The sequence below is a fragment of the Rousettus aegyptiacus genome, unplaced genomic scaffold (genome assembly GCF_014176215.1).
Source record: "Rousettus aegyptiacus isolate mRouAeg1 unplaced genomic scaffold, mRouAeg1.p scaffold_m13_p_7, whole genome shotgun sequence".
Classification (NCBI taxonomy): domain Eukaryota; kingdom Metazoa; phylum Chordata; class Mammalia; order Chiroptera; family Pteropodidae; genus Rousettus; species Rousettus aegyptiacus.
Window position 1 is genome coordinate 73256141 of NW_023416310.1, and position 68717 is coordinate 73324857.

The following is a 68717-nucleotide window of genomic DNA, read 5'->3' on the forward strand; positions in this document are numbered from 1 at the left end:
CTTCTGTCTGGGGCTCCACACGGCCCCCCCTCCCCATCACCAGCAGAGACAGCCGTCTCCACCTGCCCACCTTCCTCTTCTCTGTGCTGTGGGGCAGGGCCCGGGGACCCGACGTGGTTACAGGGGCCCGGGGACCCAGCCCGGGCTCGCTGTGCCGGAGCGCGTCGTGGCCCTTTGGTGGTCTGTGGCCACCCAGCCTCCTTGCCCCCTTCACTGGGGGACTCGCGCTGTGGGTGGGGTTACCCTGGGGCTGTCCGCCCAGGTGTTGCGTGTTCCCCGGGCCAGCCCGGCCCAGGGAGGTGGCCTCACTCCAGGGCTCTGAATCACAGGCAGGGACCGCCAGAAGTCTCTCGTCACCTCTTGCATTCGCCGTAGAGGCAGCCCGGCCGATGGCGGGCGGCTTCTCTCCAGCGTTTGCTGGGCTCTGCCCTCCGGCTTCTCCTGCATGTGCGCAGCCACCGGACACCTTGCGACGGTTTCCGCTCCCCTAAGTTGGGGTGCTCACTTGCAGCCAGGGACTCCTGATGCCGCAGGCAGCGCCCCTGGTGCATGGTGGGAGAAAAGGGGACTTCCCCGGAGCGGGGCCGTGCACGCTTATTGAGCGCCGACTGAGTGCGGGCGCCCGTGCCGGGCGCTGGGGGCCGGAGAGGCATCCGTCAGTGCCCTTGCAGCCCGGAGGGGCTCGCCGCCTGCGGGCAGGCGGAGGCGGCAGCACACAGTCAGGGGCCAGCGTGGGCAGTGGCCCGTGTGACAGGCCCCCGACTGCTAACTCAGTCGGCACCCAGCCCAGTTGCTCCGTTTCCTCTCATTTCCCTTTGAAAAGTCAATGAACTGCTCATGGTTTTGATAGAGACTAAATCAGGGCTCTTCGCAGCCTTGTTATGGGGTTGGCGTTTTCATCGTTTCCCCGTCCAGCTAGAGTCGGGCTGATGGGGCATAATCTGGGACTCAGACAAGGAACAGAGACCACCGGGTTATCAGTTTTCTGTTTCCAGAGGCCCAGGGGACCTCACCGCAGCCCTGCAGGTAGGGAGCCTGTGGCTGGGAGACGGGGAGGGACTTGCCTAACCGGACACAGCCAGGGGGTGTGATCCTGGATCTGCCCGACCCCCCAGCCCTGGTTTCCTCCCCGGAGCAGTGCGGACGAGCAGCGGGCGGGCTGGGAGGCGCCGCTCTCTGCGGGGAGGGGCCGCCCCTCGCGGGCGGACGAGCGTCCGTGTTCCCGCACTGCCCCCTGGTGGCCGCTCCGTGCCTGGGCTCCGGCTGTGGGAGTGTGGAGCTGGGGGCCTCGGCCGGCAGCAGTGGCGGGGGAGGGGGGGGGCTCCACATGTCTCCAGGGACACCTGTGCACCCCAGATCGAAGTGCTGATGACTCGGTACTGCGCTTGTTCTCAGGGAACCCCCAAATCCCCCCAGGGTAGATGCCCACGGTGCAGGGAGATGCAGGCACTGTGGATCCTCCCCCGGGGCATCCTGGGAGCCTGAACAGGGTGGGAGTGGGGGGGGAGTGGGGGGGGTGGGAGGGGCCAGGGGAAGGCTGGTCATGGCAGGAAACAGGTGGGGCATATGTCCCAGGGGACTTGGGAACAGAGGGGGAGGCAAGCCTAGTGGCCCAAAGCTTCGGGGCCCTCACTAGCCAGGGATCTGGACTTCACATCCCACTCACCCTCTTGTGGTCTTTCCTTGAGGAGCCCCACCCCAAATGGCGGAAGCCTCAGGGGCTCCCCAAAACCTAGCTCTGCCCAGACAAAGGAAGAGCCAAGGTGGGCGAGCAAGAACGTGGGGGCAGCGAGGGAGCGCAGAGGACGGGGTGCCGGGGCGGCATGGCGGGCTGGGCCGGGTAAGCGTGGGCATCCGGGGGTGGGGAGGCCTCGTTCAGGTTCCGAGCAGGACAGTGGCTGGCCACCCCTGAGCTGGCGCGTCTTCTACGGGACGGGACGAGGAGCTCTTCCGGTTTGACCCGCAAGGCCAGGCAGAAGGACCCCCGTCACAGTCCCCGTGCCCTGGAGGTCGTTCATGGGCTCGCCAGCTGCGTTGCTCCCCTCGAGTGAGGGGTCCATGGGCCCAGAGCCAGGTGCCCACCTGGAGCCACCACGGCCCCCTTCTAGGTCACGCCCTGGAGGGTTGGCGCCTGACTCCGTGGTCTGTACAAGCCCCGCCCAGCCCTGACCTCCGGTGGTGGACCATGCTGACAGTGTCTGTGCGGCTAGGCCCCAGGACGGCTACCTTGGGGGTGTGGACAGGGGGTCGGAGGGTGCCTGGTGGAGGGCGGAAGGCAGCGGAGCCTCTGTGGGCTCTCTTCCTGCCCTTCATTCTCTCTAGGACGTGCTGCGTGCTGGGCTCCCCCGGGCCAGGCCAGGTGTGCTGGGCAGGCCGGGGTGCCAGGAAAGGTCCTGCAGGTAGGTGGGCAGTGGGGTCCAGAGGCTGGGGCCACACAGAGGCCTGAGGGGTGCCTGAGAGGACACAGTCCAGCCAGACAGAGCTGAGTGTGCCTGGTAGAGACACTGGGGGCGGGCGAGGCCGAAGGCCCAGGTCCCAGTGCTGGTGGGGAGAGGTCATAGCTCCTGGCACTTGGAGTGTAGCAAAGGTGAAGGTCAGGGTCAGGGTCTGGGTCGGGGGCAGTGTCTGGAGGGGCTGCCCTCAGGCCTGGGGAGCCTTCTGGGGGGAGGAGGCAGGGGCTGTGTCTGGCATTCTGGCCTCTGGGACGCAGGCCAGACCTGTTCCTTCCAGAATGGGATCCCCGCCGCGTCTGCAGCCCCAGGAGGCAGCAGGAGGCTCCCCAAAGGCGGGGAGAAGGCGCCTCTCTGGCCCAGCCTGGTAATTAGGCCCTTCAATTGCAATTACTTTTGCAATTAGCTCAGCTGGTAATTGGAACTGGCGATGGTAATTTCTGCCCTTCATGGAAGCTCCCTCTGAGCCGGGCTTTGCTCATCTGTCCAGGGTGCAGTTAGCCCCCGGGGGGCCTGGACTCTGGGGTGGAGTGAAGCACGCACAGCCCAGGGCCTGGCTCGTGCTGAGGCACTTGAGTTCTGTGGGACCCCTGGGTGGGGCATGTGGGGTGCAGCGAGGAGGTGCTTTGTGCTCTCCCCTTGAGTGTGGCCTGGCCTCGCGACTTGCTTCTAACCAAAAGACTATGACAAAGGTGACATGTGTCCCTTCCACAGTAGGTTACAAGAGGTGGTGGCTTCCGGTTTGCCAGACTCTCCTCATTGCCTCTGGCTTGCAGGCTTCGGTGGAGTTGGCTGCCGGGGGTGGGGTGTCAGGGGGCAGGGGGCGGGGTTTGCCGATCCACAGTGTGCGGGGAACGGAGCGCCGCCCACACCCCCGAGCGAGCCTGGCAGCCAGCCCTCCCCCGCTCGAGCCTTCAGATGTGACCGTCAGCCCTGGGCTGGCATGGCAGCACCGCGGCCCCTTGAGACCGGGAAGCAGAAAACCCTGCTGAGCGGGTCCCGTTTCCTGACGCCGTGAGGTTTTAAGCTGCTCAGTGCGGGGGTCATTCCTTACGCAGCACCGGGCGACCAGTGCGCGAACTACTACTTACTATGTGACACGTGTTCTCTGCTTTGACCTTTACCAAGTATACTTTGAAAACTGCCTGGAAGGTCAGGTTCAAATGTAAAGTTTCGGGCTCCTTGGAGTTCGGCAGCAGAGCACATTAGGAGGGGGAGCGCGGGACCTCGAATGAGGCCACCCCCTTGTCTCCTCACCCCGGCTCCACCCCACAAAACCCAAGCCTTGTACATGCCCAAGGGTTACAACTCTCTCCATCTCCTGCCTGCAGGTGGCTGCCCCTGGGCCCAGCCGTGTGCACGCCATCGGCGCCGTCCGCCCTTGCGAGGCCGGATCTGGGGAAGGCCTGCGCAGGCCCTAGGATTAAGCTTTTGGCCCAGGAAACCCGGATGTTGTTTTTTCTTTTTCTTTTTTTTCATGGAGGGAAAAAATGGTGTATTTAGTCAGAGTGCCTCTGAAGGCACCTGGTTTGTTGAGTATAAAAAAGGCATTAAAATGGCAACTGTGCAGGGTGCATGATGGGTAGGAACAAGGCGGGGGGAGCAGGGGAGGGACAGGGAGAGGTTGGAGGGTTCGAGAGGAGGGGTGGGCTCCCGCTGGGTGCATCCCCTTGGCCCTGCCGACTCCCGACTCTGTGAGGTGCAGCTGGGGGTCCAGGGCAGGACTTTGCAAGGTCGGGAACCACAGCGGGGTCTCCATGCCTGGGCCTGAGGGGGCCCTGGGAGAGCCCTCGGTTCAACATCCCGGGCAGGGGAGCCGCCCCACCCCGCCCCAGGGGTATGCCTGAGCGAAAGCCGCCTCAGAGAGACAGGCGGGCGTAGAGCGGATGAAACGACGCCCGTCCAGGGGTCTCCGGGGCCCACGGCCACGCTGGCAAAGCACTCGGCAGGCCCCGGCGCCCGAGCATCCGGGAGACACAGCTCTGCCGTCCAGGTAGCGGAGGGAGACGCACCTGCATACACACGCATGCGCGTTCTTGAAACCCTGCGCGCAGCAGTTCTTGGTTCGCCAGCTCCCATTCAGTTAGAATTCACCGGGTACCTACTACCGGCCAGAAGCCAGGTGTCAAGCAGGAAGGGGCGTGTGAGCTCAGAGGTGGTTAGAAAGCTCAGATTCGTGGCTGGGCTGTTTGGCCGCGTTGGTGGCGGGGTCCACCTGCACCCCTGCCTCAGACAGCCCAGCGCTTTCTGCACGGGGCTATTTTTATTTTTTATTTATTTATTTTTTAGGTGAGGCAATCTTTGGTTGACCTCACAGGTTGCAAGGACCTTGTCAGCTTACAATCCCTTATTTTTTATTTTTCACACCCCCAGCACCCGGTCTTCCTAGGTAGTCTCCCATCCAAGTACTAACCAGGCCCGGCCCTGCTTAGCTTCCGCACAGGGCTCATTTTTTAATCAAAGGAGCTTGCTGCCTTTGAGGGGGCAATTCCAAGTCACATGTCCGCACCCGAAGGGCAAGGAGGCTGGCAAATGCCGAGGTTTGTATTCTGCACTGGGCAGGAGGGGTCCGCCACAGAGGAAACTATGAGAAAGTGGGGCGCTCACAGGTGCGGGCAGCTGTGATTGACAGCTGCCTGCCAGGCCGGTTTAAACACGCGGCGGCAGGTGCATGCCCGTCAGCGCAGCACCGAGCAGAAGTCAGGTCCGTTTTCTCCTAATGACACGTCACTCTGGTTTTCGGAGACCACCCGTTTGAGGAAGAAGAATGGACCAGATCTTGCCAAATAAGGCGTTTCAAAATCAAAACCGATCCCTGTTGATACTTAAACATATTCCTCAAGCAGTAAAATTACACCAGCGGATGAGCTGCAGTTGAGTTCGACACCAATAGAGCCGTTTAAGGTGGGGTCTGAAAGCATTTTAATATGCCGATAAGATGTGGAGGAAATCTTCCCAGGTTAGCACATCTGTAAGGAAGGACCTTCATCCAAAATCAAGCTACAGCTTGTTTGTTTTTTCATAGACCTGGAAACTGTTATTCAGTGACGTGCAAAATAGTTACTGACTTTAAAATCGTGGGGGCGTTTAGAGCAAACCCGTACTAGGCAGCAAAGAGGGGCTGGGCACGTTGAAGACCGGACCCGGTTCCGCCCTGACGCACACTAATGGCCGGTCCCATCGTACGGGGGGGGGGGGGGGAGACCAACCAGGGTCCAAATGAAGACGTGAGAGGCCTCAGAGTTCCCTGAGAACTCGAACTGGAGCCAGAATTCAGACCGCGGGGTTTTGAGGCCCGGAGAGAAGTGAGGGTCCCTCTTAGTGCAAACCACAGTTTGTATACTTGCTTTTTCTCTTCTCCTCTCGGGTCAACACAGAACTTGGCTTTGTCTGCGGTGACAGTTTCGGGGAAGTGAGGACAGGAGACCTGACTCCTGCCCCTTGGCCGGAGGAGTGAGTTGGGTCTGGTCGAGCGTTCGTTGTGGTTGGCACAGGTCATGCTGTTTTATACTTCGCTTGCCGTCCGCAGTGGACCACGGTCGATACTTCTAGATCATTAAGATCTTTTAAAAAGTAATTTGTGACCTCGTTGACATGGAGACGTGAAATCCCCATCGAACCTCTCCTCTTTGCCCCGTGGGGTTACCATGGATACCGCAGTAAGGATTCGATGAAGCCAAACCAGCTGGTGGAAGGGCACCCCTTTTCGTGCATGTCCCACAAAGTTCGGTGGATAGCGCGAAAAGGGGGGCGGCCTCTCGTTGCCCAGGTGGATGGCCAAGTTGCGTCCAGACCCCTCATCCCATCCCACGCCAGGGGCCCTGAAGCATGGCAAGTGACCTCAGGTTGATGGCACAGCATCTCAGTGATGTCGGGAGGCGGCATGAATTGCACCCCGCCTCTCCCATGAGATTCCAGGGAGCCAAGGTAGGCCTGGCAGGCGGGCCTGGCACGTGGGCCTGGGTTTCTGTAACTTAGAAACAGGGCAGGTGGGATCACTGCCCCTCCAAGAGAACGTCCCCAGTAACTGTATTTACTTCCATTTCACATCCAGTAACACCGACACACAGAACATCCCTTCCCAGTTTGTCTCGAGGGACCCTCAGCATTAGCTGTGGCTGCCGAGGCGATCTCGTGTTAAAAATAATTTTTAAATAATCACAAGCTGCGGTTGACAAGTTATACGTTGCAGACATTTATCTAGGCATTTATTCATTTTTAAATCTCCATTTTTCTTTTTTACATTTTGGAGGCTCTGAATTGTTTATTCAGGGTCTGAATATCTTCGTGGGTCTCAAACCTCGTGCTTGCGCTGTGTAGTGGGTAGCATGACCCTGCCAGCAGGGGGCGTCCCTGCCCACTGGCCGGGGTTAGAATCCAAGATTTTATCAAGGACTAATTTTCGAAAGGTGAAAAGCGTGGTTCGTACAAATGTGTGGTCGCCACGTGACAGAGATTTATTGAGCCCGTTCACGAGGGAGCAAGCGGGATGGGAGAGGTCCTGAGAGACAGCGGCGTGTCTGCCAAGGGGGCGTCTCGAATCTTGGAACGGCGTGCCAGGCGAGGCGCGAAACTGGCCGGTGTCCTCCAGCACCGGGGACTGGAGCATTTGGTGCCATCTTCCCTACTGATGAGGAACCATGCGCGTTTCTACTTGGCCGAAAAACAAACCACAAACAAACAAACCACAACATTTGCAACTTATCCATCATCTACAAGTTAGCATGTAACTTTACGGAGGCCGGTCCCTGACCAATGGTCGATGGTAAACCAATGAAGGGGGTTCCCCTAGGAAATCAGAGACCCCCCGCTGGGCCTGCCACGTACACCCTGTGTGACGCCCAGAGGACATGCCACTGCCCTTTACCCTCATTCCCGAGCTCTGCATGCATTTTCTTAAGGATAGAAAATGACTTTTCTGAGCAAGTCCTTGCTGGGCTCACAGCTGGACCGAGGTGCGTGGGTCCCCAGGCAGGTCCGTAGTTTGTCACCCCTTCAGGTCTGCCTTTCAATTTCTGTCCAACATTTATTCAGTAGGATCAGGGGAAAACAGATTTTCCTGTTAACAAAAACTGTGTGCAGAAAGCAATTCACTTACTCCCGCACCTCGCTGGCCCCAGTGGACCAGCGTTCTGAAAATGCTCAGCCGAACATTCCCCTTCTCTTGCTGGTTGTGGTTCCTTCCTTAGGTTGCCTTCGGGGTACCTCCAAATCAAATAGCTCCGTGGGAGGTGCAGTCAAGAGCTTTAATTTGAGGTAATGCATTTTTTATTGGTCAGCAGCAGGAACGACTATGCTTCTGAATTTCAGCAATTGGCACCGTGCACGCGAAGCCTGCGCTCACCGCCCGTGCGTAGGGCGCAATGTCCAGAAGGGGCGAATCCATGGAGACGGGAAGGGGATTAGCGTTGCCAGGGGCTGGGGGTGGGGTGACCGCCAACGAGGGTTCTTTTCAGGAACAAAAAGGGTCAGCACAAGAGCTTTTTAACAATTCCGTGGGAGGTCAGTGCACAGTTTGCCAGCTGTGAGAGAAGAATGGTTCTGGAGATGTGAGTAAGCGCTTGTGGTTTATCTCTGTTAAGTTTCGGGGCGCCCTCCCCTGCCTGGCTGGCTCGAGCCGCACTTCTGCTTGGGCCGGGCCCATCTTCAGTGACACGTTTCAGTGGGTCCGTTGTCTGGGAGAGGTCACTGAGAGGATAATCCACCTCAAATGCTCGTGCCCCTGTGTGGCCATGAGTTGCTTTTATTCATCATAGCTTTTCATCCTCACTGCAACCTACAAAATAGATGTTATTAACCCCGTGTGACCAAAACGACGGCTGAGGCCTCCCGGTCGCGAGGGAGCTGGCCAAGGTCGGTTCGATCGCCCCCGTTCCCCGCCCTCCAGGGAGTGCACAGCCTTCCCCGAGACACAGAGACATGAAGACACGGAGACTTTGCAAAGGGCTCAGATCCTCGACGCTCACTGCCTCTGGGCAGCCGCCTCCTCCAGGAGGCCCTCCTTTGTGCCCCACGGGGATCCAGGTGTGAAATGCCGCCCCTCCCAGACCCCCCCAGAAGCCACGCACGAGGGCAGCGGACCGTCCCGGAGACGTTCGTCATGGAGGCTGCAGCGTGACGAGGGCTTACGTCACGCCCCGTGGGCCCCAGCCACCCCCTGTTCCTCGAAGTGTCGTTTCGAGAATGCGCATGGCCCCCCTCTCGATGGCTGGCCTCCTTCCTCTTTTCCCGCCCCTCCTCCTCACCATCTGCCACCCCAGACTGCGCCTCAAGATCTGGGCAAGTAGTCCTCGTCCCGTTATGCAGATGACTGCATTTTAGATTCATCCAGGTGCTCCACAGAACAAAGGGACCCAGATAACGACGGAGGGGCCTCTTCTCGAGAAGGCCATCTCGGTTATAAATAGCATGGACGAAAACTCACACAGCACCTCCATTTCACGGGCCCCCATTGCTCGGTCTGGCTCAGCTGCCTGGAGTGGATGCTCGCAGGGTCCCCGAGAGAGGGCGTCCGGAGCAGCCCTGACTCGGTCTCGCGTCCTGGACCAGGCTCAGGGCGCGGGAGGGTCCCCAGCCTTGGGGAAGGGGTAGCCGGCCCAGAGGCTCAGCGCCGACGAAACGAGACTGCGCAGCCTCCGTTCGGAGCAGGGTGTGCACGTCTCATGGCTGGGAGTGTGGAGGGGCGGTCGGGCCCCGGTCGGGCAGGACCGGGAATGTCCACGAAGGAGCCTGGCCCGTCACCGCAGGAGACAGGAGCCATCTAGGTGTCTAAGCCTAGGGGCGCCTAGACTGGTATCTGAGCAGTCACAGCGGCCACGTTTACTGAGCTCGCGGGTGTCCGAGCCCTTTCTCATTGCAAGGTCTCACTGATTCCTCCAACGGCCCTGTGAGATACAGAAATTGCCCCGTTTTATGGATGAGGAAACGGGGTGCAAGGAGGCAAAGGAACCTGTTTACACAGCGATTCCCGAGCCAATCGGACGCCATGGGCCACTCACGCTGGGGTGTCCGTGGGGTGCAGCGAGGTGGCCAGACATATTAGGGGAGGAGAGAATGGGGACCGGACAGCTAGTTTGGGGCCCAGGAGAGCCGCAGCAAGGCCTGGGGTGCACGTGGAAGACCCTCTGTGGGATCTCCGAGCCCCGCAGAGAAACCTTGGCAAAGCAGGAGTGATTCATGTTCATTTCGTACTTTTCCTCCTTTGCTCTCTCCCCTCCCGCCTCCCTCAACTGTCTGGGTCCCACCGGACGCCTCGGGACTCCGGCCAGGCCCCCGGGCACACGGAGCCTTGGCAGCGCCCCAGGGAGCGAGGGTGCAGCGAGGCCGGGGCTCCGGCTCGCACGGCGGCGTCTGGGGCGTGAGAAGCATGTGGTGCTGTGTGACCCGGGCGGGGAGGTCGGGGGTCCGGTGCCGGCATCTGCCGTGACCCCCAAAATAATGAATTATGGGCCCCTCAGGGCTATCGGCAGGGCGCGGGGGGCCCCTCCCAGTCACCCTGCCGCCGTAAGTGACTGTTGAAGGCTCCCGAATCGTCGGCGAGATGCTTGGCATTCAGGTGGGAGGCGCGGGCCCTCGCTACCATTTCTTGCTTGAGGGGCCTGGAAAAAGTGTCCTCAAGTGGACAAGGAAGATGACCCACTGTTCCCCAAAGCTAGACCCGAGGACAGATAGAGTTGGCTAAGCGAAGGGGAACTGCCGGCCCTTAGCTAAGATGGGGTTCCAACGGCTCGGCCCCGTCCAGGCTCCCCAGCACCCCCTGCCACCCGCACGCTGCGGCTCTGAGTCTACACACAGCCTGGGCCCCGGGCTCCGGGAACGTCTCCTTTAAGAAGCTCATGGCTGCTGTGGCCCGTGGCCTCCCACGCTCCCTGCCCTGCCCCTCACTCCTGGCCTTGGTGGCCTCAGCACTGGCCTCTGTGACCCCATTTTCCCCGGATTCCTGGTCACACTTGGACACAAGCCCGGCTCTCAGGCGGACACCGAGGGCCTGAGTCCTTTGGGTCCCCAGCACATTGGAGGAGGCCCTAATAAGGGGCGACGGTTGACCCTGGCCTGCGGTGGGGCTGCTCGCCCTCACTCTGCCTCCGCCCCCGCCCCCCGCCTGCTCCCCGCTCCCCGGTCCATTTTCCACACTGGAGTCTGGACAGACTGTCTTTCCGCAACACAGACCTCGTGCGTTAAGCCACCTCGCGGTGACTTTCGGATGAGGCAGCTGCCTAATGTGGCTCTGGTGGGATGACCCCGGTGGGGGGCGGCGCCCCGCCCCTTCCCCTCCCGCACCCCCCTTTTGCCTGGTGGTTTTGCTTCTCTTCCACTTCCCACCCGTGCGATCCAAACTGGTTGGAAAAGGATCCTGGGATTTGTAGTTCCCAGACGTCCAGCCCTGGCTGGGGGCCTGTAAAGTGCCCCGGGGTTCACGTCGGTCGTTTTCTACTGCGTAGATCTGCTCAGCGCCGTCCGTTGACTCCGTCCATCCGCCGCTGCCGTCTCCCCGCGTCTCCAGTCACACGGCTTCGTCTTTCCTGCCCTGAGGTGCATTAGAGCCCGTCGCGGGCAGATCGGTCCCCGTCGGCGTCAGGTCTGGCGGCTCACGGCCTCCTCTCCGCCTCCTGTGGACAGGTGTCGTGGCGCGTCTGTCTGTGTCTTCTGCGAGGCCGGAGGTCAGGAGGCCACAGCGCCCCGCGGCTGACTCCCCCGCCCCCGCCCCCCGCCGTCCCGGGGGACCCTGCTCGCCCGTGACACTGCCGTTATGAATCGGTGACCCGGGCTCTGGTCAGCTCCCTCCCACCGCTGCCTTCGAGACCCGGGCCCCGTGCAGAACCCCCGCGTCTTCCCCCTGCAGACTTCCGCCGCCGCAGGTGTTCTGTTCGAAGATGGCTTTTTCTCCCACGTAACAAGGGCATCTCTGAAGCTGCCGGCTTCAGAAGCATTCCCTTCCGCGAACCCCGACTGAGCGCCGCCCGGGGACCTGGCTCACCAGGTGAGCAGGGCCAAGGCCCGGGCCTCCCCGCCAGCCCGCCCCGCATTTCCGAGGTGGTGTCTGCAGACGCAGCCTCGTTTCGTGAGAACGCCTTTACTTTTTAAGGCAAGTGCCAAGTTGGCCTTCACCCCAGCGTCTCATTATGACTCCTTCTCTAAATCGAGGCACACCGCGTGATGAAGTTCGGGGTGTGTTTCCTTCCCAGGACGTGAGAAAATAAAACCGCAAGGCGGCGTCATCTGTTTGGGTAGCTTTATTGGGACATGCCGGTGGCACGAGATGCAGACTCGGGGGCCCGCCCCCGACGCGCCTCCTCCAGGCAGCCTGCGCCCCACCTCTGCAGCCATCGGAGGCTGCAAGGGGCCGTGGGGGCGGGGGCCCCTGCAGTGGCCGCCCGGCCTCAGCCCCGACCACCTGCCTGCGATCGCCCCGCCCATCTCGCGCCCACCTGCCCCAGACTCCCGGGGTGGGGTGGGGGCACTTCTGAGGAGGGGGTTCCGTGGCTTCCGGAAGGAGTCCAGCTGAGAGACTTGATAACTTCTGGGCCATGGGGACAAAGCACACCTTCAGGTGCACTGGCAAGCGAGCTGCTTAAAGTTCCTACTGTGTGCCAGATGGTCTCCTGGCGGCTGGACGTGCAGTGGTCGACAGACACGGGCAGGACCCATGGCCTCCCGAGTTGGGGAGGCCGGCGGGGGCCAGGAAATCACGGGCGACGGGAAGTTACTGCCATGCCGTGGCCTCTGAGGACAGCTCTGGGGGAGCATGTCGGAGGCCTGGCCCGATGTGGGGGCGGGGGGCGGGGAAGGCTTCCTCAAGAAGTGCTATCTCAGCCGAGGTCTTGTGGCCGAAAGGCCAGGAAAGGCATTTTGAACGGCTCTGTGCACGGCCTGGTTCTGGACGAGCAGAGAGATAAGCAAACCGGACCAGCCGTGCCCGGCCGCGTCCCCCGTGTGCGATGCGCCCGGGTCTGGGTTGAGCACAGCACACTGTGGCTGTGGGGTCAGGGGGCCTGGAGGGGGCGGGCGGGACGCTGGGTCAGTGCCCCCACGAAGGGGACCGGGGCGATGACCGGGCAGGTGGAGGGGGCGCCACGACGCTCACCATCGAAGCCGGGGCAGGCCCTGTCCCGGAGGGGGCCCTGGGGGAGCAGCGGGCGCAGGACGAGGGCGGCCGGGGGAGGCCGAGGGCAGGTGGAGGCCTCGTGGAGGCAGTGGAGGGCGGAAGCTCCCGGAAGGAGCCCGGGCCCTTCAGATCCGTGGATGATCTCCTCAGAGACAAGTCCCTGGGTAGCTTCGGTTTCGAGGGCGTAGACGAGGCCACAGAGGGGGAGAAATCACAGTGCTCGGGGAACTACCACACTGTTGGCCCCGGAGGGGACGGAGGAGCCAACGAGGCGGGGAAGGGGGGGGCAGGAGGGGGTCTTGGGCCCTGGGGAAGGGCGGGCTCAGGGAGGGGCAGCAGCCAGCAGGGGGCGTCCGGGACACCCTCATCTCCCGGCCACCGGTCTGCACCCCCACCTCCTGGTGAAGGGAAGAGGGAGCTCATGCCCTAGGGCAGAGGAGTGAGATGCTCGGAGGGGAGGGGTCCCCGGACTCGCCCGAGGGTGCACATCTGGCAGAGGCGGCTGCGGGGTGCGCCCCCCCCCCCACTCACGTCCGCCCTGTCCCCTGAAACCGCGACCTTGCCCCCCGACACCCCGCACACGCTGCCCAGCACGTCCACTCCACGCCACTTCCCGCTGACAGGACAGCATCCCGGACCGTCCCGACCCCTCTCCTGAGAGGCAGCGGGGTGTCGGGCTGGGGCAGGGTCTCGCGTCCCCGTCACCCCTCCCCCCGAGCGCTCCTTCATTCTCTCGTTCCGTCCACGGCCGTTTCCCTGCGGTGAGCCGGGCGCAGGCTCCCGCCGAGTGGCCTTCTCTGCACAGTGGGGACCCGATGCTCGTCCCACGTGACGGGGATGTCGGGAGCTCACACAGGCGGAGTCCCTGGCCCACAGGAGGTGTTCACTAAAGGATAATTTCCTTGCTTCCTCTTCCTCCCACTTTCTTTCCACGAGGGCGTGAGAGGCCGGCGCTCTCCGGCACCTCTGCCGTGTGCACGGGGCACACGCACGTCCACGCACACACGCCCACGCCGCCCGCGGCCTCCGCTCACGACCCAGGGCCAGCACCCGCGTGCGCTCGGGGCCCAGGGCGACCTGGAACCCCGCCTGGGGACGCCGAGCGCAGACGGCGGGTCCACCCGAGGCCCCGGACCCCGGCACCCTGCCGTGTGCTCCGGGAGTCCCCGGACGCGGGCTAGGGTGCATCCTCGCTGGCCTCAGGGGCCACTGGGTCCTTACTGGCTCCCGGAGGCAAATCCTGGTGACCGGGAGCGGCGTCTTCGGCGTCCTGGGGCCTGGGCAGCCTGGGGGGGCAGTGTCCGCGCCGCGTCCTCAGCGGGTCCCGCGGCCGCGCCCCCGGGGGGCCCCCCGCGGGTCTGCGGAGGACCCGCAGGCCCCACAGAGTCTTGCAGCAGCTGAGCAGGTCACCGGAGCACGTGGTGCAGTGCCGCGCTGGCTTCCTGCGGAGACAGGGGGACGGGTCAGGGCCGAGGCGGCCGCGGACGGGGGCCTCTGGCCGCTGCTTCTGCCACGCGAGGCCCCAGGAAGGGGGAGGCGAGGCGGCGGCGAGCCCTCCGTGTGCACAGAAACGTGCTCCCTCAGCCCGCCGGGGAGGGGCCCTGAGCCGCGCCCGCAGACCGCAAGGCCGCGACCCCCGCCGCGTGCTCTGCCTGTGGTCCCGCGTCCCTGCCCCTCCGGGCCACTACCTGTCCACGCTTCTCTTTTTTTCCTCAGTTCCATTTATTTTTACTTATTTATTATTATTATTTTTTAGGCGAGGCAACCTTTGGTTGACCTCACGGATTGCAAGGACCTTGTCAGTTGACAATCTCCTATTTAAAAATAATTTTTTTATGCCTACAGCACCTGGTCTTCCTAGGTGGTCTCCCATCCGGGTACTAACCAGGCCCGACCCTGCTTAGCTTCATGAGATCACATGGGATCGGGCAGGCTCAGGGCGGCATGGATGTAAACTGTAGTTCCTGAACGAATGAAGCATTCTAAAGCCTGGCTCGTGGTCAGAGCCGGATCGACGCTCTCCGTCTCCGAATCTCTGACACGGTTCGCGAGCCTGGCCCAAGCTGGGGGAAGGCTGGGACGAGAAGAGGTGAAGACTTATCTATTCAGCCTCGCGCCAGAGCCAGGCGTGAGCACCTCTGTTTCGCCATCGGGGAGCGCGCGTTCCCCGAAGGCGAGGCCCCCTCCCCTCACACGCATGCACGGCGGCTGGCGCTTAGTAGGTCCTCGGCTACTCTGACAGAAGGAGAAGCCCCCCGAGGCACGCGAGCCACACGCTTGCCGGGACGGGGTTTAAGCAAGTGTGCGAGGTCCGCTTTCAGAAAGCAGAGATGCCCCTCGCTTCGGGGCACGCAAAGCCCCTTCGCCCTGCTGCCCGCTAGCATGTGGGTGCCACACCTGCGCGGCCCCGCAGTGAGATCCTTTCTCGGCTTTTGTTGCAAACCTCGCGAGGTCGGAGGCGGAGCTCCCCGGTCAGCACCTGATGCCCGCATCCCCCTGTGTGGCAGGAGGCGGGGGGCAGGCTCCCAGCTGTAACCGGCAGCTGCGTCGGCCAGACTGACGAGGCCGTCCTGTAGCACTGTATCTGTTCACGAGTACCTCTGTTTTCCACCCGTGACTCTGCCCTTCCGTTTACAGTGGCGACATAAAGTTTTCTTGTAAGTGTGTTTCAGTGAAAACAGAGAGTTGGTGTGGACATTTAAAGGCACGTAACACAGGTGGGCGAGGGCCATGAGCTGGCGGGTCTGCGAACGGCTGGGCTTTGGGGGGTGCCCCGCCCATCCCCACTCGCAGGGCGGCCCAAACACAGGGGAACCCGAGCATGGTGTCCCCAGGGACGCTGTCATGCGCTCTGTGGCCCTGGGCAGGACATCTGGCCTTGGCTCTAAGGCCACGAATACAGCCATGTTTCTCGCTTTCCTGCCCAGGTGGGACAGGTAGCTTTCCTCGTCCACTTTCTGCCTGGCAGTCACCCACCGCTCCGTCCTGAGACCCATCACAGTTGCCCTGGGCGTCCCTGAGACTCGTGCTGGCCTCGGCTGCGGCCGTCATCTGTTAGGCCACCGGGGGGTCAAGCTCACTGTTCCCCTGTGGAGAGTGGCCAGAGCCTGTCCGTAGGTCCATCGGATGGGAGCTGTGGATTCGGGCGCCTGACTCCGCGAGGCTTTGTGAGCGAGGACATGGCCGACGGCCACCGCCAGCGCGCACGCCTCCTTCAGCATCCCTGTGGGTCTGGCCAGCCCCTCCCTCCCCAGGACGTCAAGGTCATACCGCTGGCACGCCAGAGGCCCCGGTCCTTCTCCAGGCCAGCGTGCACACACCTGGCCAAGCGGGCAGGTGCTAACATTCCAGGCGGAGCCTGTGGCTCCGATGACGTGGCAGAATCATCGAAGGAGAGCTCGCTCTAGCCCAGGAAGTGACTGCTTCCCTTCTTCTAAAGTGCTGAAAAAATCACTGAAAATAATTTGGAAATGCCATGTGTTCCTAGTCAAACATTCAGAGCACAGAAATGAACAAAACGAAGAAAATAAACATCTCAAATAACTGCTCTAGGCAGACACATCTTTTGGTTCCCTGCCGATTCCATCATTAAGTATTTTTGAACAAAATGCACTCGCACCTCCAAAGAGAAGGGATAAAAACACGTACGTGTGTTCTAAAGAAAATCGAAGACTACAAGCATGGATACACGCTTGTAACCACCTCTCAGGCTACGAAACAGACCTCGACGAGCCCCGGACCGGCCTTGGCAGGTATTTCCGTGTCTCTAAACAATACCTTGTGCTCTGCCTGCGTTTTACTTTCATAGAAGGGAAATCGTGTCTTGTGATTTTTTTTCCCGTAGCTACCTTTTTGGCTATTGTTTAACGTTGTATTTTGAGGCTTAGGCCACGTCACCCGCCGGCCGCCCGCCTTCCCGTCCCCCGTGCCCCTGCTCCTGGGAACAGCGCCTCGACTCTTCTCCAAGGTCTGCGTTTCCCCACTCTTCGTCCAGCCGCGTGAGGTGGCCCCGGCTCCAGGGAGACACCTGACCCAATCCGGACAATGAAACTGAAGCCGGAGACGTTTTTTGGTTGGAACGGGAAGAAAGGGGCGTCTTCTCCGTGGGGCCCCTGAGATGGCAAGATGCAAGCTCGGAGGGCTGTTGGCTCTGACGGTGACGTCGACATTGCGCGAAGCCGAGTCAGACGCTGGAGGAAGACGTTGCTGGTGACCTGTGAGCGTTTGGACCCAGCCGTGCTTGAGACGACTCTGGTCTCGTCGGTTTTGTAAGCCAGTTCCTCCCCTCCACCAACCCAAGCCTCTGTGGACTGGGTTTCTGCCACGGGCAGTTAACAGCTCCTGGCTCATGACATTCCCGAAGAAACAAACGGTCTCTGAATCTGCGGCTCTTTCCACACGAAGGGTGTTATGCCATGTCCGGCCACCAGGGGGCAGGGCCCAGTCTCCGCACTCCTCTGCACCTCAGGTTCTCACCTGTGAGACCGGAGTCAGCAAGTCAGCGACCGCCCGGGCCTGCTGCTGGGACCGCAGACGCTGAGCGCCTCCCTTCAGGGGCCAGGGCCAGACGGCGCTCACACAGGACCCCCACCCGGTGCTCTCTGGTCCCTGTGCCTCGTGCTGCGCCCGGCACTCCAAAGCCCTTTCTTTCTGGGATGTTCAATTTCTACTTCTGTTTCAAGATGCTGTTCAGGCATCAGCCCTCTGACTCCCCAAATTCAGGGATCGTCAGAGGCAGAGGGGCCCCCGCCGGCTCCCTGTGGCAGCCCTGAGCCCTGTGTCTTACGCTGGCTTTATTTCTGGGGCCACTTTCCCGCTGGACCAGCCCGGAGAGCCTCGCGAGCAGGACGCCCGGGAGGCTCCCACTTCAGCAGACACCTGTGCCGGGACGGTCGGGCGCAGAGGACCCCGTCTCCCTCCCCGGGCCCCTCGCCTCCTGTGCCAGACGGGGACGATTCCAGCGACAGGGCCACGAGACGGTGGGAGAAGGAGACGTTCTGAGCTTCCAGGAGCTTCTCCTCCGCTTCCTCCTGCCCGGCGTCCGGCGGCGGGCACAACCTGACAGTCACCACGGACGGGCAGTCGAGGGCCGCGTGTCGCGGGTCGGGGCCGATCCTGAGCCCTGCTCATCCCGTGCCCAGCCACAGGGCAACAGGCTGCGGCCACAGGTTTCACTCGTGCCCTGGGAACGGGGTTTCTGGGAAGCCCCTCTCCTTTACGAGGAAGTGGGGGACACCAGAAAGTGGCCCCCTCTCGTCCTGGGAACCAGCCGCGACCCAGCAGGGGCCACTCCTCTTGCCTTAAACTTTTGCCAGAATCCGGGGCCGCCCCCTTCTCCAGGCCAGACTGTAACTTCTGGTTGTTTTAAAAGGAGCTACGAGGTGAAAATGTCCGGACGCCAAGGGACCCAGAGCCCCATCAGAGCGTTTTATCGTCACAAACTTCTGTTTTCTACCGCAAACGTTACCCGACATGCCGACGGGATCGGAGTTCAGCCCTCTGCTCGTGAAAGACGTGATTTTTTTTTTTCGTGGCTTTCTCATAATTTTCTGGAAGTGAGCACAGAGGGGTCGCCTGTGCCAGGGTCTGTCGTGAAGGGATGGGGCGGGAGCAGGTATGATGGGCAGGGATGTCACCCAATCGCAAGTCCGTAAGGCAGAGCTTTGTTTCTGTCCTTCAGGAGCAGGGGGCAGGGCAAGCCGGGCAGAGGCTTCCCACAGGGCCTTCGCCAACACTGTGCTTATTTTCATGCTAAATAAAGTAAAATTTATCTCATCGACGCACCCCAGAATTCTCTGGGACTTAACCGAGAGCAGTAGATAACACAGGCACACACCACTAATCCCTGTTCATTTTGTCCCCACGACAGAGTAGATGGCAGTAGTCTGGGTGCTTTGGGCTCCTCGAAGGAGCCGTGACGAGGGCCCTCCCAGGGCACAGGTCCCTGAACCCGGGTGTCACAGCCGGGGACCAGCCTGGGAGCTCACGGCGGGAGGGACTGCTGTGGCTCCAGCAGTCGCCGTGGGCCCTGAGCATAGCTGGCCCCTGGGAGCTGGGATGAATGAATCATTGGCGAAAACCAGCGCTCGCTGAGCATTCACGTGACAGGTCCCCTTGGTGCGTTTTGCCCCCTTTCCCCAGGCCGTCCTCCCGATGGCACTCTCTACGACAAGTGCAGGCAGCCCCAGTTCGCGGACCAGGAAACCGAGGCTCCGGGGGGTGAGCGATGTCCCCGGGTCACCCAGCACCAAAGCTCGAACGTGCCCCCTCCCCTCCCGGGGTCAGTGAGGCGGCACCTGCCCACGGCAGTGGGCGCCCCGCGGAGAGTGGAGGGAGGGGTCACCCCCCTGCCGAGGAGCGTGTACCCACCGCTGGGAGAGCCGCGGCTGCAGGGCGTGGGGGTGGCGGGTTTCAGGGGTGTCCTGTGTCGGGCCCCCAGCCCGCAGTCACCGAGCAGCTCCTGCGAGCCTGGCGCCAGGCGGGCACCAGCACCCACCTCCTGCTGTGGGGACCGGCCCCCTCTGGGTTTAAGCGGCCTGACCGAGGTCACACAGGTGGTGGGCAGGAACCCGCGCTGTGCCCCGTCTGCTGGTTCCAACACCCGGTTCCCGGCTCTAAGTGACGGCCACTGCCCGCTGAGTGCCGACTGCCTGGCTGTCCCCACGCATTCTGTGAGCATGGGCTCAATGAACGTACCCCAATTTCTCTACTCCCACGGGAGTGCCAGAGGCCCCCCCAAATCTGCCAGCCCTACAGCGAGCCCCACATTGCCTGCTGGGGGCGTCCGAGGAGCTGAGGGCCTGCAGCAGAGGCTGAGGCCCGTGGGAGGGCACAGCTGGTTCTCGGCAGTGCCGGGGACAGCCGGGAGCAGGCCAGCTGTGTCCCCCGGCCCCAGGCGTGACATGGGCGTCGTGGATGGAGGAGCCGGCAGGGCAGGGCTAGAGAGTGGTCAGGAGGGTACAGTGGGGCCAGGCGGCCTCGGGAACGTAGCTGGCCCTGGAGAGATGGAGGAGCCGGGAGGGGCGAGAGTCTCGTATGGACTGGGTTCAGCTTCCCGAGTCACCGCGTTGACAGCTGAAACGGACTCAGCTCCCCTGACCTGGAAAATGCACGTTTCCCGTGGGACCCCGAGCAGGACGAGGCACGGACTCTCACGCCCGGGCGGACGGGGGGCCACACCTCGTGCATCCGTCCCGGGGACAGGCACGAATGGCCTTGGACCTTTCCTCGGCCGTGGTGGGGGGTACCGTGATGCTTCAGCCCGACGGGGACAAAGTTTTAGAGAGAGACGTACTTGCCCAAGGCCGCCCGCCAGCAACACGGGGGGTCAGGCTCCAGAGCTCTGTCTGCAGACCAGGCACGACATGGCTCCCCACTGCCCGTGAGCCCCCCCACCCTGCCTGAGTCCACCTCCCACTGCTGCCCCTCAGCTTAGAAAATTCCCAGTGTCCCGCGAGAGTCCGCTGAGACGCCCCCCCGCGCGGGGGGCTGGGCCCCCACGGCCGCCGGGTCCAGGCGCTCCTCACACATGTTCGCGCCCCGCCTGGCTCATCGGGGGCCTCCGCCCCCCCGCCCCCCGCCCCGCGCACACGCGGTGGGGAGTGGGTGCTGTGAGTCAGTGGATATGGGGAGTGGATATGAGTCAGCGAGGCTCGGCAGCCCCTGGAGTGGGAGGCGTGTGGCCGGCTTAGGGACTCGGTGTGCCACACGGGGGCCGCGGAGGGCAGGGAGGGGCGACCGGGCCGCGGCGGGGGCCGGGACGCGGGCCTCGGGGCCGGGGTTTCTCTCCGAGTGTCCGTGGCCGCGCTCCGTGTCAACGGTGGCTCAGCGTTCGTGGGTATTCCATGTCCCCCAGGTCAGGGGGGAGGGGCGGAGTTCCCCGAGTCCCTCGGGCACTGGGGGTCGCCTTGCCACCCACCCCGACCGTCCGTTTCCGGGTGGCACATGCTCTGCCCTGGAAGCGGACGGGCCGAGCCTCCTCCGTGGGGCTGCGATGCCCACAGCCCGCTCCGCACGCTGCAGCCTCCGGCACGGTCAGGGCTGGAACCCAGTGCCCCTTCTGCTTGCCGGGCCCTGCGGCCTGGGGCTGGGTCCCCTGGACAAAGGGCCTTCTCCTACCCCGTTCCCCTGGAGCGCACCTTTACCTCACGGGCACGAAGCCACCAGCAGTGGCCAGAAGGCGCGGCTCCCCTTCCTTCCCCTCCCCTCCCTTCCCCTCCTCTCCCCTTCCCTCCCCTCCCCTCCTCCCCACAGCAGGCCCCCCAGATCTGAGTGGAAAGGTGAGGGAATGGGGGTAGGGAAAGGGCAGGCTGAGGCAGAGCCGGCTTCAAAGGCGTAGTCACGGCGGGGGTGCATAAGGGGTTCTCTACCTTTCAAGTGCCTCCTGGGGCGTCATGATTTATTCTCCTTGACTTCCACCTCCTCTCCTTCCTCTCCTTCCCCTGACTTCCTCTCAGGGGTGGAGGGGAGCTTACTCCCCAAACTCTCTGAAGAGACAGAAGAGGAAAAGCGTTAACCCCCTGTGGCAGCGTCTGCCCCAACCCTGCAGGCCTGGGGGGGGGTTGTCCGGAGCTACCAGGGCAGGAGGTGGGGGGACGTGGGCGGCTGCCTGTGGGGGTCCAGGGCACAGCCTCACGCCCGGAGCAGCCGCCGTGGGCCCGCACGTGGCTAAGGGCCACCGTCTCGCCGAGCCCTGGCGAGGGAGGAGTGGGACCGCGGGGGGCAGTGCCCGGGGCGGGGGCCTCCGCAGGGGCGGGCGGCGGGCAGGCGACCTGCGGGTCGGCCGCGGGCGGCGGAAGGCTCTCTGGGTTTTCTCCGGGAGGTGGCGACGGTGTGCTCACACTGCGGTGACGGCCACCCAAGTCTGCGAATACGCTACCCGCCAGCGAGCGGCAAGTCGTGTCGCGTGCAGGGTACAGCTCCACGAAACCGTCGTAAGAAAGACAGCACGTGCGAGAAAAGGCAGAGCGAGAGGAAGGAGAGAAAGAGCAGAGTTCGTGGCCCGTCCCTCACTCCGTTCATCCTTCCGACTCCGCGTAGCCAGTACATCCCGCGGTCCAGCGGCCTGTCTGCCACTCGTCACCCGGCCAGCTCGCGGTGGCCCAGGACCCATGTCGGCCTCCCCGATTCCACGCCGAGGCAGGCGACCACCCTGGCAGCCCCGCGGTGTGACTCAGGCACAGGGGGCTCGGGCCACAAAGCGGCCAGCAGGATGCGCTTTAGGGGAATAGCTGGGCCCCCTGAGTTGGGGGGCGAGGGGCAGGGCCAGCGGCTCCAGGTGCCTCTGCAAACAGTAAGTGGCCAGTAGGAGGGGCTGGGATCAGTGGGCCAGAACCTTAGACCGTTCAGAGGCCAAATGACACAGGTCAGCCAGGTGGGGCTCTCGGAGGGGTAGGTTCTGCGAGACCCTCCGTCTGAGCAACAGCTGCTTGGGGAACGGGCATCGGTCACATCGGTCACGCCTTTTCCTCTCTGCCCGCGAGACTGGGCTTCACGCGAGAGAACCCAGCTCGCGCCTGGCCCGTAGCCCCCGCCTGCAGGCTGAGAGGGGCCGTGGACCGCGGAGGGCCGGGGGGACTTCCTGTGCTTCTGATCCAGGTCCCCTCACCTTCTGGGCCTGTCTGAGGGGACGGGCCTCTTTCCACCGGAGATGCCGATGCTCTGATTGACAGCTGGTGGTGGGTTTGGCTGTGGGGCCTGCTGGTCGGGAGGGCAGCCCGTTGTGACGTCCGGTTTAGAAAAGGGACCCAGGATTCCTGAGCCCTCACTAGGCTCTTGTCGGCCCCTCTTGAGACTTGGTTCCTGATCTCTAAAGTGGGGGCACTGTTACTCACTTCTCTGGGCACTCAGGGACCTGGCACAAGGCATTCATTCATTCATTCATTCATTCATTCATTTCACAAATATGCCAAGCACAGCGCTAGCTGTTAGGGACACAGCAGATGCAGATTTGGGCCCTGCCCTCAGGGAGCTCGCGGCCTGGGGGGACAGACATTAAAGATGTCAGGGGGGTGACAAGGCGTCGGGGCTGGGGGCAGGGTGCACGGGGGCGGGGCCTTGCTGGTCCGGATGAGAGCTCTGCGTCTCACTCCAAGCACATAACGTGACCCCACTCACGGCTGGAAATGCTCCCGCTGGCTGCGGAGGTGCGGAGAGCAGGCAGAGGGAGGGAGGGGGCGGCGGGCGCTGGCCCGAGGCCCGTGGGGGGCGTGAGGACGCCCCGCCTTTCTGGAGCCCTGCCTCCGGCCTCCAGGCACCAGGCAGGAGGCTCTGCAGGAATGAGGAAGCACTACGCCCAAGCAGCCCCTGGGGCTCCAGGCGCCGTGAACACTATCTCCCTGACTTGGGAGATTTCCCGGGGCCAGCGAGTGGGCGGGGGAGCCGCCGCGGGCAGGGGTCACTGGTGGAGTCTGCTCCCAGGCCCTCCGGAGCTTGACGTGGGCCTCGGACAGGTCGACTGCCTCCCCGTGCCTTAGTTTCCCCATCCGGTACCAATGAGTCTGGGATAAATTCAGGTCCAGGTAGCGTCTCATCGTGGAAGGAGCCTGGGCGTTGGGGTCACATGGGCTTGGATCCCTTCTCTGCCGTGGGTGGGGTGGGGTGCCCTGATTCTGGCTACGTTGCCTCTGGGAGCCTGCTGTGGGCCAGGGCCGCAGCCTGAGAGCCAGCTCCCTCGAGTAGCATCCTGCTGAGAGGGGGACTCACCGCCGCGCCCCACATAGCGCAGGTGCAAAGCGCGTCCTGGGCATTCGTGGATGAACAGGCTCTGAGCGCTTTGTTTCGGGGTGGGAGCGGAAGTGGGTGTAGGGTGGGCGTGGGCCTCGGGGTGGTGGCAGGAGGTGGTCAGGGACAAATCATGCAAGGCCTGTAACTCTAGCCCAAGGACGGGGCCTGCGGTCGCTGGACGTGGCCCCCAGAGATGGCCACACCCTCATCACGGGAGCCTGAGAATGCTTCCTTTTATGGCAAAATGGACTCCACAGGTGGGAGTAAGTTAAGGGGTGTGGGATGGGGAGGCTGTCCTGGATTATCCCAGTGGGCCGCAGGTGTGATCACGAGCGCCCTAACTGTGAGAAAGCAGAGGGGGGCTGCCTGCAGAAGAGGAGGGTGAGGCTAGAGGTCAGGGCGATTTGAGGACGGGGCCACGTGCCAAGGAGCGTGGGTGCCCCCCTCACCCCAAGAAGCTGGAAAGGGCAGGAAAGCGGACTCTGCTCTGAAGCCCCCCACAGCAGGAGCCAGGCCCCCCCAGCCCTGGGTCTCAGACTCCCGACCTCCTGAGCTGTGGAGAATAACTCTGCGTTGTTTTCAGCCGCCAGGTTCACGGGCGTTAGTTACAGTGGCCCTAGGAGAGGAGCACAGGCCCTTGTCCGGGGGAAGGGCGGGTCGCTGAGCAGGGGAGGCGGCTGGGGCCGGGATCAGAGAGGCGGCAGGTGAGGCTGCCCAGGCAGAGGGGGCGAGGGGTGGGGTGAGGAGGCCAGCTGCGCCGGGAAGGAGCAGATGGGGCTCCTGCCGGGGACACGGCTGGGGACGGCCTCAGGGAAGGGAGGGCCGGCGGCTGTGCCACTCTGTCCCCTGGAGTCTCCCCTTGGCTGACCGTGTCCGGCCACCCCAAGGGCAGGCCCAGACCGGCCCCTTGAAACTCTCAGGTCGGGCAGACGCCCCACCCCCTGGCAGTGATAAGGGCTCTCGGTCAGGTCAGCGCGGGCTTTTGTCCCCAGGTGGCAGGAAGGACACGTTATCAGATGCCGGGGAGGCTGGGGCCGACCTGATGGAGGCCCCGCGAGGTCCCGATCACCCCAGCAGCTTCAGGGGACCATCCGCTGCTGGCCGTGCCTGGCCCCCTGCACCCCCCGTGCCTGGCTCCCCATCCCCCTCCACCCTTGCTCCGCGAGGCGGAGGTCGGAGCCAGGCACGGGACGTGCTCTGAGGCTGCTGTCTGTGTGCGTGCGCATGTGTGTATGTGTGCGTGTGCATGTGTGCACGTGTATTTGTGCATGCGTGTTTGTGTGTGTGCCGTGTGTATTGTGTGTGCATGAGCCATGTGTGTGTGCCATGTGTGTATGTGCATGTGTGCATGCGCTGTGTGTGCGTGTGCGTGCATTGTGCGTGTGTGAGTGAGCTGTGTGTGTGTGCGTGCGTGTGTGATGCAGGCAGGCGTGCACGGCCTCTCCACTGGCCCCGCCCTGGGGGGCTATGAGGATCGAGGAGCAGGCATGTGCTCCCACGGTGCCGCACACCTGGCCCCCACGGGACAGTCAGGGATGCGGCCGCTCTCCTGTCCATGCACAGGCCTCGGCTTCGATAGACCTGCTGGCTGGGATACCTCAGACAATGTGCTTGGCCTCCCTGAGGCTCAGTTTGCTCGTCTGCAAAGTGCAGACGAAATGAGCCCCCGCTTCCTGGGGCTGTGCAGAGACCAGGATGAGGCCCCATGCGTGAAGGTCCAGCCCTGCCCTGTGGGGCGGGTCTCTCCTGTCGGCATTCAGGGCTCAGCTCACAGGTCTGCCCCCCGAGACAGCACCCCCGACCCAGGCCGGGCACCGCCGCCTCCCCCGGGGCTCAGCAACCGCGTTTGAAAGCTCGGCCCCGAGCCGTAGCTGGTCTGCCCCTCTCCTAGACAGCTCTGGTGGCTGGGGGGCGGGGCGCTCGCTCTGTCCCCTACACGCCCTGAGCATCTGGCACACGGGCGGGGGCGGGGGTCTGTGCGGAGTGATTGACGCAGAAACGGTGGCGGGAAGGTGACACGGGCCGTTGGCGGTGGCAGCGGGTGGCAGCGAGTGAGCGCTCTCCGCATGCGTCCTACGGGTGTAGGGGTGAAGCGGCCTGCTCAGCGGAGGGCGCGCAGGGGAGAGCAGCAGGAGGGGGCGGCGTGGCGGGGCTGGACGGCATGCCCGAGGCCGGCTCCTGAGCAAGGGGCCTGCGAGGACTCGGACGGGCGTCTGACCATCGGGGCAGGACGCGAAGCCTCCGGGCCTCGCTGAGGGGAGACCGGGGTGGCGGGGGGCGTGGACTCGAGAGGGAGCCAGAGGCCAGCAGGCCGGGAGGAGGCCGGGTGCCGGGGCGACGAGGCTCGCTCCGGAAGGCTAACAGGGGAGGGCAATTGGGACCCAAGTCTGCGGGGGGACACGCCACGCCTGGGCTTTCCCCCATGATGCCCACAGAGACCGGAACCCAGAGGGCGTGGGTCTGTGGTGCCCAGCACGGCTTTTCTCGAGACGCACACTCAGCGCTCGAGCGAGAGCAGTGCGGCCACGGCGGCTGCGGGGCCGGCTGGCACCCCGTCGCTCGCGTCCCCGGCAGGCAGCTCTGGGAGGCGAGCACGGCGGGCTGCGTGAGGACAAGCCCCGCACTCCGCCAGATGAGGACGCCGAGGCCCGAGAGAGGTAGGGGCCCGCTCGAGCCCCAGAGTGAGTGAGCGCAGAGCTGAGCCCAGGGCCGCGCCGCGGACATCCCATGACCGTTCACCACAGATGCCACCGACGTCAGCCCTGGTGCTCAGCGCAGCTCCGGGCATTGGTGGGCGTCGATAAATGTTTGCGAATGAATGAATGAATGAATGAGGCCGTCAGTCGCACAGACCAGCATTCTCAGGGGCAGAGGGCACGGTCTGTGGGGCACGTAACAGGCACGTCCGGGCCAGGCGATCGACCTCACAGCCAGGGCTCCCCGAAACCCTCACCCGGGGGTCCTCGGTGCCACTCCGCTCTGCAGTGCGGTCTCCCGGTCCCTCCCTCGCACTGGCTTGTCACCCGTGGGGCTGTCGACCTCTCACCCCGGTGGCCCCTCCCCGCCTCATCTCCCCCGAGGCCTGCGATATGGGGTCCGAGCCCCTGGCCTGGCTCCTCTGCGGGAGAGCTGACACGTCACGGTGCTCAGCCACCGAGCCGGGTTCTCGTTTGAGCCCCAGGGGCGGCGGTGGTGCGTGGCTGTCTGGGGACCGCCCTGCGGGGTGCAGGCGAACCCTCATGACTACGTGGCAGGGCCTCCCACTCGGGACTCCTGATTGTAAGGGCAGCGCAGCTGGGGAAAAGGGCCCGCGCGCTCTGGAGTTGGGGGACCTCGACTCAGGTCCCAGCTGCACGGGGCCCTGGCCAAGCTGTGGTCCTTTTGAAGTGGGAGCGAGAAGCTCCCCTTCCGGAGGGCAGCTGGGATGGTGGCGCACCTCGAGGTGGGCAAGGCGCTCGGGACGGGTGCCAGCACCTCGCCAGCAGCCGCCACCCCGGTCCCCCTCCCCGGGCCCCTCCCCGAGCCCCGTCCCACACGCCGACGGCCAGGCTGTTACCTGTCCCAGGACGCTGTGACCTCGCTCCCGCTGCACACCTGCAGCCTCAGGGGCTTCTCTTCCTGCTGCCTGGGCTCTCGGCTCTGAGTCCTGGAGACCCGAGAGCTGCTGGACACCAGGGAAGTCCCGTGGGCCTCGCGGCCGGCGGGCGTGCAGCGCAAGAGCCGCTGGTAGGCGCTGCGGAAGTCCCTGTTCAGCGTGGCGTACAGGATGGGGTTCAGGGCCGAGTTGGCGTAGCCCAGCCACAGGACCACGGCCTCGAAGGTCTTGTTGACGGCGTCGTCCCCTCTCAGCCCGCGGTACACGAAGGCGGTGAAGTAGGGGAACCAGCAGACGACGAAGGCCCCCATCACGGCGGCCAGCGTCACGGTGGCCTTGTGCTCCCGGATGGTGGCCGCCTTCCAGGAGCTGACGTGGTGGACCCTCTTGGCCTGTTCCCGGGCGATCCTGAAGATGCGGTAGTAGGCGACGCACATGACCAGCAGGGGCAGGTAGAAGGTGACCAGCCCGTCCACCAGGCCGTACACCAGGTTGACCTGCACCTTGCAGTGCGGGGCGGTGTCGGCGGCGGCGCTGGCCTTGTTCCGGCGGTTCCACCCCAGGTGGATAGACAGGAAGGACAGGGTGATGGACACGACCCAGATCAAGACCAGGGAGGCGGCGACCCGGGCGGGGGTGACCAGCACGGGGTAGCGCAGCGGGGCCGTGACGGCGCAGTACCGGTCCAGGCTGATCATGAAGAGGTTGAGGATGGAGGCCGTGCACAGCATGACGTCCATGCTGGTGTAGATGTTGCAGAAGGCCTGGCTGAAGCTCCACCTGCAGGACAGCTCGTGGAGGGCCGAGAAGGGCAGCACCAGGAGGCCGAGCAGCAGGTCGGTCACGGCCAGGGACACGATGAAACAGTTGGTCGGGCTGCGGAGCCGGCGGTTCAGGCCCACGGCCAGGCACACGACCACGTTGCCGGCGACGGTGACGAGGATGAGGGCCGTGAGCGCCGTGCTGACGGCGACCTTGAAGGCGGCCGAGTCCAGGCAGGCGGACGAGGCCGTGTCGTTGGACGCCATTGCGGGAGCCCGGGCTCTTCCGCTGCCCGCAGCCCCTGGCTGCTGCGGCTTCCCGTCCAGCCCCCCGGCGTCAGCCGCCGGGCTCCAGGCGGCCTCCGGAGCCACAGGACAGTGTCCAGACGTGGGGGGGCCACGATGACTGGCTGGCTCAGTGCCGTTTTTCTACAAGTGAACAGAGCAGCGTCCTCGGAGGCGTCGAGCACGGGTGTGCGAGGTCGGTGGCTGAGACCCCAGCCCTCGCATCGCTGCCCGCAGAGCTGTCTTCCTCCCAGACCGATGCCGGTCCGGCACAGAGCCTGAGGTGTCTGGAGGTCGCCCTGGTGTTATTCGGGAAGGGTCATGTGGAGATGTGGCCGCGTCCTTCTCCACAGCCGACGGCCACTCCCATCCCCGTGACAGGGGTCCGGTACTGCGGAGGGCAGGAGCTGAAAATGCAAAGGTCAGGCGCTGAGCACTTCGAAAGCAGAGCAGGAGCGTGAGCTCCTTCTAGACCCGCCCGGATCCCAGGCGATGGCCGGTGCCGGCTGCTCCCCGATGGCCATCCGAGAGCCTCTCCTTGGCAGGGACCGAGGCCCTCAGGACAGGCAGCGGGAGTCGGAGGCAGGGGCTGGGCTGCCCTGTCATTGTGTGAGGTGGGGTTGGAGGGGCAGGTACTGTTTACGCCGGAGGAGGAAGGGTCAGAAGGAAGGCTCAGACGGACTCCGAGCTCCTTCAGAGCAGGTGGGGTCGGCTCCCCAGCCGGCCCCGCAGGTGGGCTAAGATAATGCGGGCGGATCAAGTGGCAACGGAACCGTGTTCGCTGTGACACCTGACACACTGTCCTTTCACAGGACGTCCCGGTGCTGTAAACCAGGGGCCCCAAGCTTCCGCAGGGCAGGGCCGTGGAGCAGATATTCTCCGCCTCGCGGCGCACCCCGTCTCTGCTCAGCCCCCCGCGGACGGCGTGGGGCGAAGAGCACCTGCCAGGTGACGCGCATGGGAGCCAGTGGGGCTGCGCGCCAAGGAGGCGTCACGGGGGACACTGGAATTTGAATTCCACCCACTTTTCACGTGTCGCGGGATAATCTCCTTCAGAATTCCTCCAACTCTTCAAAACGATTTCTAAACCACTGACAAACGTAAAAAGCCGGTCTGAGTGCTTGGGCTGCGGGAGCCGGCAGGGGGCCAGGTGCGCGAACCACCTGCTCTGTCCATCTCTCTGCATCTTACTCTTCCCGTTCCGCGGCACGTGCGGCCCCGCCCCCATGGGGTCCCGCCCCCAGGGGTGCAGTCCCGCCCCCATGTGGGCTGGCTCGGCACACGGGAACCTTTCTCTCTAACGCAGTCCGTGGGGGGCGCGGGGGCTGGCCCAGGTTCATTCTGTCACCCCGCAGCGCATCACGGATTCGGTATTCGGGTGGTTCCCAGTCCCTTCCTCCCCCTCCCCCCCTCCCCGTGCAAACATCACTGCCCCCGAGCGGCCGGCACACAGCGCCTCCGGGCGAACCCGCAGAGACTCACTCCCGGTGCTGATATTCTGCGGTTCCCATTGACACAGAACGAGCCACGCGCTGCTCGACTCCCGGACGCCTTCTCCGGAGCTGACCCTGGTTTTTGCGGGGAGCAGCCGGCACCGGCCATCGCCTGGGATCCGGGTGTCTGCAGAAATCCAGCCCCTCTCTCGGAGGCAGGCTAAGCGCCACGTGACACAAATGTTGCTTCTCCGCGGCCCCTGCGGGGCGCGGCTCCGCCGCCCGAGCACGGGGAGCCCCGCTCAGGCGTGACCGCGGCGCTGACGCGGGCGTCCGGGCTCCCGGTGCCCCTCGGCCCTTCCTTCTCGCTCAGCCTCCTGGCCTCGCGAGCGGCACCTCTCCGCGTTATTTTTAGCAGGTCTTTTCATTACATAAATAGCCCAAACAGCATGGCTGTCACTGCCACACTTAATTAACTTCGGAGATGGCAGCGGCAGGAGAATCCTCCCTCTTCGCCGCAAGATTCTGAGCTTCCCTGGCGGCCCGGTAGAGGTGTTCTGGATGTGGACCCATCTCCACGGTCAGGTTTCGGGGGTCTTCAGATCCGAAGGAAACAGCCTCTTGTGTAATTAGAAATTCATTCCTGCCTCTTCCTTCTCCCCCTCCCTCTTTCCTTCTTTCTCTCTCTTCCCTCCCTCTGTTCTATTCAGCAAATATTTCTTTCACAGCCTGCAATGTGCCAAACGCCGTCGCACAGTGACAAATGGGACAGCTGTGGTTCCTTTTGTCAGACGAGAACGGCTTCTGTTGTATTTCTGTTTCACGGCCCAGGTCCAGAAGGTCCTGGTGACCTTCTGCGTGGAGCACAATCCATCCCATACTCTGCAGACAGGGTGATTGCCCTAGAGGACCCCAGGACCCCCAAATCACTGTCATCGTCACCATCGTCATCACCAATCCAGCTAATGTAGAGGACACTTTCAAACTTTCAAAACAATGACTGGCTTATTGCAGGAAACCAAGTGTTGTGAGGTATACAGGAGGGGCCGACTGTTGGAGCATCATGCACCCAAGCCCTCACAGCCGAGAGGTGCCCGGTGCTGACCGCGTGGCATGCTGGAGACTTCCGTCCGCTCTCTGTGCTGGACACTGTCTCACGCACAGCGTACACGTGACTCAGCAGCTTCCTTTCCTTAGTACCTTTAAAAAGTCCCATCGCATAATGGACACCCTTCTGAGTCACTCCGATCTCACTCGTTCTTCTTCCTTCTCATTGGTAAGTGAAGCGAAGTTCCCCTTCTGGTCCGAGGGAATCCGTTAGAGATCCTTTGGTTGTGTTTCCCACTCAGCCTGGACGAGGAATCTGATTTTCCTGGAAATATCTCACAGCAGGACAAGAAGGCGGCGTTCACAGGGCACCACTGTGCGCCGGGCGCCTCTGGCCGAGCCGGCGGGCGCTCCTGGGGGGGAGGGGCTGGAGCACGTTCTGCAAAAACCGACCCTCGGAGGGGTGAAGGGAGCCCCAGGGGCCGGGGGCAAGGGCGTTCGCACCAACCTGGGCTCCGATGCCAGCGCCGTCATCCCGTAGCTCGGGGACCTTGGCCACGGTGCCGCCAGCTCCCCGAGCCTTGGTCTTCTTATGTGTGAAACGGGCGTGGTAACACGTCCTCCGTCACTTGGCGGACGTGAACGTGCAGAGAGCGAAGGTGTGAAAACCAGCGCCTTGCATATTATGGAATATTATAGGGTTATGACCGACGGCCCCTGGCGGACGATCTCGACTCTACGACGGCGCGAAAGCGATGCGCACTCGGGAGAAACGGGGCTTTGGGTTTGGGATTCTGGCCTTTTCCTGTGTTAGCGGAGCGCGCCGCGACGCTCCCCCGGGACGCTGGACAGCGGCGGCCAGAGCAGCCCCCGGCCGCCCCGCGGTCATGGGTGAGTCCGCGGGACCCGGCAGCGTATTCGAGTCACCATATTTTCAGCTTAATGATGGTTTCTGGGGATGTAACCCATCATAAGTCATCTTATAATAACATTATTTTTGCTATTTTCTAACGCCGCAAGGCTGGGGCATAGCATTCACGCACACCCTGTCTTTGTCAAGGGCCTGCCAGGGGCAGACACTGTGCCTCTGTGGGGACCCTGACGGACACACCTCGGGGCTTCTCAGGCAGTGGGGGAGATGGCCACGGAGCAAATCGCTGCACAGCGGCTCACCTAACTGCAGTTAAGACGCGTAGGAAGGGGCATACGGGGGGCCGCAGGGGTGGATATGGGGGGTGGGGAGCAGACCTGACCTGGAAGGTTCTGAAGCTTTGCGAGGAGGCATTTGAGTTGAGAGCTGTACAGACTGGAAGGAGGTCCAGGCAGAGGGCGGTGCCAGCGACGCTCGGAGGCGGGGATGCGGGTTTTTGCACCGCAGCGGGGAGTATGAGCGTGAGCGGTGGGGGAAGGGTCCCCGCCGTCCGGCTCGCCTGCTGCGTGTACGTCGGGGGTGGGAATGGCAGCGGGGCCGGCCTGGGCGGGGTCCTGCTGCCTGCCCCGGTTAGCACCGCGGCTTACTGCGCACAGCCACTGGGGTCGGGAGAGGCGGTTCCCCGTCTTCCCGAGCCTCAACTTCTCGGCACGTCCCCGTGACTGGCCCGTCGAATGTCTGAGCACCTAGGGCTGAGGGCGCAGAGGGGCCCAGCAGTGCCACCCCGACAGGAGCCCCGCACGGGCCCAGAAGCGGGGGGACGCACGTCAGCCGGGCAGCTCGTGTGCTCCCCGAGGGCATGCCGGCCTGGGTGCTGACGAGCGAGATGGGAACGAAGTGACCTCTGGCCTCCCCAGAAGCCCTCTCGTCCCACTTACGGGTGCTGGGCTGAGGTGCAGCTCCCCTGAGGCGGACGCCGCTGTCGGGTGCTGGGGGGCGGGGCCCCTAGCTGCGCAGCACGTCCTGTAACTGGGGGGCGGGGCCAGGTCGGGGAGAGACCCGCCCACGCCTTGGACGTGTGTCCACCGGGCAGAGCTGGACGGAGGGACCAAAGTGGGCATCTTTTCACGACGGATACCGATGCATCACGTTGGCAAACGGTGACCTGGACCAGAAGCCAGGACACTGACCACTTCTCTTGGCCGAGCGCACGCGGGGGATTTCATGCCTCCGCGATGCAGAGGTCACTGTTACTCCCATTCGCCGGTCGGTGAGACTCAGGGTCAGGGGCGCTCGGCAGGCACAGGCGAGACGGGGCTTCGAGTGGGGCCTGGCCGTGGCCTCTGGGTGAGCATCGTCATGCACACCACCCTGATACGTGCGTCTGGTCCAGTCCGTGCTCCCAGGCCACCTCTGGGGACAACTCCCCTTGGTTACTGTTTATCCGAGAGTCTATTTCTCCTTCTCCTCCTCCTTCTTTTTTTGCAGTTGAGGCGAAAGTCATAAAACGGACCATGTTGTAGTGTGCAATTTGGCAGCGTTTTATAACCAGTATCTCTCTGTGGCTCCAAAACATTTTCATCCCCCTCAAAAGTCAACTCGGCACCCATGAGCTGTCACGGCCCCCCTGCCCCGCCCCCAACCCCTTCCACGCTCCCTGGCGACCTCCGCCCTGCTTTCTGGCTCCACGGGTTTGCCTGCTTGAGGCGTCGTGGGCACAAAGTGCGTGCAGATGGTGCAGCGTGGGTTTGGGCAGGACCCCCGACCCCCTTCTCCGCCCGCCTGGGCGCTCGGGCTGGGTACCGGGGCGTCCTCGTTGACTTCCGTCTTGCCTTCATCCCCACATCCCACCCGTCCGTCCGCCAGGCTGGCGGCTCTGCCTCTGAGATGCCCTGTCTTGGCCGCGGCCACATCCGGGGGGGTCCAGGCCCAAGCCAGCACGGTCTCTCGCCCGGACTTTGGCGACCGCTCTCCACTGGCTTCCCTGCTGCCGCCTGCCCGCTCTTGTCTCCCCCACGCCGTCCGGCATTACTCTCACCTTGGCTCGCCGAGCCCCGCGGGGCCTGCACCCCACCTCTCCGACCTCCTGCGTTACCCCCAGGCCTCCGCGGGTGCCTGGCCACACCGACCCTGCCTCAGCGTCAGCATGTCCGATGACACTCCGTCCTGCCCGCGATCTGCCGCGGACCTGGGCATTCGTACCAGGGGATGAATGTCAGTTCTGCAGGGGGGCCCTCCTCAACCCCCCGAGGCAGCTCCTCCACCGCCCCCCCGGGGCCTCCGCAGCTCGTGTGCTCCCTGGCCTTGTCCTTGCTCGTCTGTCCGTCCGAGCGCTGTGAGCACAGGCTCCACCCCGACGGGCCCTTAATCCTCGCGGGATCGTCTAAATGCACATCGAAACAGTCACAGCGGCAGTGCAACATTCCATCGGCCGGGCACTTGGAAGGAGCCAGGCGGGGTTCGGAGCATTTTACACACTTAATCTCCGAGCTCTGCCATGGCCCTGGCACGCGGGCACCGTCACTCACGTCCATTTCATCGATGAGGAAATGGAGGTTTACGTCTTCTGCGACTTGGCCGAGGCCACTGCCAGCCCTGGGTTGGCCAGTGCGGGGGAGGCCTGGGGATGGGGCGTTCAGGGCAGGGCTTGGGCTGGGCCCAATGAAAGTTCTGTCTTGGTTCTTTTAGGGGAGGTGAGACCCAGGATTGCCAGTGTTTGCCTGAGGGGGGCGGGCAACACTCTGCCACCAGGGGGCAGGATGGAAAGGACCCTGGGCTGGGAATCGGGCCCTGAGTGAGTGTGAGTCCCTGGTGTGGCTCCGACGTGCAGTAGTACCTCTCACACATTTCATACCTTCGGCTTCCCAGCAGAAAGGTGAGTGTGGAGGGGTTGGGGGGGGAAGGCATCGCGAGACCCTGAAATATTAAAATAGGAGGGCTCTGTGTAGACGCAAAACTCAGCGGTCACCTGGTGTTCGGGACCCTCCTACAGCATCCCCGGGAGGCGGCCCCACTCTCTCCTTGCACACCTCCCGTGGCGGGGGGCTCGCTGTCTCACAAAGTGTTTGTCAGGCGGTCGCAGCCCCTTAAAGACACTGTGGGTCCCCACCATACACTCTTTCTTTCGGAGGCCTCCCCCTGCCGCACAGCAGATACATCGTAACACATGCACATTGCATGGAAAATGTAATTCGTGTGTAGCTCTTTAGCATAATGAGCTGCCACTGACTAGCTGTCATCGGGTTACGTTTGTTGATTGCCAATTAGACACGTATTCCTTGCAATTTGGTGGTTTGCAGATACTTCTGTAGGTTCCCAGAAAGCCGAGCCCCCAGAGAGCAAGGCTAGGTCCCTTGTTCCGGGCAGCCCTGCAGAGCTGCTCGTTTTCACCCCCCTGCGGTAACGGCCCTCAGGCCCGCCCCCGGGCTGTCACCATCCCTGCCACCGGCGGCGTCATCCCGGCCCTCCTCACGGCTGCCGTCGCCCTCACCACGATCACTGCCACCACCTCCGGCAGCAGCCGCCGCCACCGGAGCTGCCACCCCCCCCGGGGCACCAGAACTGCCCCCACGGACACCATGGCTCCCTTTCTCCCTGTTCTTCCCCCTGATCTCGGTCCAGGAAGGTGTCGCCCTTCCGGCAAGGCACGGCTTGCTCTTACCGGCCAAAGTCCTCAGCCTTCGGGTCACCTTGTCACCTTAATGATACCGGCAGCAAACGGCGAGCGTTTGCCAGGAACATTCACGCGTGCTGATTATCTTACGCAACACCCCGCCCCCTCCCGCACGTCCACGGCCCCGCCACGTGCCCGCGAGCTCCTCCAGAGTCTTACGGGGGAACTCCGTGGAGCAGTCCGGGCACCCGCCGGCACCCCGGTTTGCAAATGTGGCTCAGAGAGGCCGCACAGCCGGTCAGAAGAGGGACGAGCCCTCTCCTGTCCACCCCCCCAACAGCCTGCCTGGTCCACACCCCCCGTGACTCCCACCCGCAAGATTTTTGCCAAACTCAAAATAATACCAGTGCTGTTTCCTTTCGCTTAACTTTTTTTTTTTTTTCTTAAAGTGATTGCATTTATGCAAAAGGAGTTGCTTTATCATTACACTCACCACGAGGTTCACTTCTCTGGGATAGGTCACCCTGAAAACGCACGCCCTGTGCCTTCCTCACAGATCTCGCCATGGGAAGAGCCCCACCCCACCTCCTCCCTGTCAGGAAGGCAGACGGGCCATGCTGGGGAGGGGGCTGTCCAGGACTCCCCAAGCCCACCTCTGGACACCCCGGGCTGCCAGCCCCACTCTTGGAGAAGCCAAACCGTGTCAGGGGAAGGGGCCAGGAACCCCTGCGAGGCTCGGGTTCCCCATCTGTGAAACGGGGAAGGTGAAGGCAAGGTGCCGGGGCGGGTGGCGCCTCAGTAAAAGTCAGCTCTCCACACTCCCCAGGTCCATCCTCTGGTCTTTCCCCAGAAATGCTAGACTTCAGGTCGCCCCCTTCCTGTGAGAGAAGGCCCTAGGCCCCCAGACGGGGAGAAGACGGGAGCCCTGCAAAAGCCTCGCAAAAACACAGGACCTGGGCAGGCGGGGGGAGGGGGGCGAGCAGTCCGCCCAGGAGGCCAGACGGGACTGCGCCGGCCGAGAAGGCCATCCTCCCAGCCCGCCGCCGCGTGGTGGCCAGCAGGCCCCTGACGAGAACGCGTCTCTCACAGCCCTAGCACTGGTCCTGGTCCTGGTCCTGTCCCCCGCTCGGCTTCTCACCAGAGGCCACGTCAGCTGGGCGACTGCGCTTGGAGCTCAGCGTCCCATGAGACGGGGATGATGCCAGCTGCGCCAGGATGTCAAGAGGCTTGTGGGGGTCAAGAGCGAGGAGCTTCTGGAGCCGGCTGCCTGGGTCGCATTCCGGCCCCTCTGCTGCTCTCCGCGGTGGCCAGAGGAAGCGGCCGCTTGGTGTCTCTGCTCGATGAGCCTCGGCTGGAGGGATGGAGGTCACGAGAGCCCCTGCCTTACCTGGCTGCTGTGAGGGACAGGTGGGCACATGGGCCTAAAGGCCCGGCGCGTCCTGAGAGCCCAGTGGGAGTGAGCAGGCCACGTGACATGCACCCGCTCAGCACGGCGCCGGCCGGACCCGGAACCCCGCTGCCTGCAGCTCCTCGTCCAGCTTCCTGTCCCCCTCTCCCGCCCCCTCCTCCCGTCACGCCCTCTGTGCTCCGGCCACCCAGAGAGTCGCACCCTTTCTTTGTCTCTCCACGCGCTCAGAGAGGATTCGGGGGTTAGAAGGCTTTTCTCCCGGGGCTGCGAGTGGCCACGCTGTCCGGTCCTTTCCGCTGCTTTGGAGGCTGGGGACCAGGTCAGGGTGGCCACGTGCGCCTGGGGACTGTCCCCACGGGGCCGGGCTGGCTGTAATCAGCCGCGCTGCCTGCTCTGGTCCGTGACCAACTTGGCTCCAGCCACCTCTCCCTCCCGGCCCCAGCGGCAGGCCCACGCTGCCCCGCAGCATTGTCATGTAGAAGCCGGCGTCACAGAAGGACCCAGGAGGGGCGCCAGGGTGCCCCGTCTCGTTTCAGATGGGGCCACTGGGGCCCGGGCAGGGGCAGTGGCTCGCCCAGGCTCACACAGCGATGGCCAGCGCAGTCACATGCGGAGCCCAGTTCGTCCAGCTCTTAACAGATATTTAAAAAAAAAAAAAATGATCAAAAGGAACTTTCAGCTGTGCTAGGACGGGGCTGGGGGTCGCGGCCCTTGAGGCTGAGATGACAAGGAAAGCCCGGCTCAGGCCGACCCCAGAGAGGCCGTGCGGACGCCGACGGGCAGAGCGGGTGCGGGGAGGAGGCGTGGGCAGGGCCCGAGCGCGTGCAGCTTCTGCGGGGTTTGCGTTTCAGCCTAAGCGAGAGAACGACACGCAACATTTTTAAGGATGACTCTGCTCTGAAGAGGCGGCGCTGCCAAGAAGATACTTAAGTGGGCAACAGGCTCCCGAAAAGATGTTCAAAGTCATTAGCCATCAGGGGAACGCGAATCGAATCCCACGATGACGCCACCTCACACCCGCTCGGGTGGCGAGGATCCAGAAGCCGGAGAGGCAGCACGGACGAGGCCGAGGAGCCCCGGGAGCCCTCGCCCACGGCCGGCCGGTGGCCACGCGGAGGGGCGCAGCGGCTTCGGAAGACCCCCCGGCGGTTCCTCAGAAGGGTAAACGCGGCCTCATCACGTGACCTAGTAATTCCGCTGCTAAGGCGCACACCCAAAAGCAGCGAAGACGCATGTCCTCGCAAAAAAACCCGTCCTGCAGCGTCCACAGCGGCGTTATTTACAAGCGCAGAGACAACCCAGATGTCCATCGCCCGATGAGCAGGTACACTGCGGCCCCTCCATGCGGCGAGATGTTATTTTGGCCATAAGAAGGAACAGAGCATCGACACACGCTACGATACAGATGAACCTCGAAAACCTTGTGCTAAATAAAACACGCCCATTACAAAAGGCCACACGGCGCCCGAGTCCATCGGTTTGCCGCACCCAGAAAAAGCTCACGTGCAGAGACAGAAGCAGATGAGCGGTTGCCTAGCGCTGGGTGTGGGAGTGGCAGCCGGATCGGGAGTGACTGACAGCCCGTGGGCCGATGGACTTGCTCTGGCGTTGGACGGTGGTCATGGTCACGCGACCCTAGAAGCGGCTGGCGTGTGCACTTTAGGTGGCGTGTGAATTAGAGCTCTATAAAGCTTTTATGTTTAAAAAAGGGAGAGAGACCACTGTGGGTGCTGCTGGGGCAGAGCGGACCCGGGCTTAGAGGGCCCGGCACCCAGGAAGGAGCCACCGGGGGAGTGTCGGGGGCTGCCTCGCACCGATCCGGCCCTGGAGCGCCCGTCCCGCCCCGCCCAGTGCGGTTGACCTTTTGGACGGGATAATTCTCTGTTGCGAGGGGGTTGTCCTGCGCATGTGGGATGTTCAGCAGCATCCCTGGTCTCTACCCACTAGGTGTCACCCTCCTCCCCCCCCCCAGTTGTGACAATCCAAAATATCTCCAGACATTGACAAAGGTCCCCTGGGAGGCAAAACCATGCCCGGTTGAGGACCACGGTCTTAACCCCCTCGCTCACTTGGTGAGTTCTAGCCTGTCTTCCCAGAACTATCTCCCGTAGCATCCCTTCTGGGGAGCCTTCACCCTTCACCCTCTGAAGTCGCATGGTTTCCTAAACAAACACTCCCACCAAAGTCCCGAGGACACTGCTGACACACCGCTCTGTAGAGGCGGCACCTTTGCACCCCGGGGTCCCCTGCATCCCGCACAGAGCCGGGAGCTTTGGAGGTCAGTGCGGAGCCAGCCCTTCACCCGGACAGGACAGCGGGCGGGGCAGAGAGCACTCGCCGCCCCCCGGGGTTTCTGTAACAGGCACGTGAGTGTCAGCCGGTTGGTCAGCTGACCCTCCCGCCTCTGGTCAGAAGGGTGGGCTCTGGATTTGGATGGCTCGGGATTCAGTCGTGTGCGACACCCGGCTGGGCAAGTGGCTGGATGTGTGCGACTCTCGGTTTCTTTTCCGTAAGAAATGGGGTATTGCTGCTATCTACTCCGCGAGGTTATCGCGAGCACACGGTAAGAACACGCCAGATGCCAGGTGTTATTAGTATTAATAATTTAGCGTCCCCTCCCTTCTGAGGGGCCAGCGGGGCCTCAACACAGAGGCGGCCCTATCGCCGACGAGCATCCCTGTGCCGGCCCCGTCCTGGGTGCTGGCCAGGAGGAGGCAGGAGCAGCGGGCTGGTGATAGCGTCAGCAGAAGCCAGGCAGTTCTATGTTCGCTGACCATTACAGTATACGCTCGCCGCATAAAACCTGGGAAGTTCAGAAATTACGAGCCGGGGCACAAATCCCCCATGACGCCGCCACCCACTGGCGACCACGGTTACTGCTCTTCGGCTCATTTTCTTCTAGTCTTTTTTTTTTTTTAGTGACCACCACCAGCCTGCCATACACATGCCATACACAGCATGTCCCCTTTCAGTAAGCGCTGTCTGTTTTTAGCAGCTACACGGCTCTAAATTTACTTAATCGGTCCCGTATCGTTGGGCATTTAGGCACTCTGCTGCCAGATGAACATGTCTGCCTCTGGAAGAGCCTCGCTCACGTTCTGCTCGTTTTGTTTGGATGTCCTCTTCTTCTCTAAAAACGTTTTTGGCAAAGGAACGTCCCTAGCCTTTCGGGACATCCATTTTCCCACCAGCAAGGATTTCCTCTCTGAGGCCGAGCGAAATCCTTGGGATTGAGTCTTAATCTTGTTTCTCCTGCTCTGGGGCGTCGGCGGAGACAGACCGCAGCTGGCCTCGTTTTCCCCTGGGAAGGTCGGGTCCGTTAGTCATCAGGTGATGGGGAACAGCAAGTGCCCGTTTAGGCGGGAGAGGCCGAGGTTCGTGCAGACGGGGTGGGAGAGGAAGGGGGAGAAGATGGAGGGACGGGGTGGGGGCGCCTGGCACCTGCCTGCCGCGTGGCGGTGCCAAGCGGCCTTCCTGCCTTGCAGACCCCTGAGGACCCGCCCGCGAGGGCACCCCAGCCCCGCTGCCGGCCTTCGGCCTCACTCTGCCCAGCGGTTCTGCAGCCCCTTCCTAGTGCAGGTGGGACAAGAACCCCTCGCTGATTGGAGGTGTCCCTCCGGGGGGGTCTCTCCCTGGTCCTAGCCTCATGCTGGACACCTTTCGCGGCCGTATTTTGGGGCTGGTGCGGCACTTTTAGAAGCCGTCCAGAGCCAGGCAGACCTGGGGCATGTCCTCCTACCAGTGTGGCCAGCACAGGCATGTCCTACCAGTGTGGCCCTGCAGAGGTCACCGGCCCCTTGCGAGCCTTGGTGTCCTCGTCTGTACTCTGGGGCTTAACGGCACCTGCTTCCCAGGGCCGCTGCGATGACCGCGGCCACTACCGTGCACGCGGCACACCTGGACCGCTCCGGGCAGGTGCTGGAGAAATGCTCTTTTCCCATTCTGTTGAATGTCCACCCTATTTCAGGGCCAGAGATGCTAAGACATGTATTTAATTACCTATCATGACCTACAAGGGGCTCATTACTAGGCAGGAATTTGTAACTTTCTGTTTCAAGGCAGGAAACAGAGGCTCGCAGGGATAAAGCCAGGACTCTCCACAGGACGGAAAGTGTGGCCTCACAGCCTTCACGCCTTGAGGATCCATCAGGATGTGTGTGTGGTTTGGGGGCCCCTCCCCCCAACCACCTGGGCCCTGCTTCCTGCCCAGTGGGGCCACTGACCATCTCTGGCAGAGGAGACCAGAGGGGACCCTGCGATGACAGATGAGTTCCAGGGAAGCCGAAGGCTCCTGGACCGTGCGCCCCACGTGAGGGAGTGGGAGCTGCCGTGCTGGGGGCGCTAAAGCCCCCGGGGACTTTCCTGAGCCCCCTTCTCATCCTCACAGCCAGCTAGCAAGCCACTTTCAGGAAGGAAACTGAGGCTCCCTCAAGGTCGACTGCACGATTTAAACAGAAGACCGGGAACTCCTAGGGAACTCCTAGCCGCGGCCACTTTTCGGGGCTCACCGGTTGCTGCCCGGGACTCCCGCGGGGGGAGTGCCGCGGTACTCTCGCTCCCGGACCCGGGAGGACAAAGGCTCCCCGAGGTAGCTGGGGTCTCTCCCGACCCGGCCTCCCACCCCCTGCAGAAAGCCGCTCCGTGCTCCAGCGCCTCCGCCCAGACCAGGGGCTGCATCCGCGCAAGTGGACTTGGCAAAGCCACCCCCACGCGGCCAGAGGGGACACACGCCCGACCCCGCACCCCAGCGCAGCCGCGCCCCCGGGGTCACGGAGGAGGGGAACTGAGGCTCGCGGCGGGAGCCAGTTGCCCAAGGTCAGGCGCAGCCAGCGGGGGGCGGGGCAGGGGCTGGAAGCCGGGATCCGGGATCGGGGACACGGCGGGACACGCGGAGCGCGCGCGCGCGACCGCACCCAGGCCCGCGGGAGGCGACGGCCGCCTTACCTGGAGCTGCAGCCGGCGACAGTGGCTCCGCCGCGGCCCCGCGCGCCCGCCGGGGTCCTGCGCCCGCGCCCGCTCGGGCTCCGCGTGCGGACGGAGGCGACAGCGCGCCCCGCCCCGCGCCCCGCGCTCAAACCCACTTCCTCCTCGTCCCCGCCCCGGGCTCGCTCCTCCTCACTCCGGAGCTCCCGACTGCCCCTCGCCGTCCTTCCTCCCGCTCCCTCCTCGGTCCCCCCTCTCCCTCCCCGCCCCTCCACGCCCAGCGCAGCGCGCACCCTGCGCCCTCGCCGCCGCCCGCCACCCACGGGGCTCCCCCTCCCACGCCCTCCCTCGCCCTCACCCACTTTCTCTTTTCCTTCCTCCTAGACCTTCTCTCCTTCCTCCCCGCTTCCTGTGGGATCAGGTGGCACCCCTTCACCTTGGGCGCCCAGCTGCCAGCCACCTGGAGGGAGACCAGAAGGCAGAGAAAGAACTCGTGGTTTGCAGGGGAAAAGCCTGGATGTTTCCGGACCCGCGGAACTTCAGAAGACGGAGTAGATCTGTCTCAGTCGCGGGAAGGGACGGAGAGAGAGGAGCCAGGGGGGTGGGTCTTGGGAAAGGGGCTTTTGGGGGTTGGGAAAATAACGCCCACCTTCCCCATGGCAACGTGGAGGCTCAGATGGGAAAACCTACCTCCGAAAGCGCGAGCCCCCCAGGCTGCCCGGGAGCCGGGCGACCTCAGTGGAGGGGACCCGGAGGGCACATGGCCAAGGGTGCCGGGCCAGGCCTGGCCTTAGCTGCCCAGGGCAGGCGAGGCAGGAAGTCGCATGGGCTGGCCCCGGTTGCTGGGGGAATCTGGCACATGGAGGGAAGCTTAGCAAAAGAGAGCGAAGAGATGCTGTTTTGCTGAATGTACGTTTCGGACATGTGCCAAAAATGATTGACACACCACCCTACGTCATTCTGTCCCTGTGGGCCCAGCCCTGTGCTAGGAACTGAAGGGTAGGGACTAAGGTCACAGCCCCCTAGGGCTCTGAGGTCACGGCCTCTGCGGGAGGCTGCCGAGTCTGTGCATCCAGGTCACCGGCCTCTTGGAATGACAGCAGGCACCTCCGAGCCGGTGTCCTGCATTCCACAACGGCTGGCCCGCCAGCCACAGAGCAGCGTAAGTAATCGCTAACACCATAAATCAGATCGCGCCTCTCTGCTGCCCCGCTGGCTTCCTGTTGCAGTTAGGATCAAATCAAAGCTCCGTGTCACCACCGGTGTGGCCTGGCCGCAGCCCGCACCTCTGATCTGATCTCCCGGCAGTCCCTGCCTCCCTCCGGGTGCCTCGGTTGCAGTGGCTTCCTCCTCATACCCAGAACCAAGCTGGGCCTTACCACAAGCAAGTGGCTCTGGCCGGTCCCTGCCAGCAGTGCCCGCCCCCCGCCCTCCCGCCATGGCCGCTCAAACCTCAGAGAGGCCACGAGGCTCGAGCTTATCACCTGCCGCACTCTGTCACCTCCTTGGCACGGCCGTTGGCACGGCCTCCCTTTTTACAGCGCCGGAAACCCTTACCGCTCTCTGAAAGTACTTTACGTATGTGCTTCTTGTCCGCGTTGCCTCGCCAAAGTCGGTAACGGGACCTCGTGTATGTTATTCCCTCTGTGTCCCCGGTACCCGGCACAAGTAATCAATGCCTGACACGTGCTGGCTCGGATGAGCGGATGAACAGGTGCTGAGACGAAGAGGTTTAGGCAAAGGAGGAGTGGATTGGCCCTGGCCCTGCCGGGGGAAGGAAGATCGTCTTCAGAGAGGAGCCCGGCAGGAGTCAGCTCGAGGGGGGGCCTCCAGGGCGTGGCACGTGCGAGGTTGGGCTCAGTCTTCTGAGTGGCGGGTCCGTGGCCTGTGCTCAGGCTGGGTGGCAGGTGTGTCCCGGAGAAGAGAAGGCTCCAGCGCCCCTGGTCTCCGGGCAGAGGGAGCAGGTGAGGCAGCCGCGCTTGGGGCAAAGGAAGACATGGAATGAGACACACTCGGGCTCTGTAAAGAATATTCTTCTAAAGGATCGAAGAGAAAAATACGCTCCTTGTGGCTGGGGTTGCTGTCCATCCATTCCCGTGGCCTGTCCAGAGGGAGGGTGATCCGTCTGTGACCTGCGTGGACGCCGATGTGTGGGGGGAGCCGATTCAGGTCACTTCCATGGAGAGGCTTTCAAGGGGAGCCGGAAGAAGCTTCTCGCTCTGAGGAAACCCAGACCCCTTTTCGACCAAAACAGAAAAACAAAGCAAAAGAAAACACCAAAAACGACACGAAACATGCTTTCTTTGGATAAGTCGCCTCTGCTGCGTTTGACGGCGTCACAGCGAGAAAGGAAAACAAGATTGCAACAATTAAGGTACCGAATGGCGTGACATGGGGACAGCATTTTGCTGGAAAATTCCAGCGAAATGCACTTTTTTTTTTTTTTTTTACACCATTGGCCGTTTCTCATCTGTGCCCTGGGCTCCAGGGTGGCCCTTGGTTTGTGGTGGAGCATCTGACATTATGGCTGAGGCGTGTGGGGTACAGAATTCCCTGCCAACCTGGGCCCCGAGTCTGGAGTGAGACGTCGGAAAGGCCTCCGGGCGGGGAATCCCGACTGTCACAGTAGGTCCCTGCCCCGACCGGGGCCCAGACTTGGCTATTTCCCGGGCTCGCCAGGATCACGCAATGCCCCGGTTCTGGCTCACAAGAGCGGAACGCAATTTCTAGACTGTCTACCATCTTCTGTATAGGGCCCTTGGTGCTTTGTATACATCGCCTGAAATGAGTCTCGCTACAGTCCTGTGAGGAGTACACTGTCATTTGCCCCAGATTACAGAAGAGGAAACTGAGGCCCAGGGAGTCGGTGCTTTCTCCAAGGTCCCACAGCACCCTGGGGTTCCCCAGCCCAGCTCCAAGGCCCCTGCTCTTCAGCACTGGGCTCCCCGGCCCCCTCCACTGGCAAAATAGACTGTCGGGCGAGAACCCAGAGAGTCAGGAACGCTGCATTCAGGCTGGGTTTGGAACCTGTCAGCCCACTCAGTGGCACGAACCAATTCCTTAAAATAAAGTGCTTTCCCTCTATATCCTGTTCCTTCTGCTCCTCGGGAGAACGCTGACAAATAAGTTCACGGAAGAGGAGCGATCGGCCATCTCCTGAAGCCAGGGTGGGAGAGAGGAGTCGGAGCAGCCGGGGGACCTGTGGATGGACCCAGGCAGCTTGGACTGAAACTCAAGGAAGAGAACAATCACCTGGGAGAGAGGAAAAGCCAGGGGCAGGCATCGTGCTGGGCCGACGCCCTGGGAGCCTGGCTGGGTCACTGAGGGGGGTCCCTGGGGGCAACAAGGCAGGGACGGAGAGAGCTGCTGCCTGCCTCGGTGGCTTCCACCCCCTTTCTCCTCGCCCGGACGTCAGATGCTGGCTTTCCCAACCCCCAGGACAGATACCGTCACGTGACCCGGTTTGGCCAGGGAGCTGACGGGGGAGTCGTGAAGGGTGTGGGACTTTCCCTCCTATAACAGGAAGAGGGACAAGGCCGGGTGCTGCCCTGCTGCCCGGCCCGCCTGGGCCACGTGGCCCTTCCCAACGCGGCAGCCCGCTTCATCGGAGCCGGCCAGGCGGGGGGTCCGCCGGCAGGACGGCGGCGGAATCGTTTGCAAGCTAATCGCAGACGTGATGGCCGCTCAACTCTCAGGCGTCCTATGGATTGGAAATTATAGGTCCCGCCCATACTTCAGGGGAGGGCATCGCACAATGTGAACCCCAGGGGCCAGGGAGCACGGGCCACCGTCTGTCATGGTGGCCCGCCTCGCCTCCCCCCGCCCCCCGACGCGGCGGCCCGCCTCACTGTCCGGCTGATGACCCCCTCGGGTACTTTTAGTTTCCTCATCAGCATAAACTTGTATCTTCGTGAACTGGTCCGAGATTTTCGTTGGAAGCTTCTTCAAGGTGACATTTCTAGGTCTGAGGGCAAACGGGTTCAAGGTGAAGTGCTCTCCCCAAGGCTGACCGGATGTGTGCTCGCGGCCACCTGGGATATCAGCTCTTTCCACGCAGCTCTCCAATCCTGAGCGTCTAGCAACCTGCCCAGGATTTTCTAGAGCGGCAGGTGAGGCGGCGTCTCTGTGTCCTAGTTTGCGAGTCTCTGGGTTTTCCTCTCGTGTTGCCCGCCGTTTGTTTCGATCGAGATGTTTTGGTTATCAGGAACACAAAACCATTTGAACGGGATGCATTTTTTTTTAACGGAAGAGGATAGGTTTTCTGTTTGTCCTTTTTTTTTTGGTAAGAACACAGAGCGACTCCATAAACCAAGCACTGCCTTGCCTTATTAGAAGCATGCCATGCACCCTGAGTCCCTGCAGACCTCCTTGGGGACCCCAGAGGCCTCTGCCTCTCTCATCTCCTCTTCTCCACTTTCTTCTTCTTCTTTGCTGGTCAACTGTGTCATTCCTGCCCAGACCGTCTCTCAGGGGTGTGGACAGGAAACGATGGGATGTGGCCCTTTCCGGGGGGTGGGGGGGGGTTGTTCTGCGGATGAGGATGATGGTGACGGTGATGACGATGACAAGCTACCGAGCTACCGGTTACTAAGCACCCAGTATGTTCCTAAAGTTGTTCTGGGATAATTCAGGTTTTAATCCTCATTAAAACGACCATTCGAATAGGGTCCCTTCTCATTTCGTTGATGAGGAAATGGAGCTTAAGTCATTTGCCCAAAGCTATATGGCTAATAAATGTCGCAGTGGAATTCAAAGCCAGACGATTGTAGTCTGCCTTGCCATCGTCTGGGCGAGCGATGAGGTTTGACGCCTGTCTCCCGTCGGTGGATGCTGAGCCGTCTCCAGTATGTCACTTCTCAGCATCCCTCGCGAGTGCGTCGGGCTCGAGGCTTTGGCTTGCGGCAGTGACTCTGGCCTTGTCCTAAGATGCCCATTCGGCCCGACCCCTCGCCATCCGACCACGCGCTCCGTGACCCACGTCCTCATTCGGCCCTTCGAGACGGGGCCCAGGCCAGCGAATGCGCACACGTGACTGTCCGTCCCAGAGGCCGGAGCGGGGCCCGTGTGTGGGACGAGCACCCTGCCCGTTGCCCGCTGTTCTTTCGGAGTGTTTGCGCCCCTTGTGAGGGCTCCTCGACTGCCAAGCTGCGTCATGTGTGTCGTGACTATATTTTCTCGTTTCGTTCTCTGCGTGCCTGTCTCGTGCGATCGAGTTTCAAATCGCAGTGTGCTTCGATCTATTGTTCCACTCGTGAGCCTCGGGTCATGCCAGGAAGGCCCTTTCTCAACTCAAAACTATAAACCCTTTTTTTTTTTCCGTTAGTTTCTCTATTACTTTTATGGGTTTTGTCTTCCATTTCGACCTCAAATCTGTTTTGAAAATGAAGTTAATCATCTTTCATGTGATTATCCCAACACAACTGACGGACTAAGCCGCCCTTAACCCGCCGAGGGGTCCGGACGGGCCCTCTCAGTCGCTCCCCGCAGGGCCTACGAGCAGGGGCCTCGGGGTCGGGCAGACCCGGATTCTGGGCCCTGCCCCGTCACGCACCGTCCGTGTGACCTCGAGCGGGCCCACGTCTCTGGGCCGTCGCCTCAGGCGTGAAGTAGGGGTCGTCAGTGTTCCTGACGCACAGGGTCTGCGGGGACGCAACGTGCAGCGGACGCAAAGCCCCATCCCCACGGCTACTGTTTCCTAAGCCCCTCCTCCCCCGCCGCCCGCTTTTCAAGAGCCTGTGCCGGAGCCCTGGCGGCGTCAGCCCCAGACCCGCCCCACTGACCGCCCCCCCCCCCCCCGCCGTGCTGTAGCATTCCCAGTCCCCACTAGGCTGTGAGTTCCCTGAGGACAGGACGGCATCTGCATCTTCAGCACCTGGCACATAGTAGGTGCTCAGTAAGCATCCATGGAGAGAATGAGTGGAGATCCTCTCCTTATTCCATTTCTTAGACATTTTCTTGGCTCTCCTTGAGCATTTTCTCTTCTAGATTACTTTTAAGTAATTCACCAAGAACTTCTCCCCAGCACTAATGGGATTTATATGGGCATTACAACACATTAATGGGGTGATCTGAGGAGCATCCACCTTACCGCCCCAGGAACCCGGCCCCCCTCCCCTGCTGCACTTGGCAAAGCTGCACCCTGTCCTTGCTCTTGGCCTGGTCTGGTTGCCTGTAAGTTCATTCTTGAGCACGCTGCTGTTTCTTTTGCTCTTTTGAAAGGTGTCTTTCTCCATTATGGTGACTGAGCATTTAGGGTCATGGGTCAGCCTCCCTTGCTGGCATCTGTGGCTCAGAGCACTGGCTTTGGAGTCTGGCAGATCTGTGTGTGGCTTTGAGAAATCACCGAGCTACCGAGTCTGTTTGCTGAGCTGAGACAGAGAAGTAGCGTCTGCCACCTGGGCCTGCTGGGATCATGAAATGGGATATTTTAGGTGAAGCTTTTAGAGTGTTCACTGGTACTGTGCAAATATGCAATAAATGTCTGCTACTGTCATTACTTAGTAATAATACTGACATAAATACTTTATAACTCCAAGCAGTATATTATCATTCTGACCCCTTCTCCCTACCCTCTCTCTTTGATAGCTGGGGCACCTTCCTGTTCACTAAACACGTGTGGAGTCCTCAGTCCCATGACCTTTCAGCTTCTTGAAGGTGATGATGATGCTGAGTGTGCAGATGCTGGCGAAGAGTGGAATTTCTCTAAGACCAGGTGCAGGCGGGAGCTGGGGGGGGGGCAAGAAGCCTTGGGTGGGATGAGCTCGGCGGTCACGACCTGATGCTCACCGTCGGTGCTTCTGGTCGCCCCTCGAGAATCATGGGGAGCTATGCTATTCACCCGTCTCGTCTCCAGAGGATGGGCTTCTGGAGGACCTGGGCATGTCTGACCTCTGCATCCCAGGCGCCCAACACAGCGTCTGCCCGAGGCTACAGCATTTGCTCCCTCTGCTCCCTACATACAGAAAAGCTGAAGCTCAGGGAGGACGTGTGACGTGTCCCAGAGCACACAGCACAGACCCTGTCCAGGCCGTTCAGAGAGCGGACAGAGCCTTCGGTGACCGTGCGGTCCCATCCCTTGCTTTCAAGAAGGGCAGGCAGAAGGGAGCCGGAGCTGGCTCAAGGTCTCCCATTGGCCTTCGAGCTCCGAGCCCGGTGGTCACAGTCTCTCCACATTTGGATCTGGCTCATGGGGTGCCTGCGGCAGGAGCGTGGGCGCACTCACCCGATTCTCCCCCAGCCCAGCTTCCAGGAGCAGGGTCCTCCCTGCCAAACTCAGTACAAGCACACCTGTCCACAGGGAGTCCTCAGTCAACCCCACGCACCTGCCACGCTGTCGGCGACCTTCCTCCTGAGTTCTGTTTCCTAGCAGAGTCATGGGGTGTCTCTGGGTTTCCAGAATGTCTATTTGACAAGCATGGAAGGTGGGGAGCCCCAGAATTTCTCAATTCTCTTCCCTCCCTAAGCTGCGAGACGGCATGCCAGCCCAATGCATTTCAGAGTTGCTGCCAGTCTTGGGGAGGAACAGCCCTGCTCCGGGGCTGGGGGTCACCCCTGGCCCAGCCACGCTGCTGTCCTTATTAGTCTATTGCTAGTGCTGGTCCCAGGACCTCAAGCGCTGCTGGGCTGCCCTGGGCGATGCTATTCATAGACCCGAAAGGTTCCAGTCCCTAGGCAGCCGGCCAAAGCCTGCGGCTCGCTCCCTGCGGCTTCCTCCCGGGGACGTGGACAGCGATCCGCAGTGCTCCGGGCTGCGACTCGCACACCATTCCCCTGGTTCTCTTTCCTTGGGTGGGGGACGGTCTTCAGGTCCCCATTCGATTCTGTTCACTCATCACTGAGCTCTTACCAGGCTTTGGGCTGGGGGCGGGGAGGGCGTGGGGTCCCTCACAGAGCATATTATGGTCCTGTGGGGAAGACAGAAAAAAAAAAAAACAGAGTCACAATACAGCTAATAAGCCGCACAAATAAATATGACGACGCGAACCAGTGTCAGAGTGTGACGATCAGGGAGGGCGTGCTGGGGAGACCGAACAGATGGCGGGGACATGCGCGGGCCGTCCGGGCCACGCGCGATAGGCAGCCGTCGGCGCCGTGCGCCGGGGGCTCTCGCGACGCGTGGCCAGGGGCCGAGCATGCGCCGTTGTCCGAGGCCACCAGGACCACGAGCGTCGTCTAAAGGGAGGGCTCGTGCGGCTGGCCAAGGGAGAGAGAGCGCAGCCCGGAGGAGCCGCAGGAGCGGGGTCGGGCTGAGAGCGTCGCTTTGAGGATTTGGGGCTGTTCTGGACGATCCCATGGAGGGATTGGGGCAGCAGCCTCTCCGGGTGTCGTCGGGGTCAAGGGCGGTTCGCTCGTTGGGTATCGCATCCGTTTTGTTCCGGAGGCGGTGGGAAAGTAGCGATCGTTCGCATTGGAAAGAGGAGAGGGGCTCAGCGGTTCCGTGGCCTCCGAGGGGCTCTGTCTCTGTCGCGTCTGAGACGTAGACGTGGAAGGGCCCGTCTGAGCCCCGCACCTCGGGCGCGGTTTGTATCCTGTGAGCGCCGAGCGTGGTCTGTGTTCAGTCGGGAACATTGCGGCCTGGCTGCCCCAGAGCCGTTCTCGCTTTCTCATCGATAATAGAAAAAAAAAGAAGTTGCTTTGGCAGAAATTAAATGATGTCATAACAGTGCTTCTTCTGAGAGCTGACAGGTTTTTTTGGCCTTTGTGGTATTTTTAAGATCTGGAAATTTCACATAAAAATAAGCATTTTTGGCTTCTACTGAAAAAAGAAATGGGAAGGTTTGGCAACGCCGGACTTACACGGATTTCTTTTCTGAAACGAAACATACCCGTGTGCTTTGGGAAGGACGGTGTTGGAAGCCCCAGGACCTGCCGGCTGACATTCAGGTTAAGACATTTCATCGCGAGGCCCCTACCTGGAGCTGCTAGCGATCTCCCCGGAGAATTCATCAGTGGGGAGAGGGGGGTCTGGGTTCACACGAGAGCTGCATTCACATGGCTTAAAGCACCCCCGGACCCAGCCCCCATGGCTTCGCGTGTGCGTCAGAAGGAGCCACGTACACGGGACGGGCCCCAAGAGAGCTGCAGCTCGGTGCCGAGCGCGGGGCGCGGCTGTCTGTCGCAGCGTCAGGGGGTGTCCGGGGATGTGGGGCGCGGCTGTCTGTCGCAGCGTCAGGGGGCGTCCGGGGATGTGGGGCGAGTCGCTTCAGCAGCTGGTGTCACAGGGCTGCGCAGGACCAGCGTCCCGCAGTGACACCTTGTGGCCGCAGCAGGAGCAGCAGCCTGCGGGTGACGGGATCCCGCGTCTCTCCCCGCCGAGTCTGGGCGTGGGGCGGCGGCCGCATCTCAGGCCCTCGGCCTCTCCCTTTCTTGCTGGTTCACGAACGTGCTGAGCTCCTTCCTCTCTTGGGGCCTTTGCATTGCTTTCCCGGCCTGTGGCCGGATGCCTTTCACCTCCTAGGCCCTCCAAGGTGTAGGACAGTGCCCGGCACATAGCAGGAGCCCGGTAGCTACTGTTGGCCGAGTGGCGATTTACTTTGAGCCTTTCGCTGAAGGCCGGTTCGCAGCTGCCCATGGCCCCGTGCTGGGTGGGGTGGCCGCTGGGCTGCCACCGACGTCTGCCATCTTTCATGGGATGGCAGCCCTCTCTCAGGGGAAGCGTCAGGCGCGCTTTGTGTGCTTGTGAAATCTGGGGAAGACGGGAGTCCATGACGCAGCAGCTTCTAGAATTAGACAGAAACCCAAACAACCGTCTTTTTAAAAAGCCTCCGCGGGCACGGACCCAACAAGGTTCCCCTGTCCTGGCCCTGCCTTCCCGGAAGCCTGAGGTGGGCTTCGTGCCAGTGGACGCCTTGGGGACTAGGGGGTGGGCCCAGCACTGGCAGGTCCCCAAGAGCAGCAGTGGGAAGGCCCCGCGCCTGTGAACAGAGCCGAGCGCTGACACCGGGGGCAGCAGTGGGGACTCGGGGCAGGACACCGGGGAAGGGCGGAGGGGAGGCCGTGGACATTCGGAAGACCCGGACAGCCCTGCTGGGCGCCCGCGCTTCAGCTCGTCTTCTGTTTTGGGGACCCCGCCTCACTCCCCTGGGCGGAGCTAGCTGCACCCTCTTCAGCGCACCGCCTGGGTACGGCCCACACTTCTGTGAACCTCGCTCTCTGGTTGTGCCGATGCTGCTCGCTCACGTGTTCGCTTCTGTTCTGAGCCCTAAACTCTGGGGATGGGGGAGCCCCGAGTTTTCAGCTCGAGTCCCCAGACGGCACGAAGGCGGGGCTCCGGCTCCAGTTCTCCATGGCGACAGCGATGCACACGTCAGTGGGAATTGTCGATTCGCACGGGAGCCTCTTCGTTGACCCCCTCGGTCGTAGGCTCGGCCTCTAGGCAGGGGACACATATATTCTTCTCGGTGAGAGTGGACGCTCGTAGCAGTTTGCTGAACGAGAGAGGAAGCACGTTTTCCTGGTTGACTTTGCGTGTCGGGTGGCGCACCCCGCGCTGGACACCCAGCCACTGCTCCGTCCAGAGAGCGGCCCCTGTAACCTGAGCTTCGAGGGGCTCGCGGACGGGGCGGGGTTCCGTCCCTCCTGAAGAGCTTACGTCCTGTCTTTTGGGCAGTGAGAGCGGGCAGGAGGAGGGTGTGGGAAGCGGTCTCCTGCGGAGTGCACGCGCTCGCAGACGGGCCCTTTCTCTGCCCCATGGAAGGAGCCACCAGGGCTCAAGGCCGCGAGGGGGCGGGGTTGGACCCCAGGGCCAGGGGAGGCCAGAGCCAGACACTGGACTGCCTCAGGCCACCTGAGGCACAGCAGTGAGACCCCTCTGACACGGCGATTGCCCGGCCGGGCGTGTGAGGGGCAAGCTGTTCCGAGCCGAGCAGGGCTCCCCCAGGGAGGAGGGGTGCCGTGTGGGCAGACAGGTGGGGAACCACCGGGCACAGGCTGTCCTGCTGAAGGGTACAGCTTCCAGAGGCCCTTAATTGCCAGCCGATGAGTGACGTGGCTGCCGGGGCCCCAGACCAGCAGGCGGCCGGCCTCCTGGGACCTTGCCCACAGATCTTATCTGCCGGCCGAAGGGCACACATGCAGAAGGAGTCTTAAGGGGCCCGGAACAGCCAGGAGAAACCCAGAGTCCGGTCCCTGTCTGCCCTGACCTTGAGGAGCAGGTGGGCCGGCTCCCAGGGTGGCTACGCCCTGCCCTCCAGGCCTCCATCCCGGCTCTCCCCTTGTCCCTGGGGATTTTGCTAAAGCTCAAGTGGATTGTCTGCCCTCCACCCCCAAACTGCCTCCTCCCCGTCCTCCCCAACCCTGCAGAATGTGGGTGACTTTTGGCACTGTCATGGGCTGAGTTCCTGTCACTGTGGATTTCAGGTCAAGGCTGGCGAGGGGCTTTCTTTGTGACTCTGGGGCCTGCAGCTCTACGGTCCCCATTTCTGACGAGCCCGGCAGAGGGGGCGGCGTGGGCCCTGGAGTCAGCGCACCTCTCCCTGAAAGCCGTGTGATGGTGGGCAGGCCGTTCGTTGGCCTCCCCGGGTCTCCTGCTTCTCTCTTGTCCACCTCACAGCGTGGCCGCGAGGAGGAAGCGGAGGGGTTTGTAAGGCCCTGGGCACCATGCCGGCTCCACACGAGCCTGGTGCAGGAGCCTGGGCCGTGGGCCTGAGCCGAAACCCCGTGCCCCGCAGGCGCGGATGCGTGGCTCCCCAAGCGCTTCCTGCCTCCGGCCTCCGCTCATGCTGTTCCTCCCGCCCGCACGCCCTTCCCCCCACGCGCACGCACACGCGCGTTCAACAGTCGCCTGTCGATATTCTGAGCCCGATTCGAGTCAGACACCGGTCAGGGCCCTGAGGACACAGCCGAGAACGGAACAGACCAGGCCTTGCTCTCGGGCAGCTCGCATTCGAGGGTGGAGGGAAGTAAAGACGTTAAAACAAAGGAACCTGCATGACATGACGGGCTCTGAAGAATGCACCGCACGGCCGCTGGGCAGGGTGACCGGTGCTTTGGGAGAGAAGGTGCAGGACGGTCTCACGCACAGAAAGCAGCTCTGGCTGATGAGCGCTGAGCAGGTCTCTGGGGCACTAGCCGGCCTGGGAAGCGGCCGCCCGCCCGGCACCCCCCTGCTGTCCCGTCAGACCCTGGACTTGACTGTTCTCACCACTGGGATCATTCCTGATTGTCCCATTGGAGTGGCTGAGGCCAGCGCTCGCCCCACGGTTCCCAGGGAACGAGACAGCTAATCCTTCTTTGACCCCCGCCCCCCCCCCCCCACTGTGAAGGCCGGCCTGACCCCGAGGAGCCACGAAACGATCATTGTCCGAAGCGGTGACATCTGCCCTGAGGCCGGAGTGGTCAGGAGCCATCATGGGTCGGAGGGAGGGTGGCGAGCATTCGGGACAGAGGCAGCAGCAGGTGCAAAGGCCCTGGGGTGGACGTGAGCCGAGGGGCCCCAGGAGCGGGAGGAAGGCGTGTGGCGGGGTCGCAGGGGGCGAGGGAGAGGCCGGAGGTAGGGACAGAGGCGGTGGGGGTGGAGGGGGGCGGCCGCCATGCTCTACAGTGCTGCTGCCGCCCCAAAGCCTCCCCTACCTCTCAGCCCCCAAACCGGAAGAGACCGCTTGCCTCCCGATGCCCTCTTAAGTGGCAGCCACTCACAAACCACGTGCTCTCCGGTCAGGAGGTTATTAACGGGCGCCCAGGGCCAGCATCATGTTTTCGTCTCTGTGCCTCGGGGCCCAGGGGCACCTGGCACAGGAAGGTTCTCAGGACCCATGGGATGATTTACACAGCGGCCACAGCGAGGGCAGAGCCGGTGAATGACGCAGGGGCCAGAGGCGTCGGCGTTTCCGGCCCTCATGCGAGCCTTCGACCCACCGCACAGTCCAGCCGGCTGGTAACCCCGCGTCGGTGTTTCTGAGCGTGCTCCGGGCTGCGACTCTCGCACCTGGCCGCGAGCCCCACCTGGGCGGCCCGGCGAGGCAGTGTGCACCAGCGGCTGAGGGGGCGGCCCGGACGCGTCCTAAGGGGGCCTCCCCACTCGCTAACGGAGGGCCCGTCCCCTGGGCACGTGTCACAGCTTCCAGTCTGCACATGGGGGGGACGAGAGAATCCACCCCAGGGGGTTGCCATGGAAATGAAGTGGCACAAATCCGTGTGGCGTGAGAGTGGAACCTGGGTCTCGGGCAGTGCTCGGTGGCCGTGGGTGACATCTCTCTTGCTCCGTCGGCTGCACTGACCCGCCCATGACGCGGGTGCCTCTGGCGGCCAAGGGGCGAGTGGGCATCTCCCCTGCCCCCGTCACAGCCTGCGAGGTGGGAAGGTGGGAGCATTGGCCGTGTTTTGCCAAGAAGGGAAAACAGAGTCTCAGAGCGGGGACGAGCCTGCCCGGGGCGCACAGCCAGTCAGGGCGGAAGCCGAGGTCACCCTCAAGGCTCTGCAGGCCCGTCCGACGCCAGAGGCCCGTGCCCATGCACTCAGGGGACGGGTGTGGCCCCAGCCGGGGCCCGAGCCAGGCCGGGCGGAGCGCCAGGGACTCCGGTGTCCTCCCCCGGGTCAGCGCAGGAGGCTTCGCGCTTATCACGTGGTCCCTCCCTCGCAGTCCTGGGGCTGGCGGCCAGCTGAGCGATTAGGCGGCGTCTAGCCCTGCTGCAGGTGACCTTGGGGTCAGTGTACGGGGAGGGGGCGGGGAGGGGTGCAGGCCCAGGTCAGGGAGCACACCAGGTCCCCCGTGTTGTCTGCGAGCCCACTGTGCGCTCTGCCGGGCTGCGGCGCCAGCCCCCTCTGCTGGGGGAGCTGCATCCCGCCTCCGCCCTCAGCGCTTCCGGGCCCCCTGCGGCCCTGACCCCCCCGGCCCGGCCTTCCGGGCCCTTCCGAGTTAGGTCTCTCTGGGCCGCTCCCGTTTCCCCGGCTGCCGGCCGCCTCTCCGTCTCTGCGTGGTGTGCCCGGCCGTACCTGCGTGAGCACGGTGCTCACGTCGGGGGCTCAGGGGCTGCTCCTCGCGCGTGAATGCGTGAATGCGTAATGCGTGATGCGTGAATGCGTGATGCGTGAATGCATGATGCGTGAATGCGTGATGTATGATGCGTGAACGCGTGAATGCGTGATGCGTGAATGCGTGATGCGTGAATGCGTGATGCGCGATGCGTGAATGCGTGATGCGTGAATGCATGATGCGTGAATGCGTGATGTGTGATGCGTGAACGCGTGAACATGTGATGCGTGATGCGTGAACGCGTGAACGCGTGATGCGTGATGCGTGATGCGTGAACGCGTGAACGCAGGGCGGCCCGGCCCCAGCGCCCTCTGCAGTCGCCTCTCCTCACAGCGCCCCACCCTGTCCCCGCCCCGAGCCCCTCGCGGCTCCGGGAGCGTCCTCGCGCGCCTCTGCGCCTTCGCACGTGCCGGTCTCGGCCTGGGCCGCCCTTCGCGGCCTCCCGGCCCTCCCCCCCGCATCCCTCAGCCCCGGCTCCGTCCCGACCTCTCTGCGCCCCGTCCCCAGCGTCCAGGCTCCTCCGCTCTGCTGTCCCGCAGCCCCTTTCCACCTGCGCCGGGCGCCCCGTGCCCTGGACCGTGAGCAGCTCTAGTGACGCGGGGTGCGTGCCGCCTGCACCGCTGAGCCGTGGGCCAGCGCAGGAGCCGGGCTGCGCAGGCGCTTCTGTCCGAGCGCCGGCGACCGGAGGAGGCCGCGCCTGCTGGGTCCGGCCTGGCGTGTCGAGGCACCGTCTGGCATTACTCCAGGGGCTTCGTGGCGGTTCCAAGGGTCCGTCATGCTTCGCGGAGCCGTCCCTCTGGCCGCGTGGTCCTCCAGTGCCGTCGGCAACCCAGAGACAAAGACGGGAGGAGCCTGGAAAGAGCTCCAGGCCAGGATTGCCATCAGTACGCACGAAGGCGTTGATCATAAGTTTCAGGGCCACTTCCCGTGTCGGGGACGTTCCAAACAGCTGAGGGTGAGCTATAATTAAGCTACGGGGCAGGGAAAAGGGCAGCCGGGGGGCTGTGAGGCTTTTACTATGGGGAGGGGGGTCCCCACTGGGCCCTTCTTCGTAAGGACTCCGGATCTGATTCAGCTCCTGAGCCCCAGACGCTGGCCATTCCTCGGCCCCACAGACGCTCGGTAAGCGCTTGCTGAAGGATGGACGAGTTCAGTCCTCGTACACCGCGAGGGTCAGGGGTCCTTGGCTGTGGGCCGTGGGCTTCTGGAGCCGCGGAAGTGCGGGTCAGTTCCAGGCGTGGTGCCGGGGGTCCCGCAGGCCTGGCGTGCGGCCGGGCCTGGCCGCCACCACCCGCGACACGGGGCGGGCCTCCCGTTTTCCCCGCCTGCCAACGGGGGTAATGATAGGGTCTCCTCCACAGGGAGGTCGAGAGGTCGCAACGAGACCGAGACCGATGTCACAGAGCGCTCGGCGGGAGCCCGGCCGCAGTGAGCGCTCAGTACGAGTCTGCCACTCTCGCTACCGGCGTTTTCTGGACTTCACTGTCAAGCTGACACGGAGTCCACCTTGCCCGAAAGGAGGAAGCGACAGCCAGAACGCAGTCAGGTTGGTTTTGACCTTTGGCTGCAAAGGTCAAGGTCGCTGACGATCGCGATAAGCTGCGCCTACGGCTTTGGCTTGAGGGCTGGCGCATTAGGGTCCCTGGCCCTGGCAGGGAGTTGGGAGAAATGAAGCGATCGCCTCTGCAGGGCTTACCTCGGCCTCGTCTGATGGCCGCGGCGGCCAGACCACCAGCCCCCGTCCACCCCACGCGAGGCGGCCCCACTGTGAAACAGCACAGACGGGACCCCCCGCCTCCATCCAGACCTGAGAACTCAGCGAGGGAAACAGAGACGCTTTGTGGAGCCTGGGAAATCTGATTAGCGGTCACCGGCCCGGCGGCCGGAGCTTTCACACATATCAGCCTTCCGGATCTCCCCGACTTCTCAGCGAGCCGGGGACGCTGTGGAAAGACCGTGGGTGCTCGACACACGACACATCGGTGCCCCCCGCGATCCCGGCAGGCCCGGGGGAGCCACGCGTCAGCGGGGCCGACCGCTGGTGAGTGGGGGTGATGCGGGGTGCTCTGGGCCGAGGCGGAGGAGCCGGTGTCCCTCCTCCAGACCTTCCGTCCCCCCTGCCCCGGCGGCCCTGGAGCCCACGTGCCCCAGACGCGGCTGCCCTGCGGTGAGCGGGGGCGAGAGCCAGAAGCGACCTCCGCCAGGTCGGGGGTGTTCGTTACCGCGGCAACGCCGGGCTGAGCCCTGTTCCAGATGCGGCCGCGTAGACTTCTGCGCTTGAAGTGGTTTACTCAAGGTCATCCAGCCAGGCGACGGCAGGGTGTGGGGCGTGCTGTTGGCGGTTGAGCTGGAACTCGCGTCTTTTTTGGGGGCGAGAATTTCAGGCTGCTTTGGAGGGCCGGGCAAGCTCAGGAGCTGAAGTCGGGGTGAGCTAAGGAAGCACCTTGGGCAGTGGCTGGGCGAGATGGGGGACGTGGGCGGATCTACTAGGCACACGAGCCAGTGAGGGTCCCTCGCCTTAGTGTAGAAAGTGGGGCTCAGGCCTGGAGCTCCGGAGTTCTGGGGGGGGTCCGTGATTCCCTAAAGGGGAGCGGGATGAGGCCGCGTAAGGCTGAGGGATGCGCACAGCCCCCCTCCCTCCATGTGAGCACACAGTGGGACAGCAGCTTCCTACGAGCCAGGGAGAGGCCTCACCAGGATGTGACTGTGTGGGCCTCTCAGTCGTGAACCTCCAGCCTCCTAGCTGTGAGAAAATGAATTTCTGGGGTTGAAGCCGCCTCGTCTCTGATGTTTTTTGTTAGAACAGCTTGAGCTAACAGAGACACAGGCCCCACCCAGCAGAGGGGAGCGGGCGGAGCGGGGAGGCCTGTTCACTGAGCTCCTGCCGTCTGCCAAGTGCTGGCCTACCCGTTGGGCACGGCGCCGAGGGCCCACAATGCTTTTGGGGACCCACACCGATATTTGAGTTTCTATTACAATCTTAAGATAAAAAAAATGAAAAAAATGTTTCCACATAAAAAAAGAAACTTCTAGAGCCCATGAAATTCTATTATGGTGGGGAAGACGCACCATAAAGGCAGAAAGCTCCTCGGGCGCATGAGGGTCACATGTCGCACCGCATGTGCCTGGCCCCGGCCGGGCTGGGGGCTCGGTTTCTGGGCCAGCAGACCACGGCCCGCGGGCCGCACTGGCTCTGTAAGTACGTGCTGCCTGTGGCTCCTCGTGCACGACAACAGCCGTCAAGAAGTGACAGAGGCCGTGTGGCCCACAGAGCTGAAAACGTGTTACCCGGCTCTGCGCAGAAACGCTGGCCGGCTCCGCTGCGTGTGCGTCGGCTGAGTGGGCACGAGCCCCGAGAGGAGGAGTTTTATCCTCACTTTTCGAGCCGGGGAAACTGAGGCTGGGCGTGGCTGGGCGGCTTGCCCAGGATCCCACAGGTCTCAAAGAAAGGCGCCTTCGCAGGAAGCCTGTGGTCCCTCCGCCACGATCCACTTCCTTCCTGCGAGGTCCCTCGCGCCCCTCCCCCCACCCCAACATCCGAGCGAAGCTCGCGACCGGGTTTCGTGCCGGTTCAGCTGTTTCCTGTGCCGAGCCTTCCCCGTGCTCCCCGCCGTCAGTGCGGAGATACGAAGACGACAGGCCGTGGGAGGCAGGTGGGCGCTGAGCACGGTAGGAGTGTGACCGAGCCGGAGCGGCCCTGGGCAAGCGGCGTCCCCTCGCCGAGCCTCTGTTCGGCAGTAGTTACGCGTAGGCTCTGGGGCGAGCAGACGTGACCTTGAATGCTGTCCAGTCGCCAAAGCCCGGCGCCCACGTCCTCGTCTGTGAAATGGGGCATTAGCCATTCCTGCCTTGCGGGGCTGCTGTCGGAAGCAAGCAGGGTAGACGTGTCAGTGCCTTAGGACGGCGTCTGGCACAGCGTGGACACTTCGTGATCGTCACTGTCGTGGTCATCGCCATTCTCACGTGCCGGGACCGCGCAGAACTCGGGGCCTGGTGAGCCGGCCGTGCCTGGGCTCTGCTGGAGACTCGGGATCAGTCCCAGCTGTCTGTGGCTTGCCATGCGACCTTAAGCATGTCCCTTTCTCTCTCCAGCCTCGGTTTCCCCAGATGGTCCCCAGGGTCCACCCAGCATTGATTTCCCCCTTTTCTGGAGCTTTCTTCCCGCTCTGTTCTCACTTGTAGGCCCGCCCAGAGTGGTGGCCGCCCTGGCTCCACTGGCCCAGGGACAAATGCCACCCTCGCCTGCTTGCCGGTGGCTCGTATGCGGGGGTGGGGTGGGTCCTGGGAAGGGTCAGCATCCAGGGGCCGAGCGCTGCAGCCAGGAAGGTAAACAGGAAGGGACGTGAGGACGTGTTGCCCGTGTGGCTCCGAGCTGGGCCCGGAGGGTCCGACAGGCCTGAGACAGAGGACAGAGCCCTGGACGTCAGCTCGTCGCCCGACGGCAGGTGCAGCGTGCTCCGCCGTCCACACGGCACGGGACGCTTCCTTTCTCCCGTCACTGCCCGTGCTTGTCGCGCAGCCCCCCACGGGCCCCCTCCTCCCTGGGGACCCGACCCGACCCTTGCCCTCTGGCTCCGGCCCTCACTCACCGCCCTCCAGCCGCCCTGGCCTCCCATCCGCCGTCCTGAAAAGTCAGGCTCGTTCCCAGCACCTTTGCTGTCATTTCTGCTGGAATGTTCTCCACCTTTCTTTCCACAGCAGCAGGCTCTTTGTCATTCCCTGGGTCTCAGCTGGAAAGTCACCTTTCTTGGGGGGCCCACCTGGGCTGCCCGTAAGGAAGCTTTTCCAGACACCCTTGACCTTGTCCTTGGAGCCCTTTTCTCCGAGAGTCTCCTATTTGTTTATTTGTTTGTTGTCTGTGAGCTCTGTGAGGGCAGGGTCCTTGTCCACCTGGTCACTGCTGTATCCCCAAGGGGCCAGGGCAGGGCCTAGAAGTTTCTCTGTCATACCTGCCGAAGGACCGATGTCTTAGAACTGACCTTTCGTTTTCTATGAAGGGAGGCAGAAGGCCTAGGAGGAGAACCGGTGTTGAGAGCTGTGTGTGCACATATGTATATGTGCATGTGGTGCACGTATGTGTGTATGTGTTCACATGCCCAGAGCTTTGAGCAGACTCGGGAAGGAGTGAGCTTCAGTCTCCTTGAAGGAGACTTTGGAGGGGAAGACAGAGCTGCAGAGGCTGTGGCGGAAAGGAAATGTGTCAATAATCCAGCGTCCAGGGTGCACGTGGCCGGTGAGAGGCTCCTCCTGTGGGGGTCTTAGCGTCATGTCCAAGTCGAAGCCCTCGCCAGTGCTGTTGATATACAATAACCACCTGCCGCTGCCCGAAGCTTCCAGTGGAAGTGTCACGCACAGAACCTCGCCTGGTGGGAATTTGGGGGAGAGAAGGTGCTCGCGGAGGGGACGGGCAGCGAAGATAGCTCGGAGGCTGAGGACTCAGGGGAGCTGGGGGGTAAGAGCCAAGGCCGGCTGGGCGACCCGTGGCTGTCTGGGATGGGAGTGGGGGTACTTTTATTTAAACACCCAAGGGCGGGCCCGTCCTCCAGCAGGCTGGAGGCCCGAGTGTGTCCGGGGGCCACCTTCTGACTGATGTTTGGGGGCTGATCTGGGACAGTTTGGGACACCGTGGAGAATCCCGTGTGGCTCCGGCTAACCACTGACCTGGTGTCGAGACTCCAGTGAGAACAGTCCTGGCACGGGCAGGCCCTCGGAACACACCCCACAGGCGGAAGGAAGTTGTGCAGACCAGTCTGAAGGCAGCCCAACGGCTTTCGGGGCGTGATGTCCCTCATTCTGAGGCCGGGTGTTGCAGACAGAGTGTCGCGTAACTTGCAGCATTGAGAGAACTTTCTAGAGCCTTTCAGCCAAGCAAACCTCCTGAGGCTTATGGACTTGAGGCAGACGGCACCAGGTGACCCGCGCCTGGGTGTGTCAGAGTTTGGGGTGCTGGGCCGTGGGGAAGGGAATGAGGGCAAAAGCCATCAGCTCGGCCCTGGCGCCCCCTGACCAGCTCCTTGGAGGACACGACCTTTAGCTGGGCCTTGAAGGACGAAGAAGTTCATAGGGAGGCAAAGATGAGGCTGTCAGGCAGAAGGAAGGATGTGAGGTGGAATCTTGAGAAGATGATACACAATTTTACTAGTTACCGTGAGCTTTTTAATCTCTTTTCTCGTGTATTTCTGTTTCCTGTTAAAAATGAGAAATTTATTCAAATTTATGCTAATTGCACACTCCGTACCCAGAATAGAAAAATCGTGGGCTGAGGCTGCAGAATCATCACTCCTGCAGGAGCTTCTTGCCTGTGAGAGATACGAGTCTGCGGCTTCCGAGGAAGCTATCCAGACCTGGCGCCGTATGCCACCCCGGGGCGGCCACATGCTGTGAACATGTCACAGACCGCGCGGGCACGGGTGAGGGAGCTGGGCTCGCCGCCCGGCTCTCGCACTTCGGGGCCATGTGACCTTGGGCAAGTCGTTCTGCCTCTCTGAGCTTTAGTTCCTAAAATCTAAAAAAACGGCTGCACATCTCTTTTCCTGGTGCTTTGTCTCCCCCAAGGCATCTTCTTCCTCGCTCTACAAGCTGCCTGGCTGTCTGGCCAAAAGCACGAGATCAGTTTGATCCCTCTCACTCAGTCGCGAAAAAGTCCTTTCGATGAGCAAGAGCCAGCAAGCACACCCAGTTCCCTCCTTGGTGCATGGGTCGGCTTCCTGGCAACTTCTTGCCCAGGGTCGATAGCCCCAGCTCCATCAATAGGTCTGGCTTCCCAGTGACCTTGGCTTCAGGTCCATGCCCAGAGGAGACCTGTCTCCTTTTCGCCCATGGCGGCAGGGGGAAGCCGTCCCTTCTCTGGATCTGGCAAGCTCTGGATTGTCCAGAACCAGGGTTGGAATCTGGCTCAGAAGGAATGACGAGCTAGACTTGAAATGGTATATGCAAAGTGGCAGATTAGGACAACCGTATGTGTGGTCGTTGTCCTCGGTGGTTCCTGGCACACAGCTCCTAAAACCACGTGGGACCCCTGGGGGTGACAGGCGTGTCTTTGCTATGCTGACGAGCTACCTGGTGGCTGGGGGCCCCTAAATCCCTACAGGATGGGGCTAGAAGGACCAAACCATCATAATTAGAGGGCCGGAACTTTCAGCCCCACCCCTAACTTCAGGGGAGAGTCGAGGAGATTGAATTGATGACCAATGACCTCTGCCTAAGGAATGAAACCTCCATAAAACCCCTAAGCATCGGGGTTCAGAGAAAACCCCGGTTGGAGAACACAGCGAGGTGCCGGGGGGTCACACTGCCCCCCTCCCACATGCTCCCCCCACACGTCTCCTCCCCCGGGCTGTTCCTGAGTCGTAGCCGTCATACTAACCTGGTCCTGGTAACTGAGGCACGTTCCTGAATTCTGTGAGCGCCCTGAATTTATAGCTGCTGGGTCAGAAGTGTAGGTGGCAGCCTGGGGCTTGCGACCTGTGTCAAAGGGACAGTCTCGTGGGGCCGAGCCTTCCAACCTGTGGGGTCTGTGCTTCCTCCCAGCACCCCGTGTCAGAACGCAACAGGATTGTGGGACACCCAGTGGGTGCCCAGAAGGTTGGTATCAGAACTGCCGCTGACCTTGGAAAAAACATTTCGCAGAGGCAGAGTGAGTGCTCAGCAAACTCTGTGCCTCCTGCCTGGGATCCGTCTGACACGCTCATCCGTCCCGAGTACCGGCTGGGTTTGCACGCTGCCCGTGACTGGCGTACAAAGAGCGTCGCTTGTGCCGCAACCTCATTTGCTTCTCCCGACACCCCCAGACACCCCCACTGTGCTTCTTGCCCTCGTTTCGCAGAGGAGCCTGCCGAGGCTTGCAGAGGTGCAGGGGCAGACAGCTACAGTTCTTACAACACATTTTGGGTTTTCTCCCGCTTGTCGTTCCAGAGGGCGGCACACATGGGGTGCTGGGGGGCGGGGCCGAGGGTGTAGGGTAGCCAGGAAGACAACAAGGAGTGCGTTGTCTGAAAATGTAACAACAATAACGGAATGAATTAAAACCCAGTTTGCTTTTTTTAATGATTGCCGCGTGCCTGCGATTCTATACAACGTTAGTAATAAAATATCCCTCCCTGAAAAAAAATCTTCGGTTGGTGTAACGTCTGGGCAGTGATGGTGGTTATTGCAGAGAGTTTTAATAACATGCGTCAGCTGCAAATCAGCACGTTTTTATTATTCTTTAAAACAACATCGCCCTACGTGGAATCAGTTCTGCGAACTCCCTGCTAGACGGTTGACCATGACACACTCGGGCGCAGCTCTTGTTTCGAGAGCTACGTTCGTAAAGGTTTGGAAACGTTCAAGTTCATTTGTGATGCTGTGTATGCCCGGGTTTGAACAGCAGCGTCAAAGTGAGCGAAAGCCCAGTGATTGCGAAGACGGAGCAGTGAAACTTGAGTCTCTTGCGTTCCGTCGTCTCCGTGGATGCCTGGAGGTTTCGTGTTTGCAAATGTAAAGCCGTGAACAAAAGGACAACCTGCGATGTTTTTGTTGAGTAGGGAAAATTCTCCGTTATGTGTGAAACGTATCCAATTCGCTTTAGATTATTATTTTATTTTAGATTGTTATAATTTAGTACTCATCTCGTGTGGCGGGGAGGATGCTAGCTAGGAAATGACCCGCTCTGGGGGTCAGATACGGTAAGTGGACCCCTGCTAGGGGTTTTGATTCAGTGTTTTCAGACTTTATTGTATTATGGCCCCCTAAGGAGCTATTTCAGACATATTTTCCCCCAATTACACCCCCTTCCCTGCTCGGTGAAATGTTAACACCACAGATCTGCCGCATATTTCTGTATGTGCTGGGCCCCGTGCATGGCCCAGGCCATAGTAACAGCTGAGGTTGACCGCGTCCCGGCCGCCTCCTTCTCGGTGTGACCGAAGGCTCGTCTGTGGCCACAGCGTGCCCCTCCCCCGCCCCCCAGGACATGTCCCCTCACTGTTTTGCCTGCCCGGACCTAGCCTGCCCAGCTCCATCCGCCCTTGGAGCGACAGGCTCCCGTGTCCCGCCCTGCTTACCAGCAGTCAAGGGGGAGGCATTCAGGACAGATCACATTTACGTGACCACAGAAGACAGACCCAGGCACCAGTCTCCACCTGTCCTCCGGGGAGGCTCGGTGGCTGCGAGGACCCAGATCATCCTCACGACACGCTTCCCGCCTCACGCTGTGGTGCATCCTGGGGTCTTCCAATGGCCGAGGCGGGAGGGGGGACCGGCTTGGTGCTTCCCAGGCGTTTGTGCCTGGAGGACCTGGAGTGACCGTTGCTACATCCTGCTGATGTCACCGGGGTGGGGGGCGGGGATTGTTCAGAGAGCAGAAGCTCGGGCTAGGCTGCCCGGGCTCGAATCCTCCGTCCGCCGCCTGCCATGTGGCCGTGGGCAGATCACTCACCCACTCTGTGCCCGTCCGTTCCCAGCTGTCAGTGGCTGTCACGACGGCACCTGCCTGACAGGGCTGTCAAGGGCTCCACTGCCCTGACCCGCAAGCAGCGGGTAAGCGCCGTGCTGTTGCTGGCTACGCGCCATTTAATTCATATTTTCTTGAGATCAACTCGCTTTTTAAAAAGTTGAAAAAAAAGCACTTAAGTCTACTGTAAAAATTGGTTCTCATGACGCCACAGATCGGATACGCTGGTTGTACCTTTCTCATTTGCGTTTGAATAAACGCATGACCGTTAAAACGGAGGCCGGCGGTGTGTACTCCACAGCTTGAGACGGTCCCCAGGCAGGGACTGGGCAGGAGCAGGTGGCCCTGGCTGGTTCTTGGGTGACCGATTTGGCACCTGAGGGAAACGGGCTTCTCCAAGGCCCTGGCGCCCACCCCCTCCTTGGCCGAAACCCGCCCTCCCACCTGGGAGGAGGGACGGGAAGGGGGACAGCCCCGGATTCCTCGCCATGATGCCCAGGCGTGGCTGCAGCAAGGCTGGCTTCCTTTCTTGCTGAAATCATGCATTTGGGGGCTGTTTATCTTGTCTCACACCCACCCATCGTGGAGGTGGCTGTGGAAACCACACTCTGGCAGATCATTAAAATTTCAAGTGAGTGAGGAGCCAGGAGGCCTGTGTCGTCTGCCGAGGAGGTGTGGCCGGGGACAGGGCCCGAGTGGGCACGTAGCCGCCCCTGGCCTGCTCTGCAGCCGGCCGCTCTCCGCTCCACCCCTGGGCCGCAGCCTGGTCTCGCCCCCGCCCTGCCTCTCCCGAGGGAGCAGGGGTCCCTAGAAGCTCTTCAGCCAGGGCTGCTGATCTGGTCCGAAAGGCAGATTGAGGCAACCCAGGGCGCCTCCCGCCCTCGGGGCGAAACCCAGCCACAGGGAGCCGTGGAGGTGGGGGGCAGGAGGGGGGCCGTGTTTGCTCACCTCCCTCCGCCCCGGCCAGCCGCCCCGCCCCTTGAGGCTCGCTCGCTCCCCGCTCCCCTGCGGAGGGGTGGACGCATTGTTTCCAGTGGCCGATGCAAGTCCCCGTCTGTCTCCCCACTTCTGCCGTCAGGACTCCCTCTCTCGGTGGCGGGGTCCCCATGCGCAGTGCACGTGGTGCATGCAGGTGGGCCACCCACCTCTGGGCCAGCGGGAGCCAGAACTGCGGGGAAGAGAGACATTCTCCTCCTCGGCTGGGAGCCGTGGGGATGTTGGCTGGTGGCCAGCTCGTCCCCACAGGGGGCAGTAATTCCGCCTGGGAACGAAGCCAGCGTGGGGGGAAGCAGGGTCGAGAGGCGAGGCCCGGAGAACGTCAGGGGACACTTCGTAAGCCCCGGATCCCGTCGGGCCTCAGTGTCGGGTCCCTTCCCGCATCCTCGTGCGGGTGGCTTGCCCGTCTCACCCACGGTAACGCGAGTTGGTTTTGTCGCTAGGGGGGTAACGGGGGCCGTCAGCGGCGGTGGGGAGCGGTGCCAGCTCTGCACCCCACGGCGGCTCAAATCGACGCCAAGTCTCAGCTCCCTCTGGGAATCGGAGCGTGGGAAGATGTGTGGCCAGAGGCCCCTGTGCTGGGGCGGAGCTCGCAGAGGGCTTGGGGCGCGTGGCCGGAGGCCGCGTTCAGCCTCTGCCGTCAATGCTTGTCCCGCCCCGGGCAGCGGTGGCTGAATCTGGCTCCTGTGTGCCCGAGGCGCCCTCGCCCCCGGGGGCCGTGGAGGGGCCTCTCCATCTAGGCCCTCGGAGGCGCCGGCCCGGGCTCGCCGGCTTCTCCCTGAACCTCCTGTGTGTGCTCGGTGCGTAATGAATCTGCTGTGCTCCCCTCCCCCATGCTTTCTGGTCCCTTCTTTGATTACAGCTAATTTGCTGAACTGATTTGGCTGTGTGAGTTGAAAGGCACTTGGGAGAGACCTCTGTCCTTTGTCACTCGACTCACCCCAGACTTTACAATGAAAGCAGAATGGTGCATTTACAAAAGCTTCGGGGTCGTGACCCAGATTATCGTCCACCGATGGCAGCCCATCCGAGGCGGCTGAGTGTTTTCCTGAGTCCCAGCTGTGCGCCCAGTTATGTGAGCTGCTGGGGTCTCCCTGGGGGATGGAGGTGTGCTTCTGGCCCCGGCGCGCTCACAGTCTAACTGGGGGAAGGTGGATAGACAGGCCCACAAGTGCATGCAGTTCAGAGTGGCACGTAATTTCTTCGTGAGAGTCCAAGAAATCCTCAGAGAGAACTTGACCTCTGAGCTGGGTCGTGAAGGGCGTGTGGGACTGGCCAGCCTGGCATGTAGTGTCTGCTGCTCTTGTCTGCCCGGCCTCACCCCTCCCTTCTCGAGAGCAGCACCCCAGTTTTCTTTGAAAACTTCCCTCATTCCGTGAGGAGGTCCTGGTGGAACCAGGTGTGCCCCCACCCCGCCCCACAGCCAAGATGTGGGTCCTTTAGACTGTACCCCCCTGGGACTGTCCGCTTGCCAGAGCACCTTACAAGGACAGAAGGCAGATCGAGCCAGAACCACCCAAGATGGTCGGTCCTTGTCTCTTCCGCCGAGAGTCACGCCCGACCTGGGTTCTCTTCTTCTTGCGTTTCGAGGTCCGAGCTGCCCGGCGGCCAGGGCTGGTTCCCATCGCTCCGAATCCAGGGTCCCTAGGTGACCGACACGCGAGGTGTGGAGGACCCTTCTCTGCACGGCCCCCCAGGAAGGGGTATCCCTCCTCCTCCTCTGGCGAGACCGCGGTCCCAGGGCCACCGTCCTTCAGGGCTGCGTGCGCGCGGCCTGCGTTTATCGGCCACCCCCGAGGTCCCCGCCGAGCTGGAGTTCGTGTGTCCCGCCGGCACGGGCCTGGGGTGCGCAGTGCGCCCCCTCTCCCCGCCGGCACGGGCCTGGGGTGCGCAGTGCGCCCCCTCTCCCCGCCGGCACGGGCCTGGGGTGCGCAGTGCCCCCCCCCATTGCACTTGCTTCCCTCGCATTTCTCCGTAAGGTTCTGCCGTCGTCACGGTTATCGTCATCCTGTAATTTCAATTTCTTGCCGTTTCCCTCCTTATTACCGCCTCTCCCTAAATAGAATTTTAACGACCATAATAGGTTTCATCATGCGTCTGGGATCGGTTTACTTAATTATTTTCTATTTCCGATCGCGAAGCAGCTTCCCGGTGTTCGTCAGTGTTGATCCCGGAGGGATAAAACGCTTCCTGCATGAACGTGGTTCGTATTCCCGATCACGTCACGGAGGTGGCCGTCCCGAATGCAGCAGTCCTGGGACGAGAATCGGGACGTGTGTTCGGTTCTTGGCTGCCAATGTGCGTTTCACAATGATTTCGACCCTGTCCGATCTTCGGAAGGCGTGTTTGCAATGCTTAGCGTGTACACAAACGCACATGTGCAGACACACGCCTTCACACCGTTAAGACTCGTCAGAGTCACGGCCCAGGACCAGGAAGAGGGGCCTGCGCCCCTTCAGAGCTAGAAGAACCCGCAGAGGCTGACGATGGAGGCGTCGCTTATTTTTCCCGTTCTGGCTCAGACACTAAATTTTAGTTTTAACCCGTGGGCTTCCCCCTTAAATAAGCTGTGACCCCCACACTCCCGCTCCTTCTTCCTTCCCCTCTCACATGGTACAAAGTCCCCCGGGCAATTTCCTTGGGGCTCATGCGACCGTTTCTCTCCGATGCCTCTCATCCAGCCAATTCTCCACTGGGTCCTGCACAGGTATTTCTACTGGAGAAATTTGCTCCTGAAATGCCGCTCACCATTTGCAGGAGAAGCCCCTGGGATCTGAGAATAGGCATTAGAAGTCCTTGTATTATTAAAAACTTTTTGGGCTGAAATCATACACGTTGCGTGCAGTACAGCTTAATGGACAGCGTAATGAAGTGTTTGGAAATGAACGCCCACGTAGCTACCGCCCAGGTCAAAACGTAACGAGGGTCAGCACCCCCGAGAAGCCTCCTGCGTTCCCCTGTCAATCACAGCCCCTCTCCGCCCCTGTCAAGGTAGCCGGCGTCCTCCTCCGAGTCACTCCGTCCATGGTCTTCATAGTGCCGTCGCCTCCATTGGCATCCCTAAACGCTCTGGTTTCATTTTGCCTGGTTTTGAGCTTTC

General features: G+C 62.3%; 1 protein-coding gene and 1 pseudogene across 8 annotated transcripts; both read right to left on the reverse strand.

Annotated features, from left to right (window-relative positions):
* Positions 1-12431: 12431 nt before the first annotated feature.
* HRH2 (histamine receptor H2) lies at positions 12432-27978 on the reverse strand. Of its 8 annotated transcripts, none has more exons than XM_036224846.1 (4): positions 26837-27978; positions 22163-22251; positions 20925-21041; positions 13935-13997 (listed from the first exon to the last, which is right to left on the reverse strand). In XM_036224846.1, exons 1-3 carry the CDS (start codon positions 27901-27903, stop codon positions 20947-20949), a joined length of 1251 nt encoding a protein of 416 aa, XP_036080739.1. In that variant the 5' UTR covers positions 27904-27978; the 3' UTR covers positions 13935-13997; positions 20925-20946. The 8 variants fall into 8 exon arrangements, with proteins under 8 accessions (XP_036080738.1, XP_036080739.1, XP_016010702.2 ...); XM_016155216.2 differs by lacking the exon at positions 13935-13997 and adding an exon at positions 16089-17031; XM_036224845.1 differs by lacking the exons at positions 20925-21041; positions 22163-22251 and having other exon boundaries at positions 12432-13997.
* Positions 14392-14511, reverse strand: LOC118606097 (annotated as a pseudogene).
* Positions 27979-68717: the final 40739 nt, after the last annotated feature.

Coding starts and splice junctions, on each gene's coding strand:
- HRH2 (XM_036224844.1), bottom strand. CDS start 27,903: ATGGCGTCCAACGACACGGCCTCGTCCGCCTGCCTGGACTCGGCCGCC. Junction 25,354..26,836: donor GTCACAGCGTCCTGGGACAG/GTAACAGCCTGG, acceptor CTACACCCGTAG/GACGCATGCGGAGAGCGCTC.